The sequence below is a fragment of the Silene latifolia genome, chromosome X (genome assembly GCF_048544455.1).
Source record: "Silene latifolia isolate original U9 population chromosome X, ASM4854445v1, whole genome shotgun sequence".
NCBI classification, from domain to species: domain Eukaryota; kingdom Viridiplantae; phylum Streptophyta; class Magnoliopsida; order Caryophyllales; family Caryophyllaceae; genus Silene; species Silene latifolia.
The window spans coordinates 80124891-80196979 of record NC_133537.1 but is presented as its reverse complement, the minus strand read 5'-3'; positions in this window follow the sequence as shown (position 1 = coordinate 80196979).

Genomic DNA, 72089 nt, shown 5'->3' with positions numbered 1-72089 from the left:
ATCTAAATCACGATTGCTATGACTATAAACATGCAATTCAATAGTGTTTCTTATTACTATCACAAGACTATACTAGCATGGCTTCGGGATCACATAACCGCATATTACTAGACATAATAGTACTATCAGCACATCATTCAACATCCACCTAGGTAACTATCATCGACTCGCAATTATTTTCACGCTCACGACTACCACAATCCAACACTTCATTGATTATCAATCTGAACACGAAAATTTATTTCTCATCTCCCTAACATCATATGACCACGTCATCATTCATACAAAATACTTACCGTAGTGTTGTCCTGCAGAATGGTTAGAATATATGGGTCTCAAGGTGTACATCCACTCGATTATATCCAAGGTTTTCCTTCTAACTACCCCATTCACTCGATTTCTCTCGGGTTACCTGGTTCAAAACTGAGAGGGCAAAAGAGTACGCATTAAGGGCCCCTTCTTAACTGCACTGTGAGCTCCTAACAGTTTATTCCCAGGGGTTCATTTTATTTAGACACATCCTACGTTCATTGGGTTCATTGGTTTAGGCCTGAGGATCGTTCGCTCTGATACCACTTTGTAACACCCCGGTTTATGAAGGAGCCTTTAGCAAGACATTCCCTAATAAACCGGGCTGTTACCATCTCGGTTTCCCGAGGTAGTGAATAACAAATTAAACTCCAAGGCAAAATTATATAATTACTTAACTTAATTATTACAAAACCTCTATTACGTCAAATTACAAGGAACTAACATAAATAAAAGTGAAGGTCTTCTAGATGATGATCTAGCTACTAAGTCTTCTGATCTAGTGTCTCACGCCCACCAAGCTCCCGTTCTATCTCTTAAACCTGTCAAGTCTGCTCGCCAATATTTGGGTCATCACAGGTGTTCACGAATACACAGGGTCAACCACGAGGTTGAGTAGGGAAAACAATGAAACAACAAATATGATATGCATGCTCCTCTGACACCTCCATCTCCATCTCAACTCATATCTCATAACTCATATCTCATACACAAAACCCGGAACGCCCAGCCATACCGATCCCCGGTAGACTATATATATCGACCGTAGCCGATCCGCACCGAACTGAGGACACCAGGGCAAGTCCTGCAGAACCCGCCTGGGCCTTATCACAACATCATCATCACCACACCACATCACCACAACATTCTCTTTCTCCAATGCATATGAATGCTCAAAAGAAATTCATGCAACACAATATATATATATATATATATATATATATATATATATATCATTGAACTGATAAATCATAAAATCATGCCGGTTACCAAATGTTGTGATAATATACTCAATACGATCGATTCAGTCAATCACCTTCCAGTATATGAATCATAACGTAAATCAACAACCATGAATCAAGTCAACACAATTCAACAACGATATTAAGTCAAGTGTATTTCCCTACCTCAAGATCATCGCAGTCAAATGGTCGGGTGTCCAAAGAATATTCCACAACAATTCGCCCTCTGAAAGATGATTAAATGATAACAATTACTTAACTATTCCCGTTCCCAAAATAGAGAGTTATTAAAGATAGAGCTTCCTAAAAATGGAAACTTTCCCGATATAGTAACTTTTCTATTAAACCCATCTCTAATTAATTAATTATCATTAATTATTATTTTATTTTAAATAGCTCGGAACTAAAACCAACACGATAATTAAAGGATTAAACGGATTATGCGATTAAGAAAAACCCGAATCAAACATTGAACAACTCAACAACCCGACTCAAAAACCCGTCTTTAATTATTTAAATAACTCGGGAATTAAATTAATTAATTAAGAATACGACCAATTAACGAATTATAACGATTAAACTATGAAAACCCGTTTCAAAACAATTCGAATAACCCGACTCTTACAACCCACGCCTTCACTCTCCCCACACTCCTCACGCGCGCCCGAACCACCGTGACAACCACCAACCATGCTCCCCACTTCGACCCCACCACCAACAACCACCACACCACTGTCGATCGCGCGGTGAGTCGAACCAAGAGCTTGCCCTTTGGGCTGGTTCACCGCCAAGCCTCACCAAACGCCCCATTTTCTCCACCTAGAACCACCGCAACTCTCACCTGTCCCCTGCCAAACCACCACCGTCATGCTCGCCGCCAACCCACGCACCCAGACACAGTGGCACCACCGTTTTGACCTCTCCCAAGTCCACGGTGGCGCCACCCCAAACCTACCCATCTAAACCCGTCTGAAAACCCGCATTATAAACCCGTTTGCTACCCCTGTCGCTGCCACCTCTCTCTGCCACTACCACCACCCAAAACCACCCTAACCACCACCACTACACTCGTCACATACCACCCATTACCATTACCCCGACACCAACCACCCTTATCCCCTCCCTAAGACACGCAATGTACCACCAACAACCCGACAGAAAAGCGAAAACAGAGGGGAAGGTTGTGCTCTTACCTTTTTCTGCCGCCACTACCGCCACCAGGGCCACCCACGGTTGTCGACAAAAGTCCCTAGCTCATCCCTGCTGCGTCGTCAACCACCACACACACACTCTCTCTCTCTCTCTCAAATTGCGTGAAAGGCTGTCATTTGGTGTTGATGAAGAAGGGAAGCGGGTTGAGGGAGTAAGAAAGGAGGGAGGCGGGTTAGGGTATACTATTAGGGTTAGGGTTTAGGGTTAAATGGGCTGAACAGTTATTGGGCCAACTCAAATGGGTTAGCTCACATTTCGAATTCCATATAAACCCGTCTCAATTAACTTACGATAGCTTAACGTAATTATCGACTCAACACTTAACCCGATATAATTAGTAATATAAAATTTATAAAAATTAATATGTAATAATATCCGTTTAATTGATTATATAAAATACGGGGTATTACACCCGGAGTTGCCACTGCTAGTACGACCACCGCGACCACCAAAAGACGAACCTCCACTGAATCCGGACCTTCCAGTGTAAGCCTTAGCTTGGTTGTAGTTACCACGCTTGAACCCCGTTGCCCGTTGTTCTCATTCTCATATTTCCTCTTCTCGCTCAGCTTCTTCCTAGTTTCCTTAGCCATATCGACTAGTCTCTCAGCATTCCTGACCCGTTAATACACATCTTTCAGATCCTTAAGAGTCCCAACAGGTAGCTTCTCCATAATCTTTAGTGACAACCCTTACTCAAATCATAGAGCCAAACTCAACGGACTCAGCTCCAAATCATCCGTGTAGTGTGATAGTTTATTGAACCTCTTGTAATACTCTGCCACACTCATGCTCTTAGTCATACGGAAAGTGCTGAACTCAACCCTCATCTTGTTCCGAATATGCTCGGGAACAAACTAGACTCTCATAGCCTTCTTGGTCTCTGCCCACGGAATGACAGGTTCACCCTTGTTCTTATAGTACTCACGAGCCCCCTCTTTTTCCCTATTCCACAATGCTCCAGCCTCGTCCCTTAGGTAGAACGCAAATTATTTCACCTTCATCTCTTTCGGACAGTTCACCACCTCAAGAACACACTGCATTTGTCGATGCTAGTTATCGAGCAAGTGAGGCGCCTCGGTACCCTCGTAGGTAGTGGGATCAAAGCACGAGATAGTAGTGCTCATCTTAGTGACGTCGAAGACCGCTTCCTTCGCCTTCCCCACATTCCTGAGAGCCTGAGTCAGGGCGTCGTGTTGCTCGATCAACCAAGAAACCTTATCTAGAGTCATGTCCGAAGCCGTAAGGTATGCAGGAGATCTCTTTGGCGACATTTTGAGCTGATATATGAAGATAAATGTAAGCATGGAGCCTATCGCTCAAAACAAGAACACAACCGCCCAAAGCAGTACTCGGTCGAGTACACGACGGTACTCAGTCAAGTAGAGGCTACTCGGTCGAGTACAAAGACTACTCGATCGAGTACCCAAAATCAAGAAGCTGATCAAAATCCCACAAAAAGCTTACTCGGTCGAGTACATGAAGTACTCGGTTTAGTACGCCCCACTCGGTCGAGTTTCCCCTCTACTCGGTCGAGTGGTCATACTCCAGAAGCTACTGTCAACTACACACACACACCCTCACTCGGTCGAGTGACCGGTACTTGGTCGAGTTCCCTCTACTCGGTCGAGTACCTCCCTCACTCGGCCGAATCATGCCGACACGACGTCCCAATCACATAGTTAACCGAGAAAAGTATCGAAATACAACCAACATACTATTTTCATATTAGGACTACAAGTAAAACAAAACATACAGTTATACTAATCATGTCATATTACCATCTCGACTGTTCCACAGCACATAAGCTAACTCATGCTATCTCATCTCAAACCACAACATGCACATCACTCTATAAAGCAAAGATATAAACACAAGCATACACCGATCCCCATGATACACCGGTAGTGACCGGTCCGAGCTGGTAAGGGCCATAGTGCGGTCTTAGGACGTCTCCCAAACCATTGCGGTAGCTCCAAACAATTTCTACCTGGGTTCATTTTATTAGACGCCCTATCTTCATTTTGTTCATTGGTTTTAGGTTCCAAAATCATCGCTCTGGACCACTTTTTAACACCCCCATAAACCGAAGGGCCTTACCAAGGATCACCTTAGCATATAACTGTGCTACCATCTCGGTTGCCCGAGATAGTATGCAATATAGAAACCATAATTAAACAACTTTATTCAAAACAACTTTAAAGAAAGGTTACAAGTCATAAAACTCATAACGAAACCACCAAAACCATAAGTCATAAAACTAAACTCAACTACAATTAATCGACGCAACAAGTGATGACTCCTCCCATCCATATCCCGCGAGCTATCTTAACATCCATCACCTGCTAAGTCAACTGCTCACCATCCCCGAATGGATCACCATAGTTTTGAAAACATAAAACGGGGTCAGTAAACTGTATAACCAAATCAAGTATACGCAGCGGAAACAAATACAACAACTAACACAATTAATCCATATCCAACTCCAACAATTACCAATAACTGACTACACACTAAATGTACAGCCGTTCGAGGTTACCCATCGCAACAGGTAACCCACACCGCCAGTGCGGGCCGCAGCCGTACCACCTAAGCCCCGCTTATCGCAACGAGCGATCCCAACTCCCTAATTTGCACACCCCCTTGTGATGGGAATCGCAAGAGGCGAACATGGGGATGGAGCCATCTCCTGACATGGTACCACCACAACAACCAAACAAAAAGTATAATCCAATTAACCTCTATCAATTCCAATCAAAGATAACATGCCAACAATTAATCACAGACAACTTAATCAGTTACATAGGCAACTGAGTAAGGAAACACTACCTTATTCGAAATCCAATCAACCACAGCAATCAATCAGAAAGGCTCCTCTATGAACTCATCACCTATTACAATCAAAATCTACCCTAATACCCAAATTAAACCAATTAGGGTTTATCAACAACAACATGACAATAATAATAAAATTACGATGCTTACCGATGAAATCGACGCGGATAAAAGATGTAAAAACCCTTTAATGTAGCCTTAGCAGTGATTAGAATAGTTAGAGGAGTTATACGTAGTTTAGGTTTTAAGAGTGATTAAGAAAATGATTCAGAAATTGTTAACACGGCTTTATATACTTCTCCAACTATCTTAATCAAAACCGCGGAAATTAACCTGTCAGACCGGTTAGTCGGCCGAGTAGTCGATGTACTCGACCGATTTCAAAGACTACTTGGTCGAATAGTTACATTCCAGAACTGAACGTCAGCATACCCGATAGTCAACTCGGCCGAGTAAACCCTACTCGACCGAGTACCCTACGGTCAGAAACTTGCGGGATTACAGATGCATTTCTATGGCGTAGCGAAAAGGTAGGGTTTCCCTACTCAGTTTCTATTATGGTTTGATTAGTTGATTGTCATTGTGATAGTCCTTATTGTGGATGTTATACTTGTTGAATTCGATTATCATGTTGAGGTTATGGTGTGGTGGTGTATCAGCGGTTTTTCTGTTGATTGTGGAGCCATTATCGGGAGATGGTCTTCACTCCAATGTTCGCCCCTTGTGGCTCCCGTCACAAGGGAATGTGCACATAAATGATCTGGGTTTGCTCGTTGCGATGAGCGGGGCTTAGGTGGCAAGGCTGCAGCCTCCCACTGGCAGTGCGTGTTACCTGTTTCGATGAGAACCATTGACTACTGTGGAGTTGGGGTGGGGAGTTTGGAAAGCAGTGGTCATGAGTTGTACTGTTCCATTTATTACTTTGCCTTGCCGTTATTGTATCGTGTTACTAACTTGCGTGGTGTGTTTGTTGTGTTTTTTTATTGTCTGTGTCTGCGATGATCCATTTGATATTGCCGGCAAATGGTGAGCAGTGAAACTTTTAGGCTGCTCTCTTGCGGTAGCAGCTGGGTTGCACTACGCCAAATCTAACCATCAATAATAAGCGTATCACAACGGTTTAGTGTATATAATAACGAAACTTAGAATACCGTTTTCCAAATATTGGCAGAAACCTAGACCGCGCTAATAAGAACAACGATTTCCCTCGAAAACCGTTGTTATTCTAATGTGACAACGGTTGTTTAACAAACCGTTATCAAAAACGTTTAACGATTTCCAAAAACGCGTTATAGAATCACCCTTATCAACGATTGTTAGACAACCGTTACCAGTTTAAGAAAACGGCGTTTTGAAAACCGTTACTAAATTAACACCAGCAATAGTTTTTGGTACCCGTTGTTATGTTATAGCTACGGGTTTCTTGTAACTGTTATCATTTTGTATTATGAAAGAACGGTTCCTCTGTACCCGTTGTTATTTATCATTTACGGGTTAAAAATAACCATTGTAAACTTTTTTTCAATGTTTAATATTCAACCAACGCATGTATGATAAATAATGAAACGTTGCATGCAATGTTTTATTTGACCATTATTACTATCCGTCCATTATTATATTCACACATGCATATATATTTTCCTATAAATATCACTTATAATGTGATCAATTAACCATATCCACCAACTCAAAGGTCAATTAATCATAGCCTATAATTTAATTAAAAATATTACACTTCGATCACCTTGTCGTCGTCGTCTTCTACACCCGCCGAATCACAATCAAATACCCGCTATGTCCATCCTATTACCTATATTATACACAACCTTCCAATCAAATATGATGACAATGGTAAGGCTTTTTCGAGAAGTTTTACTTTGATTAGAGATATGATTCGTCAAGGTGGTTATAAGAACGTTAAAAAGATCCACCCAGCTTGGACTAAAGTTCGTGGTTTTCTTGGTTATGCAATGATCGAGTTTGAAGGTTTTGGGAAGAAGCTGGACTCTTTTCGTCAAGCGAGAAAACTTCAGGCAAGATACGAGGATCATGATGCTGGGAAGAAAAATTATTATACGGATGATGTGTTACAAGCACAATATTTATGGATTGCAACCGATTGTGACATTAATCTATTAAGAACATATCAGCACTATATTTACATTGTGCCTCATTCATGGGAGGCGGAACAAGTGCCTCTTAATAATCCACATATTGAATTCCCAATATTTATCTTACACGCAGGGGAATTACAAGATGATTATGTTGATTAATTATTATTATTCTAATTAATGTTCTTGAAACCGCACATCTATTAATTTCTTGTTATGACTGTGTTTTTCTTGAATTTATGCGTGGTAGAGTATTATATTTTCTAATTATGTATAGCAAGTTACGTAGGTTTCAAATATTTGTTAATAAGTCAAATTTTACATTAATTAGGTAATTAATGTTTAGGAATTAATTACCAACGGTTTTGATAAAATTTATAAATGTCACTATAAATATTAAAGCATCCTTTACTAACATCCATTAATTAAATCACAATATTTCGTCCCCACTACACAAATTTGAAAAAACATGGCAATGAACCCTAATTTTATCAACAACGAAGAAAGACTTACACAAACGATTTCAGATGATGGGAAGGTTCTCACCGGGCTTCCCGCCGATCAACACCCATTAATCAAAGCATCCTTTGAACATCAACGGAATTATTGGATTAAGAGGCGTGAAGCAATCCGGCTTGTCAACCAAGCCTCATAATCATCATAATTTTCATACCCTCGTCGGCCTATTACTTGCAACTTGGCTGCAACGAGAGATATGTTGAGTTCGACTCTTCCAACCTTATCTCCACATGCAAGTCGTGTCGTTGCATATATTCAATCTGTTATTGCAAAATATGAAGCCAATGACCCGAAAGTTGGAGGTATACCAGAGTGGCGTAGTTGGTGGCAGGTTGAGAAGCGCTTTTTACTCTTAACCGGGATTGTTCCGTTTTATTATACATCTTTTCATTTCTGATAAATGCTGTAATGTGTTTGGTTTAAAATTAAATGAAATGATCATTTTGAAAGTGTTGAATTATGGTTGTTTGATTTGCTTCCATTTTTTGAACTCCATAGATCAGTCAGTAAACAAGATTGTTGCTACATAATACTCATTAACAACGGTTCACCTACAACTGTTGTAAATTTGTTCATTCACCTACAACCATTGTTAATCGTGACGTTCTAACTTCAATGTGGACCGTTTATTAATTGTTTGACCATAGGACTCAATATATTAAAAAAAATAAATACATGTAAGGTATGACCATATGACTCCATAAATTAAAAAAAAATAAGTACATGATATGACAATAGGATTTTTTAAGCCGTGGTGAATATTTCTCAGTATTTATGATTTGACCAATGCACGGATTGTTCAGTTATTTTTTATTGAATCAACGTTGCATTAATAATGGGTTTGAATCAACGTTGCATTATTGGTGGGTGATTCTATAATTTTAATTTTATTCCAAAATTATGGCCGTTAACCAAGGTACAAATATTGCGAGTCCATGGGGGCAGAGGGATCGTAAGTTGTCAGAAGAAGCAAAAAATAAAAGATTAAGGGAATTGCGCCGTCAACTGAGCTATATTGAAGGCGAGAAGAAAATAGATGCATTACGAAAATGGTTAAAGGAGCAATGTCCTTTCCATTTCATTAAGTTTCCCCCTAAACATATAATTCTTGAAGGTACAGATGAGAATTTATCGGCTTTCGAAGTTGGTTCTTCTGAGGATTTGATGGTGAGGTATATATTACCCAGATGCGATTGGTATGTATATAACGTGAGTGAAGCAACAAAAGCTTGGCGTCAATGGTGGTTTAGGTCATCGAAGGTGATGCGGGATTTGGAGGAAAAGACCAGAGTTGAAATAGACCCCTACAACATCATTAATGGGAAGAGATATTGTCCATGACGTACGTAGTGTATTTTGGGTCATTTGATTAATGTATGTTTATTAATTTCTCATTGGGTTGTATTTAGGAAACTAATTAAGGAAAGAGGTTTTTATATCTGCATTAATTACATTGGGTTGTGTATAATTTAGTCTTGAATTACTAACATAATACTCCTTCCATTCAACTCCACATTACAAGTTTGCTTTTTCACTTTTGCCAACGCGTGTTTTACGTGGTAAATATCTTTAGCTACGTATTTGCAAAAATTATAAACGTTAGATATTCTTAATGTGCTCCTAAAGATGAATCAAATAAGATCTCACATGAATATATTTTCACTTATATATCGAGAGAAAATCGACATTGAATGTTCACTTGTGAATAGTGTATAAAAGAGAAACTTGTAATATGGAGTTGAATGGAGGGAGTACCAAATATGGAAGATGCTTTTATTTTTTGGCGGAAAAAAACTGGACACAATGAAAGATAAAAGACAACGGTTACACACCAACCATTGTATTATAATGAAAACAATTACGGGTTTTTATTCAACCGTTGTCATATTACAAAATAAAGAAGGCGGTTTCGCTTAACCCGTGCTTATTAGTTTCAATTAAATCGTTCTTCAACCAACACACATACAAACCTTCTCCTCGCTCACTTAAAACCCTGGAACACTGAGTTTCCCTAGAACCACTAGAATTCTCCATCGCCGTCGACGTCGCCATCCCCATTGCCTCTCTCGTCCCCTCCGTCATCGCCAGACCAGGCCCTGCTTCTCCTCTTTGAAGAAGTAATAATAAACCCTACTCCTTCGTCTCATTAACTTAATGTCTTTATTTTATTTTTTAGTTGTGTATTATCCCCAAATTATCTTAGGTTTATTGTGTGTTAAACAACACCTATTATTTTAAATATATTGTGTGTTAAACAACACCTATATTTTTAGGTATACTGTGTGATCATTTATTTGAGACGGTGCTCCTGCTATGTCGACTTAGTGCTTAAAGTTAGTAGTTTCTTAATTTCTGGTTTTGATATGGGTGGAAAGCGGAAAAGAAAAGATGGGAAAAAGTCAGGCAAAAAAGATTCCGATGATGAGAATAATTTGGAATCGGATACTGGGCGAAGGTGCCATAGGGCTTCCTAGAAGCAATAGAGAGAGGGATACTTAATAAACTTCAATGAGATGAATTAACGGGGCTGCCAGATGGTACCTTTGCTGCAAATTCCGCGAGTTGGATTGGTTGTTGTGTAAGAGAGTATGCGCCTCTCTGTTTTCCGCGTATCAATAGTTGAGCGAAGACCTGAAGAAAATGCTATGGGGGAGAATAAAGGTATCTATATACAATAGTAAATGCTTTAGATGAAATTATCTTAGTATTCGATATGTGGTATTAGCCGAAACTAACCAAATATGCTCACCATATATGCAGGCAGCTTACACTGTCCCCCAACAACATGATGGTTACCTACAAAAAAAGATAGGGGAATCCTTCAGAGCATGGAAGTTAAAGGTTGCTCGGAACCACTTGTTCAACCAGAAGACCGGGGAGATGAACAAGAAACCACCAACGAAGAAGTATCAGTAAGTCAGCCAGGAAGATTGGTATAACTTTATCGCTTATAGGCAGTCTGACAAGTTTAAGGTAATTTATCTGCGACTCATTGAGATCACTTTATTAGTAATAACTTAATAAGTAAAGAAATATGCTTACGTTACTTAATACAATTCATTTTATGAAGACTACGAGTAAGCAGAACCTAGAGAACATTTCAAAGAAAGGGAGCGTCTTTCATAGCTCCAGAGGTGGTTACAGATTGATTAAGAAGAAGCTTGGAAGTACTTAATTCTTATATTATTAGGTGTTTTATACCGATGTTATATATATATATATATATATATATATATATATATATATATATATATATATATATATATATAGTAATCATACATATTTTGAGAGGATATCAATGTTATGAATGAATAAAAGCCAAAGCTTGGAACTGACAATCGTCACGACGCTTGGGTGGCCGGTCACACTCCTAAGAATGGAGAGTTCGAATCTCCATATGATAGGCCATCAAAGAGGGAATTGTATGTTTGAATAAATATGTCACTCCTACCACTGATGGTCGGTTATATAATTCTGAGTTTAAATAAAATTTAGTTTCATAATGGTTTTTTAAGTATGTAGAGGATATATGAGAAGGAGGTAGAGGAAGGAAATGGAAGCCTCGAGAACGTGATGACATTCTTGCTAGGGCAATCAGCAAAGAAGAGCATCCAGGTCGTGTGAGAGGGGTATCGACACATGTTGGTATCACTAAGTATTTTGGGAAAACTACTCGAAGGACAATGAGTGGCGATGATAGGGTATATAAATACTGTATTTTATTCAACATAATTTATAAATATATATACTAAAATTATACTACTTATTTTAATCATATTTATTTATACTATACTGCTACAAACAATGGCCAGGTTGATACTCAGAATGGTGGAAACGGGGGATAAGCCATCTCAAGAAGAGTTGGTTATGGTTCGGCAAGTCATAAAGCTAAGGAAACAGAGGAGGAGAAGGAAAAAGCAGGCATGTGAACTGAGGATGACATGGCAAAGAAGAATGAGGTGGAAGCCGAAGACATGTCAAAGAATCAATATCAGGTAGTTGAAGAGGAAGCCATGAAGGCCGTCAGAGAGGAGGTGGAGGTAGTTGATGATGACACGTTCATATCATCTCCAAATCCGACTTTTGACGAGGTATTAGCTACTACGACTAGTTTAAAATTGTTGTATATATACTAATTAATTAAATTTATTAATTAAAGTGGTGCATGTATATATACTGATTAATTAAAAATGTGAAGGGCGTTTTCAAGAAGCCTTGTGTTCTTTACTACAATGCCCCTATAGTACCATCCGGCAAAATTGCTGTTGCTAGGGGAGCCGCGTTCTATTACGACCAGATTCAAGAAGTTGAGGTTCAAGGCATTGTCCTCCGTCAGAATTGGAGGAAAGTGGAAGTGACCCGCTTATATCTGAAGGAGTATGGTACTCTTACAGTACCACTTAGTGATAATTGGTGTTTGCAATGGCCTGACGCATTCATTAATGTTGACATCTCCGGGGTAGTTATGCTACAGCTAACGCATTTTATATAATGAACGCCTTTAAATTTATTAGGGTAACCTTATCTAACATATAGTAAGTATTTTAATTTTTACATTTACAGGAGTTACACGAAGCCATTATGGCTGAAATTAGGACTAGCTACTACGTCAACACCTAAAGTCACTGATTCGATTGCCTCTACACCCAAAATTCAAAAGGTAGTAATAATTTGAAAAATGGATTGTGAGTTTTTCCTTTTTTTTTTGTTATTAAAACTATATATGACGTCTCGTGTAATGTGTGTGTGTGTGTGTGTGTGTGTGTGTGTGTGTCTATATATATATATATATATATATATATATATATATATATATATATATATATATATATAGGGTCGGGGTCAGGTGCGAACCGTACGAACTAGCTTCAACCCAGGTTTTATTTTTTTTTATTTTTTTTTTAGATACACTTTATTTCTTTACTAGATACACCTCTTATTCAGATACATTTTATAACATATGTAGATACACTTTTTCCACCCTAAAATTCTAAATACATTTTTACACTTTTTTTAACACTAATTTTTTTGGGAGTTTTAAGACTACTCCGAGATACATTTTATACTATTTGCGGATACATTTTATATTATTAGTGGATACACTTTGTGAAAATTGCTACAAGTTTTAACACTAACTCTCGGATACGTTTTATATTTTTTGCGGATACATTTTATATTTTGAAAAGGCTTTCAGTTCTCTTCAAGTCCGAACTTCGGGACGAAGTTCCTTTTAAGAAGGGAAGATTGTAACAACTCATAATTTTGTATCATATTACTTTTCTCATTATTTATTTAAAAAGAAAATTATTTGGTATTTTTCTAATTCACTATTTTTGGTGACGAAATTTGCGTCAAACTTGGTTTTTGAGTATTGGGTATCCGTAGCCCATTAACTTTTACTATTCCAATCTATCTATATATATATATATATATATATATATATATATATATATATATATATATATATAAGAGAGTTTTTTCGAGCGATTCTAGAGCGTCCACATCATCAAAAATCAATTTAGGAAAGTATAATTTTTGATGTAAAAAATAAAGTGGAAAATCTTTTAATTATTATAATATGTATATTTCCTAAATTATATTCAAGTGATATTTCCAATTTTTATATCAAACTTTTACATTTCATTTGGCAACAAAATATCGTTAAAAAAATTATGAAAATAATATAATTAGCTTTGTGGTAAAAAATGATATCATTAGAGTATAGATTTCATATTATTTGCACATATTAAAGATGGTGTACTACTTAATACGTAAAATTGTGTACTTTTTAGTATGTTTTGTCCCACATTGGAAAATAAGTAGGTGTGGTGAATATACTACATATGAATAGTAGAATTGTCCCACATCGAAAGATTAGTATAAGGTGATGTGATCCTATGATTATAAATAGGAGGCATATTTGGACCTTATGTATCCACCCAAAATTTTTTGAGTCTTATAGATATTGTTTTAAAGAGCTCTTAAGATTTTCTATCATTATCTACGATATGGTATAAAAAAATAAAGTGGAAATCGTTAAGAACTACCCGGGAAAGAGTTAAGAACATGAACAAAACTAAAGATTTTACTAATAATGGTAGTCTCCTGACACGGTACAAAACTAAAGATTTTACTAATGGTTGTCTTCTGAATGCAGTAATAGAGCGTTAATGAGTCGTTATATGTACGATGTAGAGATCCATATCTAATGATCGAGACTAAGTGGTTTTACCTTCAAAAAAAATAATATGTATACAATAGTGGTTTTTTTAAGAAGAGACATGTATTTCTTGGTATGTTATATCTTTCCCATTGAAAAATAATGTAGGCATGATGAACATACTACGTCTAAATAATTAAATTATGTATCTCACATTGAAATAATAGTATACGGTAGGGTGATTCTATAAATATAAATAGGAGACATCCTTGAAACTTAGGTATTAACCCAAAATTTTTTGATATAAAAGATATGTACTTTTTAGTATGTTATATGCCCCACATTGAAAAATAATGTAGGTGTGGTGAATATATTATGTATAATAATAGAACTGTCCCATATATATATATTTTCTATATTATATTAAAGTGATGTTTATAATTTTGATATAAAAACTTTATATTTCATTTGACAAAAAAGTATCATATGAAAACTATATAATTAGATTGTGACAAAAAAAATGCTATCATTAGAGTGTAGATTGTATTGTATTGTATTTTCTCATTATTAAATCGGGTTGATGTCAAAGTAGGTGCAAAAAAAAAAAAAATGGTGTACTTAGAATTGTATAAAAAATGGTTTATGTTATTTGTCCTACATTGAAAAGTAATGAAAGTGTGGTGAATATACTATGTATAAATATTAGAATTGTCCCACATCGGAAGATTACCATAAGGCAGGGTGATCTTATGATTATAAATAGAAGTCATAACCCGAAATCTTTTGATTCTCTTAAGTATTGTCAGAGAGAGCTCTTAAAAGAGTTTGTATTACTGTCTTTACAATAATGATTTCTAACCTAAGTTAATCTTTGGAAAATCTTTTAGTTATTTTAATATATACTCTGTATTTATTATTTTATATTAAAGTGATGTTTCTAATTTTTATATAAAAACTTTTACATTTCATTTGACAAAATAATGTCAGTAAAAAAATTATGAAAATAATATTATTAGATTCATGGTAAGAAATGCTATCATTAGAGTATATATAGATTTCATATAATTTACACATATTAAAGATGGTGTATTTCATAGTATGTTATATGTCCCACATTGAAAAATAATATAGATGTGATAAATATACTACATATGAAAAATAGAATTATCCCACATCGAAATATAGCATAAAGTGGGTGATTCTATGATTATAAATAGGAGGCATCCTTGGAACTTAGGCATCAACCCAAAATCTTTTGAGTCTCTTAAGTATTGTCTTGGAGAGCTCTTAAAAGTTTATATCATTATATTTTTTACCTATAGATTTTATATGTTCCATATCGAAAAATAATGTAGGTGTGGTAAATATACTACGTTTAAATAATATAATTAAAATTGTGTTAAAAAATATTCTATCATTAGTGTATAGGTTTCTATCATTTGCACATATTTTAATTATGATAAAGAAAAATAGAAAACTAAAGTCCATGGTAGCATGTGTAATATATCAAAGTTCAAGGTTACCATGAGAAATTTCCAATATTCTAATGACATAGTTAATTAATTTTTCATTTAAAAGAGAGAGATATCCGTACCAATAAAACAATAAAGGGGGTATTATTTTTTAATTGTTATTTTATTGTCACGCTATCAAACTTAACGTCCATTTAACAGCCTTTACATTAGGGGGTACCATGGGCAAGAACCTCAAGGGTACCATAGGCAGATTCTTAAAACTAGGGGTAACATGAAAAATCTGACAAAATTAAGGGGTACCACGGGAAATTTCCATATCTCAATTATGTTAAAATTTTTTTGAAGAAAAACAACGTACAAATATTAATGGAGAGTACTTGATCATATTATTAAATTTAAATATAACTATTAGATATAACGAATAACAATTGTCTGTATTCGGTATTCGGGATCTGGTTGGATGTCGAACTAAGTGCAAAAAAGATGGTGTAATTCTGAGTATGTTATTTGTCCACAATGAAAAACAATGCAGGTTTGATGAATATATACTACGTATAAATAGTAGAATTGTTCCACATCAGAAAAAAATCCAAGTTTGGTGAATATATTACTTATAAATAGTAGAATTGTCCCACATCGAAAGATTAGTATAAGGTGGGGTGATTATATGATTATAAATGAGAGTTAACCCACGTATATATTAATCTTTTATTTTTTTTGAAAGAGATATTTTAATAATATGTAAACAAATCATTAGACATAGAATGTAAACATTAAACCATTATAACGTTTTTTTTGCATTATAAATAAGTTTATTACCCCGTTGCAACGCACGGGCATTCAAACTAGTATGGATATAAAAGCAAATTATGAAACTTATCGTTTAAGGTCGTCAAACCCTCGTATATCAAATACACACCCATCATTATCATGTTTCATCTCTTTATTTTCAAACCCCAAAGCATGTTTATCTTTTCTGAATCTGGTTTTCTTAGCTTCCCTCTATATAGTTTGTGGGCTCAATGATTCCATTCGTGCTTTGTCCCACCTTCTTGGCGATTCCGTCCTTTTTTTCTCGTATGGATTTTGTATCAACTTTCTTAAGTGATTTATTTGGAGATTCGTTAAAAAGGTAACACGATTCTACCGATCCTATTATTAATATTATTGTTCGGGGTTGTATGTATATATGCTAATTGATTTGTGTGGTCTACTAATTCCATGATTTTATTTTGGATAATTATTGATTGTGATGAATGCTATTATAATTAATACTATCTATTTATTTTATCGATATATTACCCAAATTTGGTGAGATGGCTTTTGGTCAGATGGGTTTTTAGTCGCATAATACTTATGCTTACTTAATAGTGATAAAGAAAGGTAGAAATTTAATTCATGATGGTTGAATGCAAAGGTGAATTTAGAGTGTTCAACAAATTAGATAGATAAGCTTGGCCAGTATGATTACTCTTGACGATTATGTATATAAGGATAAGGTTTATGAGAGTGTACAAGTTTTGTACTGTTATGGCCTTTGCGCCGAGTTTTATTTTGGTTTTGAGAAATTGTGGGTTGACTTCTAATGATTATGTTTATGATATTTTGGGATTAAGTTTGGTGTATTGTATTCAAACTGTCGTCCCTCCGATCTTGGCTAGTGGGGGAGTAGCTTAGAGTTATACTCTAAGTGTTGAGAACGGTTCTTTGAACCTTTGACAATATCGATATTGAAATTGAGATGGAAATTGGTTACTGGTAGAGTTATGGGGCCTTTGTGCCATGTTGAGTTTACGGTCCAGAGTGACCATGGTTATTGAGTTATTTGAGTTTGAGATCGATATTGAGATGGAAATATTGTTTCGCGGTTTACCCGCCAGTTCACTCACCCCTTGTCTTTGTCTTAGGGTCGACGACGAGAATACGATACATGGTTACATTGGATTATTATATTGAAAGATAGAGTAATGAGTGAGACGGAGTAATGAGATGAGCTTGGTTAATTATTGGAATAAGAGAGAGTGTTATATAATGGAAATAGAAAGGAGTTTGGCTGATTAGTTATCGGGGAGTGTTTTTAGCACAGATAGTTTAAGAGGAACACATACAATTGAAGAGAACTTGACTTTGTTGGATTGTCATAATGGTATATGGCTAGAGGATGAGCATGATGGTGATTTCTATTTGAGGTGAACTATTCGTACACTAGGATAACACAAGTTATTGGCACAATATTAGTTATCTTAAGAGTGAATTAGCTTCATTTGAAATTGACTTTGTTTCATTATCAAAAAGAGCTTCATTATCAGTATTTGTGTCAAATTAAAATATAATTATGATATTTGATTATTGTGTTCAAATTATTGTTTTATTTGACCTTAATTAGTGGTAGTAAGTTTCCTTTAGTTATATTTTGCTTGTATAAAAATGATGATGAAAGTTTATAGCATTGATTAGTGGCTAATAGAAGGATAACTATAAAACTAAGACGAAGAATTTATAGAAGAATCTTTCTGAACAGGTATTGTCACTTTGAAGGTAAGGGACTAAACTCTATTGTTTTGAAAATATTGATTTGTAAGTGATGATTGTCCTCTATTTATTTTATAGTATCATCTAAGCAAAGTGAGTAAGTTTCCGAGTTATATTATTTTTGGAAATAATTATACTATATTCTTAATAATATGACAACTCAACTTTGTTTCAGAATTTTTCCATTTATTTAGCGTATTCGCCAAAATTAAAAGCTATGAGATTAGCGGATTATAGTTTGGCTCACAACCCGCAGTGGCGAGCCGGCATACAAAAATGCCCAGGATTATAGTTTGGCTCACAACCCGCAGTGGCGAGCTCGGCATGAAATAATGCTTTAGTAGTTCTATGGAGTGGATTGATCCCTACTTCCGCCATTAGATGCTCGTATCCAGGCGCAGACCTGGTGTAGAGGTGTGCACATTAAGTCTATGGCCAGTCGTTTCTTGTTAACCTCTTAGTCTCAAGGAAGTAAAGTTCTTACTATATAATTGTTGCCTACTTTGTTTATTTATGTCCTAAGGTGAATTATCATCACTCTAATATTATTTATAAATAAATAGAGATAGCTAATGAATTTTCCTATAGCTAGAGATATGTTATTTATGATAAGGAGGTCATGTATGTGGAGATTTAAGGAGTATTAACTAAGTGAATGTGAGTGCAGGAGAACACGCTATGAATTAAGTTGGTGTCCATATGTTGTTAGAAGGCTGATTATTTATATTTGACAGAAGAAAGATTTTAAGAATATTAAGTTTCACATTGGTTTTGAGGTTGTGATATTTATGGGATTGGGCAGGGTACTTTGTACCTTTGACAGTATGGATTGAGATTAGTTACTTGTATTGGGGTAGTTACTTTCTGTCTTCTGATTTTATTTCAGGTTACTTCCGCTGCAGTTTAAAAGGATTTTATTTCAAGAGAAGATTTTCATTAAAGAATTTATAAAGTTTTGGTTCCATTTTGTATTCTTTCATTTTTAAAAGGATTTGTAATAAGAGACTTTGTATATTGATTATAATACCTCTCTAGTTTGGCTCAGTATTGTATATAAATATAAGTTTTTAATTAGCCGAAAATGAGGGGTGTTACAGTAAAACTAGATACACATCTTTTCAAACCCAGATACACTTGTCATTAAAAGTCAGATACTTCCGGATACACATGATATAACTACTAGATACACATGTAACCCGCAGTAATACCATGTGTATTCGGGGCGATATTATGTGTATCTAGGTGGTATTTTGCGTATCCACCGCCACCGCCGCCACCACTGCCCTACCACCTCCACAACACTAGCCTCCCTAGACAACTCCAATCCACTGCCACCGCCACCACCACAACAATAACTACTACCACTACATAGAAACACCAATGCCGCCAACACCACCGCTGCTGCCAGCCTGTAATACTCCGTATTTTGATAATAAATTGTCAAAGTAATTTATGTAATTTAGTAATTGATTAGAGACATTTCTAATAGTAATTATAATAAGACATTAATTAAATAAATAAATTAAGCATTGGGCCGTGTGTCATTGTTAGTTGGGCCGAATTTATGATTCATCTAGTGTGAGTATGATCGGGATTTATATCGGGAAATTAATAATAATATAATAAGGAAATAATAATAATAATAATAATAATAATAATAATAATAATAATAATAATAATAATAATACTAATACTAATACTAATAATACTAATAATAATAATAATAATAATAATAATAATAAAGTTATGGCAATAATAAATTAGTAAATATTGTGTGAGGAAATCCTAGTTATGGTAAGATTAATAATAATATATGATAATAATAATATAATAGTAATAGCAATTCCTATACTAATTAGAATAAGGTAAATCATAATAGTTTCCTAATTGACCTCGTATTCTCTAAATCTTACACTATAAATACCACCTCAAATCTGAGAAATTAATCACAAATTAAAGAGGAGGAGCTTTAAGAGACGGAAAGAAGAAGAATTAACAAAACCAATTAATCGACTCAAGGTAATATTTCAGACCATCTTATGTATACACTTTAGCATATTATAACTCGATATCTAGACCACCATAGGACTCAAAATTTAGACCTAGAGCAACCTTGTACTGCCAAGATTAAGACCTGACCTTATTTGACCAACGTGGACCTTGGTAGGGTGGTTTTTGGGGTGGCTAAAGGTGGCTGGTCAGGAGGGTTATGCGGGTTTGGTCGTGGGGGATTGGAATGGGTAATTGAACCCTCTAATGGACGAGACTTGACCTGGGTAAGGTGGGGTTGTGACGGGGGTAGTTATTCGACCATGGTGGTAGTGTTGGCGTGGCGGCAGGTGGTGGTTTTTGCGGGTGGTGGCCGGAAATCGCAAGAACAGGGGAGAGCAGGGGTTTTGACGCAGCTGTCTTAAGACGAGCACCATAGCCGCGTTTCTGACCGGTGGTGAGGTTGGAGGGTACCGTTGGAACCGTCGTGGACCAGGGGTGGAAATGGTGGTGGCCTTTGGGTGTGAGAGTTGTTGTGGTGGCCGTGGTTGTGGGTTTAATACACGGTGTTGGAAGGGTTATTGCTGCTATTGTTGGTCGTCTTATGTCGTGTTTTAAAGTGGTGTTAGGGCGTGGGTTTTGGTTCTGGTGGTTGGGCTTGACCTGGATCTGGGTGGTCGTCTAGACTCACCGAGGATGGGGGTGGTTGACACGGTGAGGCACGACCAATGAGGGTGTTTGTGGGTGATTGTTACGGGTGGTTTAAATGGGTGTTTGTGGAGTTTTGTTTTTGGGTATTAGTTATGGGTTGACTTATTTGTTTGTGACGTGTTTTAATTAAATAATCCGGGTGATGACTCGGGTTTGTATTGAATCGGGTTTTTTGTTATCATAGACCTTTAATAATTAAAATAAAGAAAATGAATTAATAAATAAGTAAAGTTAGTAATTATAATTGTTGTAATTGTTATTATTATATAGGTGACGGAAATTGTGAAGAGTTTATAATCAGATTTGTCCGCTTTAATTATTGAATTGCGTAATTGGAGTTCTTGCTTGCCAGGTATGGATAAATCCTACTCAACTCGGGTTTTATTGTTAAGTGAATGAATATTTAATTGTGACGGTTGATGAGATTAATGTTAACATTGTGATTTATCATTGGAGATAGAATATTTGTGTTTGCTAAGATGTTTTCTGAGCTGTATGACGGGATTGTTATTGAGTATTTTTTGTTGGTTATATTTGGTATGGAGAGTTGATTATTCAGTTGAGCATAACACGGAGGGTGTTACTGCCAGTTGTGCATAGCGAGTAATCGTTACTGCCAGATGAGCATAGTAAGTAATTACTACTGCCAGAGATAGTTGTGCATAGTAAGTAATTACTACTGCCAGGTGAGCATAGTACGCAAGTACTACTGCCAGTTGAGCATAGCACGGTGTTAAGGGGGTTGTGCTACTACCAGTGACGTAAGTGAGTTGTACGGATGAAGTGATGAGAATTTGAAGGATGTCTATTTTGGTTGGATTATTATTGTTGTTTAGTTTATTCCTACTCAACCTCGCGGTTGACTGTGTATTCGTGAACACCTGCGGTGAACCATAATGGGGAGCAGATTTGACAGGTACTAAAGATTAGCTGACTCAGGAGCATTGGGATGAGAGCTTGACTTAGACCGTAGTTGAAGTCTAGATCACATAGAACGATTTTATATCACTTTATTTATTTCCGCTGCGAGTTGTAAATATTTATACTAAGTTTTAGTTGGATAATTTGTAATAAACATGTAATCATTAAAGTTTTTATTTTAAAGTACTTTGGTGAGTTGTACTTTGTTATTCACTACCTCGGGAAATCGAGATGGTAACAGTCCTATTTATTTGGGAATGTCTAGCTAAAGGCTCCTAAATAAATGGGGGTGTTACAAAGTGGTATCAGAGCAAAAAACGATCCTCAGGCCTAACCAATGAACGATAATGAACATAGGATGTGTCTAATAAAATGAACCCGAGTAGAAACTGTTAGGTGCCTCCTTAAGGCTTGGGATGAGTAGGCCCCCTCACACCAAACTTCCGGCCGTTCCAGTTTTGAACCGGTAACCTTGAGAGAATACTTGAGAGTGTGGGGTTAATTAAAATGAATATAGTATATTTCTCTTAGGGATTTTGTTTGTCTTGGTTGCGTATTGATGTCATTAATGGTTGCGGTTACGGGAGCGTAACCTTATTTTACGGAGGAGGGGTATGTCATGATTTATTTAAGCATTGTTATACGCATGATGATATGGGAAAAATATGTTGGCATGTATGTGGAAGGGGTTAATATGATTAAACATGAGAAGTATTAATTTTTGTGATTTTGGTTGATTTCTCAAAACTTTATCGCTTGATTGTTTTGGCTGCCATTTACTGTCGGTTTAAAATTCTTATACGAGATTGTTATGTGTAATACCTTTGTGAGTTAGCTTTCATATGCCACTGGTCTCGTGTTCAAATAATATACGGTTTAGGAGAAATAAATATTTTAGTTGACAGTAGTCGAAATATTCCTGTACAGTGATGTTTTCGCGCAATGTTTTTGTAAAAATTATCATTTAAAAATTTCGTAATGATTTGTTATAATTCCAACTCCACTGTTTAAAAGACTCATGTATGTTTCTAAATTGGTAAGTCACGTTGTCAGAAAATATTTTGTCAATTTATGGTGATTTTTACAAGTTGACCTAAGTTTCTGACAAGTTGCTGTAAAATTTCTGTTTCGACCAAGTAGCTTGTAAAATGCATTATAAATTGACCCTTTGAATTTTTGACTTGATTCTTTTTCTCATGTTTTACTAACTCTCTGTATTTTATAAAAAGTATTAAGTACTCAAGGAGTCATTAAGTTATTATTTATTAATGATTTTTGGAATTTGTAATATGTTTTGTTATTCTTGAAAATGGAAGCTCTATGCTAAAGTTTCTAAAAGTTATTTTCTCATATCTTGATATTTTGATGTTGTGAATTATGTGAAGTAGGATGACATGTCTAGTGATATGCGGAATGTGTTGCCCTAAGCCATATATATGATCACAATAATGGCATCCATGTTTAAGTTAGATATCATCATTAAGAAAAGATTAATTAAACAGTTATGCGTAGCTTTTGTGATAGTTTACTACTTATTTTGGCAATGTATTCGCCAATAGTTTAAATAAAATAAGTTTAAATTTTGGTTTTGCTACTTAGAAGTAAATCGAATATTTTGTATTCAGTTAACCATTAATTCGTGTTGGAAATAATAATTGTTCATATTACAATGTGTGTTTTAATATTTTGCGGCATTACAACAATGTATTGTTAGTTCCTATTGTTTGTTATTCCGAACTTCGAGGACGAAGTTTATTTTTAGGGGGAAGGAATGTAATACACCGAATGTTTGAGTTATTGTTGTGATACCTTGTGATAAGATTGGTGTGGTTAATAATCGTAAATGGTGGATTGTGTTGGATGATGCTTAGTTGTGAGAATGTTTAGAAGTGATGTGGTGGTAGTTGTGGGCGAACTTCGGGACGAAGTTCATTTTAAGGAGGGAAGACTGTAATACTCCGTATTTTGATAATAAATTATCAAAGTAATTTATGTAATTTAGTAATTGAGTAGAGACATTTCTAATAGTAATTATAATAAGACATTAATTAAATAAATAAATTAAGCATTGGGCCATGTGTCATTGTTAGTTGGGCCGAATTTATGATTCATCTAGTGTGAGTATGATTGGGATTTATATCGGGAAACTAATAATAATAATAATAATAATAATAATAATAATAATAATAATAATAATAATAATAATAATAATAATAATAATAATAATAATAATAATAATAATAATAATAATAATAATAATAATAATAATAATAATAATAATAATAATAATAATAATAATAATAATAATAATAATAATAATAATAATAATAATAATAATAATAATAATAATAATAATAATAATAATAATAATAATAATAATAATAATAATAATAATAATAATAATAATAATAATAATAATAATAATAATAATAATAATAATAATAATAATAATAATAATAATAATAATAATAATAATAATAATAATAATAATAATAATAATAATAATAATAATAATAATAATAATAATAATAATAATAATAATAATAATAATAATAATAATAATAAGCTCCCTACGGTTGATAACTTGTGCAGTAGGGGTATGATGCTGGTGAATCGCTGTGTTTTGTGTGAGCATCAGGCTGAGTCTGCGGCCCATTTGTTCTTTCAGTGTTCTTACTCAAAGGAAATTTGGCTAGGAGTGGCAGCCTGGCTGAGGTGCATCTCCTCAACTGATCTGCGTCTTATTTGTTCCTGGTTCAAAACCCATAACAGGGGGCGCAGTTGGCTCAAGAAGCAAAGAAGGTGTGCCTTGCTTAGCTCCATTTATCTTATATGGGCTGAACGCAACAAAAGGGTATTTCAGAATCTAGCTCGTCCTCCCTCTGCTCTGCTTTGGAAAGTCAAGTACTTGGTGTTTGTTAGATCTCAATGTAATGACAGTTAGCTTGTCTTAGTTTCTTATTGTTGGTTTCTTGTTTTGGTTTAAGGTGGCCTCTCTGGCTTTCCTTGTAGGAATTATAGGATCTGTACCCTCTAACTTTATATTTAATATAATGATCCTAATCTTTCTGCAAAAAAAAAAAAATAATAATAATAATAATAAAGTTATGGCAATAATAAATTAGTAAATATTGTGTGAGGAAATCCTAGTTATGGTAAGATTAATAATAATATATGATAATAATAATATAATAGTAATAGCAATTCATATACTAATTAGAATAAGGTAAGTCATAATAGTTTCCTAATTGACATCGTATTCTCTAAATCTTACACTATAAATACCACCTCAAATCTGAGAAATTAATCACAAATTAAAGAGGAGGAGCTTTAAGACACGGAAAGAACAAGAATTAACAAAACCAATTAATCGACTCAAGGTAATATTTTAGACCATCTTATGTATACACTTTAGCATATTATAACTCGATATCTAGACCACCATAGGACTCGAAATTTAGACCTAGAGCAACCTTGTACTGCCAAGATTAAGACCTGACCTTATTTGACCGACGTGGACCTTGATAGGGTGGTTTTTGGGGTGGCTAAAGGTGGCTGGCCAGGAGGGTTATGCGGGTTTGGTCGTGGGGGATTGGAATGGGTAATTGAACCCTCTAATGGCCGAGACTTGACCTGGGTAAGGTGGGGTTGTGATGGGGGTAGTTATTCGACCATGGCGGTGGTATTGGTGTGGCGGCAGGTGGTGGCCGGAAATCGCAAGAACAGGGGAGAGCAGGGGTTTTGACGCAGCTGTCTTAAGACGAGCACCATAGCCCGTTTCTGACCGTGGGTGAGGTTGGAGGGTACCGTTGGAACCGTCGTGGACCAGGGCTGGAAATGGTGGTGGCCTTTGGTTGTGAGAGTTGTTGTGGTGGCCGTGGTTGTGGGTTTAATACACGGTGTTGGAAGGGTTATTGCTGCTATTGTTGGTCGTCTTTTGTCGTGTTTTAAAGGGGTGTTAGGGCGTGGATTTTGGTTCTGGTGGTTGGGCTTGACCTGGATCTGGGTGGTCGTCTAGACTCACCGAAGATGGGGGTGGTTGACACGGTGAGGCACGGCCAATGAGGGTGTTTGTAAGTGATTGTTACGGGTGGTTTATATGGGTGTTTGTGGAGTCTTGTTTATGGGTATTAGTTATGGGTTGACTTATTTGTTTTTGACGGGTTTTAATTAAATAATTCGGGTGGTGACTCGGGTTTGTATTGAATCGGGTTTTTGGTTATCATAGACCTTTAATAATTAAAATAAAGAAAATGAATTAATAAATAAGTAAAGTTAGTAATTATAATTGTTGTAAATGTTATTATTATATAGGTGACGGAAATTGTGAAGAGTTTATAATCAGATTTGTTCGCTTTAATTATTGGATTGGGTAATTGGAGTTCTTGCTTGCCAGGTAGGGATAAATCCTACTCAACTCGGGTTTTATTGTTAAGTGAATGAATATTTAATTGTGACGGTTGATGAGATTAATGTTAACATTGTGATTTATCATTGGAGATAAAATATTTGTGTTTGCTAAGATGTTTTCTGAGCTGTATGACGGGATTGTTATTGAGTATTTGTTGTTGGTTATATTTGGTATGGAGTGTTGATTATTCAGTTGAGCATAACACGGAGGGTGTTACTGCCAGTTGTGCATAGCGAGTAATCGTTACTGGCAGATGAGCATAGTAAGTAATTACCACTGCTAGAGATAGTTGTGCATAGTAAGTAATTACTACTGCCGGGTGAGCATAGTACCCAAGTACTACTGCCAGTTGAGCATAGCATGGTGTTAAGGGGGTTGTGCTACTGCCAGTGACATAAGTGAGTTGTACGGATGAAGTGATGAGAATTTGAAGGATGTCTATTTTGGTTGGATTATTATTGTTGTTTAGTTTATTTCTACTCAACCTCGCAGTTAACTGTGTATTCGTGAACACCTGCGGTGAACCATAATGGGGAGCAGATTTGACAGGTACTAAAGATTAGCTGACTCGGGAGCATTGGTATGAGAGCTTGACTTGGACCGTAGTTGAAGTCTAGATTACATAGAACGATTATATCACTTAATTTATTTCCGCTGCGAGTTGTAAATATTTATACTAAGTTTTAGTTGGATAATTTGTAATAAACATGTAATCATTAAAGTTTTTAATTTAAAGTACTTTGGTGAGTTGTACTTTGTTATTCACTACCTCGGGAAACTGAGATGGTAACAGTCCTATTTATTTGGGAATGTCTAGCTAAAGGCTCCTAAATAAATGGGGGTGTTACACAGCCCACCACCGCCAGCCTACCACCGCTATACTACCACCACCACCATCGACAAACACCACACCCACTAGCGACATCACCAACCCCGCCATCAGACACCCACACCAGCGACATTACCATCACTCACCACACCTATAACCCAGATCTGGGTATATGACGAGGAAATGCGGCTGGAATCACGCCGGTGATCAACATCAACATCTGTCAATGCCGCGATCACCTATACCCTGTCAGCGACATCTCCGGAAACTCAGAGCAACATCCCCCCAAGCCATGAACCAAATCCACTATCCAAGCAATAAATCACCACCAAATCACCAATATCAATCCCGACCACATTAACGCCCAAGATAACCACCACACCGACCACCAAAACAACGCATTTCTCAGGGAATTTAAAATCTTCGCCGGATCTACAAATAAAACGATGCTCAGATTTAAAGATTATCGCCAGAGATTCGCCGGAGTTTTGCTGGTCATTCGTGTGCCAATATTCGGTATGGAGACCGACATCGTCCACCAGGCGTGGAGATCGAGACAGGGAAGGAGACGAGTCGAAAATGTGAATTAAATCTGCCAAATAAATGAGATCTGGAAAACAAACCAGATACTTGTTGCGTCGGTGGGGCTAGACTGACGGTGAAATGCGCGACCTATCTCCGGCTAAATAATCTAGGTGTTGGAGTATGGATGCTTCAAAGGAGTAATAAAGGGGAAGGGTGAGAGACATTCGAACTCTGACAAAACGTAGGTAGAAGAGCCTGGCGTCAGATGACGGTAGTTGTTGGGCTCCAATACCAGTGCCGGCGTCAATTGCTTGGGGGGAGAGTGAAAATGGGTGAGAGGAGGGAGGAGTAGTGCGTGACAGTGTGTGATAAGGAGAAGGAGAAGGAGTAATAAAGTGTTGTTAAATGGGGGTCTGAGAAAATTTAATCGAAGGCTAAATTATTGAGTTCGTAAGTTTGCACCGAACAATAGGTTCGCACGAGATCCTATATATATATATATATATATATATATATATATATATATATATATATATATTCTTAATTGTAGACCGAGCTTAAATCAGACGACGTATATTATAAGCCATCTAATTTTGCTGCACACAAGCCTGTTGAACCTCTTAAAGCTAAAAATCAGAGAGATGATTATAAGCAAAAATTGAATACTCAAAAGCTCATAGCTTTGCACCAGCTAGCTGAAAGAAAGGCAGCTAGCGGGAATGTACTCATTATTGAGATCAAAGAGGATGTTGTGGGCGAAGGTACAGTTCTTATGATGGATGGGGAATCACTATGTCAGTTTCTCGACCTTGACGAGTTAGATGTTATGCACATTTTAATTTGGATGAAGTAAGTTCATTAATAAAACATGTCATTTGGTTTTACGAATAGTGATGTTTATTTAAATCATCAATGAAAATAACATTCTTCGTTCCATTTGACGTAATAGGTACCTGTTTACACACATCGCTGAGGGGTACTACGTTTATCATGACTACGGATTCTTGTCACCTAAAGTGTTCTCTCTAAAGGTGCTTGGATATACATATGGATATCACATCGATAAAATTGCTCAACGGTGGAGGATGCGTAAAAGCCTATGGTTTGCCCCATACAATGAGAATCGGTATGTATATTACTTTATTATAATGAATCACGATTCTATTTATTTATTAACACGCTTACATGCATGTATATGAACTAACAACTCAATTTTCAATATTTCATAGCAACATTGGCTGCTAGTGGTAATCAATGTGAGAAAAAGCATAGTGTACTAGATTGACTCTTGCGGACATGCTCCCTCAGAGAAATTTGTAAAGTTTATAACTGAGTAAGTTTACAACCTTCAATTATAATGTCAATTGTTATTGTATGACCTTTGAATACTAGGCTCCTTTTAATCTCCCATCAATATTACTGAGCCAAATGCCAATTATAATTTCTTGTATATATTTATGAGTTAGTGTGTTTAGAGCAATTGGAGCATCAAGTCCAACTATTATCCGGATAAAAGTAAGTGTATTCTTAATAATTACTCCTATCATTTAATTTATGTTTATGCGAGAGGTTGATCTAATTTAGCTTATTTGTATGTGATTTATATAATAGTCTCCTCTACAACCAGACGACAAACAATGAGCCTTTTACTGTTGTCGGTCCATGTGGGAGATTATCACCCGAAAATATACCAGCATAGAGTCGTCGGTTAGTGTGTTTTAATAACTATTTCAAACATAACTTTGGTTCAATTTTGTGTAATATTCCACTTATTCTGTCTATTTTGATTAAGTATATTTTGATTTTGTAGTTCCCACTTTCAATCAACAACAAAGACCCAACCTATTCGAAGGAAGATATCGCCGACATGAGAAATAAGTGGGCCACTTATTTTCTTTCATTAACGGATGGTCAATAGTCCACTCATTATGTATGTGTGTATATATAGAGCCATGTGTTTTTAGTTTTGGTCACCCTGTTTATAATATTTTGATGCTGGGTTGAATAGATCAATCTGTATAATATTCTGATGATGCAGGATTGAATTTTTGCAATGCGCATCTGCTGAAATGCTATTTTCCAGTAGCATTTCAGCGGAACCTGCTACTGCAAAAATTAACATTTCAGTAGCTGCTGGAACCTGCTAAAACAATTTTTTTGAAAAATATTTATACATTCGATTACGGTTAAAAATAAAAGCGTGGTCAATAAATATATTGACAACAGTCGTATTTAAATAGAAACGTATTGACATATTCATTCATAATGCTACGGACAAAAATATAATATAACGAAATAAAACCGTTTTTGAATTCATGACCTTTAAAATGGTTTAATAAGCATAAACTGTTGTCATATTAAATATTTTACAACGGTTTTGTTTCAGTAAAACCGTTGTCAGAGGTTTCCGTAGAGCATTCCAACTAATACTACCACGGTTTCAATTTTATAGACAACAGTTTTTGAACTGTTCTTTATATTGTATTACGGGTTTTTGAACCCCTTATTTACATTTCATAACGGTTCCGCCTTTTTAACAACTGTGGTCACAAAATAACAACGGTCGATGTAATAACGGTTCCATGTTTTGTATTACAATGGTATATCACCTTATCTAACCGTTGTTGATCCTATTATTTGGCGTAGTGTTGGAGAGGTCGCATAACTTTGAGTTGATCGCCTGACGATAGTAGTTTACCCGTTGTATAGTACTTTGTATAGATGAGTTGTTTACCTTTTTAGTTTCCTCTGTAATTTGTAATAGTGTTTATTAATTGTTCTTTTATGGTCTATTTGATATACTTACCTTGGGCAACCAAGATAATAACGCCCTTGCTTATTAGGGAAGGTCTTGTTAAGGCTTCTTCGTAACTGAGGGTGTTACATTACCTATTTCCACTTTATGACTCCGACAAGGAAAAAGGACTATTGTGATGAAATAATGAAAGACCCACCTTAAATTTGACATCTTACCTATATATTTTGCCCTTAAGTGAAATGAGTTAACTAATGTTCGTTTCATAAATTCATTTTTCCTTGGGATAAATTATAAATAACTCTTATATAATCAACTTTTTATTAATAAATCCTTTTATAACTTTTTATCTAAATAACTCCCTTATAAAACTTGTTCTTTTATAACTTTTTATCTAAATAACTCCCCTTCCTTATAACGTAATGCCTACATCGCTACTATATTTTCATAACCTGTGACCAACTTCAAACCTCTCTCAAATCTAATACACTCAAATTGTGTACTATGAACGAAGAAAAATCAGGAATAAATTATATTCGTTGTTTTTCTTATTTAAAAAAAATAGTGAATAATGGGTAGAATAATAATTTCACATCTTATATAAGTGAAAAATGAAGGGAAAATGAATTTGTGGCCGGGAAATTCGAAAATAGGTCTCATTTCGGTGAAGAGGCACTAATTTGAATATAAACATGTTTTAAAAGGTAGTTATTTAAATAAAAAAATTAAAAAAGGGAATTATTTTAAAAAGTCGATTATATAAGAGAGTTATTTATAATTTATTTATTTTCATAACTTTTCACTCTTTCATTAATAAATTTTCTCTTTCTTCTCCTCCACTTCCTCCAACTTCTTCTTCTCCTTTCCTTCAAAAAAAAAACCTTCTTCTTCTCCTTCATCACTCAAACCTAAATTTTTTATCATATAGTTTGGATATCTTTGTACTATTCATTGTTGTCTCCTTATTGCTGACATTGTAAATTTCCCTATTTCTTTTATTTGCAATTCAATTTAGCTTTTAATATTCATCATATTTTGCGCCAATTGTAATATTTTCTTATAAAAAATATAGTGGCTACTTAGAGTAGTTGTGTGAAGCCTCAAGAAAATGCTTTTGTGGTATACTTGTTCTTTAAGTCATGGACAGGCGTTGGGTTCATTTCATTAATGATGACATTGTTGGAAGTGTTGCTTCAAAAGAAACTCTTTTTATCCCATATTGGTGGAAAAAGCTAGAGTATTATAATTTATAAACGATCACTTGGTTTATACTACTAATATATGTAGTAGTAAAAGGGCTTCTTTTGGATCACTTATTCTCTGTACTCTTTTGCGCAATTTTCGAGACTGATTGCTCAGTCTTCTATTATTAATTTCGTATTTTACCGTACTGATTGTGTGGTCTTCTAAAGATGATTAAGGTTTTTCCAACGCTAATTTTTCAGTCTTCTAAAAAACTATTTCCGAGGTGCTTTTAATGGTGCTTCTGGATCCTTCTTGTTTCTCCTATAAATACCACAATACTTGCAACATCTCGACATACAACACATTCTCACATCTATTCTTCTTAATTTACTTCTACCTAAATACATTTCATTCATAGCTGATTTTGGCAACGTTCTGGAAGTAGTCTTCATTCTGAGTCTTTGTCGTACACCTTAGACTCGGACGTCGTGTAACCCTGGGGGTTGGTTGCCAAGAGGCCGTGTGTATCGAGCGGGGCAAATTCAACTTTAGGGCAGTGATTCTATCACGCCACGACATCTTTCTCTTTAAATTCTGTAAGTTTATCTGTTCATTGTTCGTCTTATAGTCATACCGCTTACAGACATGACCATTTAACATGTGTTTTTTAGTTTCCCTTTTCAAGAATAATCGATCATTTGCAAGTCTTAATCAAGAAGTATCGAACATTTGCTACCTAAGATTTAGAGTCGTTTGTGTCAACTATTGTAAAGGTGAAAGAGTAGAATACTTACAATAGTAATAGTCAAGCCTACTGTTTCACTCGCTGGTAACAGAAAGCTTGACTGTCGCTTTTGGCCTGTCACACTTGAAGCAAATCTTTTAATTTTGAAATTCTTTTTATAATCAAGATGGCAATTTTGTACCTCCGTTTTAAAATATGGTTTTCAACTTCAAATAATGAAGGGTGGTTCTTTGGAAAAATATTATGATATTTTCCACTTCAAAAGCTTTCCTTAATTGTGCTAAAACATACCTTTTGTTTTTTTTGTAAAACAAAGTTTGATCTTTTCATTTTTCTATCTCAAGAGTTGTCCTCTTGTGATTTTTTCACTCCTTTGTTTCTGAAAAAATCATCAACCATTTAAACATAGTTACAAATCTTCTTTTCCTCTTTTTGCTTCTTAGAAGCTTGCTCCTTTTGGTGCAAACATGGGAAGGTCAAAGCTTTTGTCCCTTATTAAAAAGCTTTGACTTGGAAACTCTAACTTGCTCCATCTTGAATGCCTCCCCTATAAGAGGAGCACTTACCTTCATTCACAAACCAAGATTTTTCTGAGAATATCAAAGTGTTTTTGCAAAATCAGTTTTAAGAACTCAAAGCATTTCTTTTGGAAAAATCTTCTAAGTCTACAAGTGTCACAGTCCTCATCAATGTTGCTTTAATGTATTGTACTCTCTCATCTAGAATCATTTGATCTAATAAGTTGTCCGTCTGAATTCTTTTAAAGAATTAGGTTGAGGAAACTTGATCTTGTAAACATTCTAGTGAGAGTGTTGAGTTCTTAGACTGAGTAGTCTTCGAACTCTTGTCGCAATCGGAGTAGGTTGTTGGTCCTTTTTATTGTAAGGGTTTCAAGTAGTCGGACTAGATCACTTAACGAATCAATAAAAAGAAGAATGGACGTACGCCCTTAAAGCGTTGGCCGAACAAATTAAAAAATCTTTGTGTTGATCTCTCGTCACTTTTAATTCTGCTGCAATTTATTTACTCGTTCTTCATTTGCGTTTTTAGTTAGCAATAGTGAAAGAATTCATTAACCCTCCAATTAAACTCTTTAATTATTTATCTAAAATATTCATTGATTTAGATGATGATCTTATGCATGCATAACAATATATAAATAGATAAGTAAAGAAAATGTTCCTTACAATATTCAAAATGGTTTTAAGGGCACAAGTAAGAACACCTTTCTTACTTGTTCTTAAGCTCAAAATAAATGGATGATCCTCCTTGTTTCAATAGTGTGAGAACCTCCTCTTAATTCCACCCAGACAACCCCTTAAATCTAATGTATATATTAACTAGATATATGAATTACAGACCTTAAATTTAATCTAATATTATTTTATATTATTACTTCTAGTAATGTATAAATTAGATCTTGAACAATTTACTTTTCTAAAACTAATTTTAGAGAGATAAGGAGAAAGTAAGACGTGAGAAAAATGTTAAGAATGAACAAGAGAATATAAGAACAATTCTTATTAGCCTAAAAAGGAGGGAAAACCGGTGGCATGGGAGAGGGTGTGAGAGAGCCAATGCATGCCATATTGCTTTATCAATTGTTCTTCTCAAAATTACTACGGTGTAATTTAAGGTTTAGAAGGTAATCATTGTGTTTACCACTAAAAATAATTTTACCAATTAACCTAAAACTACCCCATAAAACCGGTGCCCCATGGTTAATATGGAGTCCATTTTATTTTTGTCAATTTGTCATATTGTCATATAATGTGTCACATGTGACATGTAACATGTTATTAATAATATTAATGCATATTTAACAATTAACTATCATTACATATATTAATTAATTATATACAACAATTGACTAGTAATTCACAATTACAAGTAAATAAAATGGTTCATGTTAATATAATCTACAACATATTGCAATTATAATTAACCGTTCATTCTTAATTTAATTGTTTCATAAAACAAAATGTTAGTAATATAACATCTTAATTACTAAAACGAATTTCATTTAATCGAATTACAATCAGATTCATATTCTTACTCACATATGTAAATTGTTCAATTTTAAGGAATTAATTAATCTGTATCATTATACAATTAATTAATTTTATCTATTAAGGGAATTGTCCTTTAGGTGTGACCTTAAGGGATCAACGGATCACCACCGTCAAATGACAGTAATGTCAAACTCTAGTCAGCCAATCATTACCGATTAATGTTGATCAGTTGACGTATAAAAGTGAATCATCCCTTTTTGTATTCTTATCATGAGTTTTAATAATGTGATCGCACTATTGTTGAGGACACATACTCCAACAATCTCCCACTTGTCCGAGACAAGTGTGCGTCACCAATTCTCTTGTCCTATTACAATCTCCCACTCAATGCAAGGTGTCTTGCAGGTCGTTCTTGCAAGTGATCATATCTAGATTGGTTTTCTCGATCTGGAGAGTAACTGTCTGACAGGAACTATCTACCAAAGATACCTTCCGAGCGTGGCCACACATTTTCAGTTCACTACTCCTCGAGTGGCCCTGAGATTTTTAAATAACCCTGGCAAGGGGGTGGATAATTTCTATCGCACTATTCCCTTAGTTTAGCCACAGCTCATCATGACCCAAGATATGCCCATTTGACCTCATTTACGAAAGTCGTAGAGCATAACTCAAAGTCACACAGAAACTGTTTCAACTTGGGCGAACAGTCTTTAGTCAAAGAATTGACTCAAAAGAATACTATAGTAGCTTTTGCCACGACCAGGCTATATATGAATTACCAAAACTCTATAAGTGGTCACTGCCCGACAGAGTGTCTCATACAGTCTGCCTATGTGATCGACTAGTCATTCCGTATGACCCTATGGCACTTGAACTTGCCATCAATCACATCACACTGTAGTCACTTGGAGACGACACCTCATATAAGTGACTAGGGGCCAATACTATGTTAATCCAGTTCACTTAAATATGGTTCAATATTATCTCGACAAACTATTTGGAAAACAAAGTATTATAAGAAAAGAGTTTTGAATAAAACTCAAACGATGAATGTATTATCACATATGTAAAATTGATACTATATCAATTGCTACATAATCTATAATCCATAATTAATATTGTATACATCCATACATATCAACTCAATTGAAATGGCATGACTTATCATGCTAAGCCTCTGAGAAGGTTTTGGTTAGTAAGTCTTAGCAACACATTTCACTAATAGGCGTGACAATCTAATGTCGTTAAGAGTCATTGTTATATTTATGTCTTTAGAAACTACGAACGAACATCATCTACCACCATCAAGTAGCCATCATTCATGGACAATACCCTATGAGCATTTTTTTTTTTCAAATTTGGAAATATAAACTGATTGCTAAAATTGGTGATTAAATAAAATAAATTTGTTTCTAGGAAATGATCAAAGTTAATCGCGGAAACAAGTTAATTATGGAATTTTTAGGGTAATAATAAATCTCTTAATTGCCATTTTTAAGTAATTGATCAACCCATATTCGGATTTGGAATTATTAGAATTTTAAAAGAAGATATTCGAATTTTAAAATAAGACGGAAGATTTATATACAACCATATTTGACTTTACTTGATTATTATACCATTATACTAAATTGGCATAGCATTCGTCCAAATACATCTTAGAAACTAAAAAGAGATAATTATAAAACGTTATCAATTAACAAAATGGAATCCTAAAATCTCGCTTAGCATAATTGAATCAACTAATATAAGACGTTATATAAATTGCAAAACATAACGCCCCAAAATTAAATCCTATAATCTTGCCTAAAATAAACCATTATCAATTAACAAAGACGTTCAGTTGAATGCTTGATTACGTAAATTAACCTCCAGATGTAACAATCTATAACAAAATAACAGCAAAATCAATTTAACATTTTGTTATTCAACCTCTTTACAATTGAAATATCATGCAACTTTTTTCATTTTATATCAAATTGACATTTAAGTGTCGATCAAATAGAGATGAGATGGTAACAAACATACTCCCATGGGTATAGGTCATTATGGGTCGTTATACTTGAATCCGTGATTAAAATGGTTTGAGACCTTTTATTATGTGTGATAAGTTGTAGTACAGACTACGATAGATGAATGAAATGATTTTTTGGTGCAATTTTGGCTGGAATAAAAAAAATGGATTTAATTTTTTTAACTCAAAGTTACGAGGCCAATTCACTATATTTGAAACTTAAGAGGGTTAATGTCACAACTGGCCAAAGTAATTGGGTCCGATCGTTACTTTCGGGCTATCCTAATATACACGACTCTTTTTCCTTACAAAATATATAAATTTAATAAAATATTTTTTTCATAAAGAATCTATATATTTATAAGTTTCGTCTTTCAAAGCTCATGTTTTTAGCAATATTTATGGTCAAATTTTTTATTTTTGGTTGTCGAAAAGTGAATGTAACCTTTAATTTGGATAGAAGTGAGTAATAGTCATCACAAATTCTTAAGAGATACGGTCTTTCATTAATGATAGTGAATAATCATAATGCGTTCAAGCAAGTGAAATCCACTAAGAATAAGTGTCACAGAATCAAATTCAAAGTTCGCGAAAAATATAAATAATCCACCAAATGATCATTTAAACCAAATTAATCAATATAAAAATTAAAAATTAAAAATTTTACGTCTTTTGTAATAATGTACAAATAAAAAAGGGTTATAATACTGTTGACAGTTTGTAGATCATTTATCATCAATGTAAGAGTTTTTCATGAAAACTAATCAGATTTTTATTTTGTCTATTATAAAAGGACGTAAATTGTTCTCAGATGAATAATATTGTATAGCATCTCGTGTCCAGCAGTGGCGTCTACCATAGCATCAATATGCGGCAGCGGGAAGGGATCCTTTGGGCATGCCTTGTTGAGGTCGGTGAAGTCCACAAATACTCTCAACTTCCCATTCGTTTTGGGCACTACCACTACATTTGACAGCCACTCTGGATACTTTACCTCTCTTATTTTGTTTACTGCTAGCAGGTTATCTATCTCCTGGTTGATCACCATATTTATTTCAGCTGCAAACTTTCTTCGTCTCTGTTGGATATGCTTGCATCCCGAATCTACACTCAGCTTGTGTGTTATGATAGATGGGTCTATCCCTACCATGTCGTCATGGGACCATGCGAAACAATCCATGTTGGGTTGCAAGAACTTGATTAGGTGTTGTCTGAGGTCACCCGTGCACCCTGCCCCTATTAGCACCGTTCTTTCTAGGAGCAGTCCTTCCAGGTTGGTTTGGTCCAGCTCCTCGGCTGGGGGGTCGATGTACTCATCCTGGACGTATTGCTTCTGTAATTGCTATGCTGGAGGGGCTAGCTGTGCATTTTAGAGCCTTCTTATAGCATCCCCTAGCTTCCTCCTGATCTCCACGTATCTTTTCCACTCCCCAGGGTTTGGGGAACTTCACAAATTGGTGATATGTTGAGAGAACTACTTTCATTAGATGCAGCCATGGTCTTCCAAGGATAACATTGTAGGTAGATGGTCCATCAATGACCAAGTACCTTACTTGCTTGTTGATTCCTCCTGTGTAGGTTGGGATCACGATTTCTCCTAGTGAGTTAGTTGTTTCTCCACTGAATCCCACCAGTGGGATGGTCTTCTTTTGCAAGTCCTTCTCGCTAAATCCCATGTTTTCTATGGTTTTCAGCATGATCAGATTGACCGAGTTGCCAGTACCTACCAGGACCTTTATAACCGTGGAATTGGCCATTGACAGTGTTATGATAAGTGCGTCATGGTGTTCCTGACTGTCATGGACGTCTTCCTCGTCGAAGGCGACATCAGGTAGGTCGTTGTGGGAAACTCTACAAGAGGTCTCCGGCCTGCCACCTTTAGTCTCGGTAGCGTGTCCCTTTATCGCCGAATATGTCAATCCGCTTAGGTCTGAGCCGCCTGTTATCACGTTTATTATTTTGCTGCATGTAGGCGGTGTGGAGGGCTTAGCCTGTTTTGCGGAACCCACCTTATCTTGCTGCTTTCCCTCACGTGGTAATAGGTGGCTCAGTTCCCCTTGGTCATACATGCCCCTGATCGCCCTGCGCAAAGTGTAGTAATCCTCCGTAGTGTGTCCAATATCACAATGGAACTCGCAATTCTTGTTGCTATCTTTCCTCCAAGCTTGTCCCTCTATTGGCGGCCTAGGCCACCTTACTTCTTCTCCTATTTGCCTTAGTGCTTTCAGAATTCCCCTGATGCCGGTTGTGAACCCATACTCGGCCAGCGTAGGAAGTTGTTAATTTTCCTCCTATTGTCGATTCTGTTTATTCCTTGTTTTGTGTGGCTTTTGCGCAAGGCAAAATCAGGTTAGGGTAGATTTAGATAGGGTTAACTAGCTCTAAATGCCCTAATAGTTAGGTCGTCAGGGGCAGAATATAAATCGTAAATGCAATAAAAAATAACAACAAGAAGACAAAGAATTTTGTATGTGGAAAACCATTAAATGAGAAAAACCACGGGCACCAAGCCAGAAGAGGATTTCACTATTGTATTATGTATTGAGCACAATTGGACGTAATTGTCTATGAATGAAATGAGAATGTTGTATATTGCTTTGTCTTGTGATGTGTCTTCAAATGATTTCCAAATATCCCTTATATAAGCTCTTGCTGAACGACTGTGTGATGGCAGCATTAATGTGGATTATTCTCTTTAATTATCCGCAATAATTGACAATATTACGCCCTTAATTACTGCATTTACTTCGAGATCTTCCTATTCAATGTTGCGCATATATTCCTCTTGTAATATGTCTTCCTGGTCTGATATCATCCTGATATTTTGACCGTTATCCTCTCCATGGCCTGGCGCCTATCTTCATGTGTCCTGATACATTGACACTCTGACAGCCTGATGGTCAGGTTAAGGTGAGATACTGATTAGGGACGTCTGCGGATTTCCAGGCTTAACAATTGCCCATTATCTCCTCATTTTCAATGTGTTAGGACAAAAGATGAGGAGATAACTTTAATCTTAGGAAAATTATCCAACGGTTGAATTTTGCCTAGTCAGTTCCTGTAACGTCTACTCCCTACAGTTTTTGACGCGTGTAGCTTCTACTGCAACTCCTTCAATGATTATCCATCCACTTGCGGTTAAAACCCTAATTTACTCTAGTATAAATACCCGTTAACTTCATTAAGTTGATCTCCATCAGTATAATCTCCCTTATTTCTCTCTTAATAACTTTCTCCTCTGATTTTACTTAGTTTCCAGTTCCTTAATCTTCAATTAATCTTCATAATCTTTCAATAATGGCCGCAAAAAAGAAGTCTACCAGGGCAGCGACTCCTGTAACCCCTCCTTCCCAGAATCCTGAGGGAACTTTTTCTGAGAATTTGCCTACTTCTTCTGTTGCTCAACCTTCCACGATCGATAAGCCGAGTGATTCTCCATTGGAGATGATCTCAATTTTCCATGGGGATTTCCAGTTCAAGCCTACAAAGGCTTTGAAGGACGATCAGTCTCTTGCAAATCGTTTGAAGCCTGAGTTTGAGAAGGTGTTGAAGGATAAGGGGATCATCCTGCGATCTTTGAAGTGTGGATCCCTGAGAATTCTCCTATCAGGGCTGACTGGGCTTGTCCTGGTTGGTTCTGCATTCATGACTGGGCTTTCAGGGCAGGTTGTAAGCTTCCTTTTTCTCCTCTTATGGTTGAGTTATTAAGGATATTGGTGTTCCATATTATCAGCTGATGCCTATGGTGTGGAAGGTTGTGTGTTCTGTTGAGTATCTCTATAAAAAGCACAATATCTCGTTTTCCCTTGATGATCTGAAGGCTTGTTATGCTGTCAAAACCAATAGTCCTGGCCGTATAAGTTTTAAGGTCAGGGCTTCTACTACTCCCCTTTTGTGCAATATGGATAGCGGCCATGACAAGGGCTGGGCTGCTAGGTACATGTTTGTCAGGACCAATTTCGTGGGTCCTGGTCTGGCATATTTAAATTACGAAGGTTGCGTTGCTGGTGTGTTTCTTAGTTTTTCTTTCGTCCTGCATGTTTTACTCGTTAGTAAAAATTAAAACGAAATTCATATTGAATCATACCTTTTATGTGTGCAGTTGATGATTGGGTTACTGAAACTGAGTATCCCACTGCCAATATTTCTGCTTTTCTTCCTATTCCTCCTTTGGAGAGGTCTTGGCCTCTCTGTTGTGGGGTTGGCCATCTCCCTCGCTGTTTGAAGGCTGATGGCGCTGCCAGGGTGGCCAAACCTTCTGGGGCTGTTAGTGCCACCACCTCAGGCAGTAAGTCTATCTTAATTTCTTTTTTCTTCTTACTTTGGCTTCCTGGTGATGTTTTGTTTATATTGCTAATATAGTGATTCGTGTTGTAGCCACCAGGTCGTCTACTCGCCTTGCCAGGTTTGGTATGGCTGACCTCTCAGCCAGGTTGGCTAAGAATAAAGAGGAGGGTCCCAGGGAAGCAGAGATGCTGAGCCTGTTATCGATTTGACTGAACAACCTAATCCTCGTAAGGTTACTGCCGTACCTGCTGAAACAAGTTCAGCAGCCCAAAAAAGAAAAATTGAAGACGTTGACATTTCTGCCCCGGTCAGGGAAGTGAAGGCCATGGAGGATAATATGGAGGCTGCTAGGGTGAAGATTGAGGATTATGCTGCTTCTAAGTCAGACGTTATGCTCACCCTTAACCCTGTTGAGACTGCTACTCAGGCTGTTGCTTCAGTGGATCATTCAGTCAGCCTTTTGGTAGGTGCCTTGGCTGCTGTGCGGGAGGTAGGCTATTTTTATTTTTATGTGTATTTTGTCTGGGTAGTTTTTATTATTGGGGTATATTACTAATATTCTTCTTCCTGTTTTTGGTCAGGGTGTTGTGGCCTGTCTTCATAACGCTTATCAGGCTACTTTTTTGGTAGCCAGGATTGATCTGATGAGATCAGATTATGATAGGCTGAAGTCTGAACTGGATTTTGCATGGGCTGACCTGGCTGCTAAAGCTGCTGAGTTGGTGAGGGTGCAGGCTGAGAAGGATGCTGCTAAAGCTGAGGCATATTCAAGTAAGCGGCTCCTGCAGGAAGCTTTGGACAGGAATAAAGAGCTCACCCAGGAGAGGGATGAATTGGAGTTCAAACTTGATGATGCTTCCCTATATTTCTATATTAAGGGGATGGCTGCTGCTATGTCAGAGCCTGTCGAGGCCAGGGCGAAGTGGAACCACGAAGGCCGAGATGGCTTTTGTCTTTGCTTCAAAGTATCCTGACCTGCATAACATGGGAAATGAATAGGAGGTTGATTCTCCAGGGGAGCAGGACGTTGATGCTGATCCGGCTAAGAGTGGGAGTGCTGGTACTGTTTCTAAGGAGAAGCAGTAATTTAATTTCTTTAGTTGGTATTTGGCCCATCCAGGGGGGTTGTCCCTGGACGAACAATTTTTATTTTCGTTTTCTGTCTTTGTCCAGGTCAAGGAGAGTATCCCTGGCCTTTATGAATTTTTTGGCACATTTGGCCCAGGGGGTAAGGGATTTATTGATATAGGCATGGTGGCCTTTTTTGGTTGATTTTGCTTTTTTGACTTTGCTTGAGCCTGTGACTTTTTCTTTTTTCCATCCTGATGGTCCTGTCGAAATTTGTGTTTGGTTAAACTGCAATGTATTTTTTTATTTATCCTGTTATTTGAACCATCGTGAGTAATTCAACCAAGTATAGTTTTTTGCCATAATGGTTGAAGGGGTGGGAAAACCGGCCTGTCAGGAGGGCTTATGTCCCCTGCCTATCTGGAGGGCTTGGTATTCGGCCTGTCAGGAGGGCTTTTAGACTAAGTGGTTGGGAGAGAACACCCTTGCACATGTCATGCTGCGTCCAGCCGGTTGTAATCATTGGTAGTAAACCTAGTCAGGTCAAACAATTATTTCATGCCTGATTGGTCCTGACATTTACTTTATCTGTGACACCCTCATTTATTGCGGAAAAGTAAACACGTAATTCTAGAATAAAACTGCATGGATATGTTTGTAATAGGTTCATTATAGTAAAAACCTGAACCTGTTATAAAGATATCCAAAAGGGAAGGTGTCAAACATGCAAGGTCCAAAATAAATCTCATGAATGAAACATCGCTAAAGTCGCGAAACAAATTTATACAAACCAAATATGAGAAAGGGAGACATATGTCCCTAAAATGTATGTGACATAAAAAGGGTTTAAGGGTCACCATAAAATAAAGCCAATCTAGGTCCCAAGGTTACTTTGCTCGCTAGCTCGTCCATGTACCCCATATATGCATCACCTACCTGTCATTCGCATTTTATACAAATACGAAAGCCACAGTCAGTGGGGAGTAACTCCGAGTTCTCCCAGCCACGAAATGTCATAATTAATATAACATGTAAACATAAGAATATGAATACGAATCACACACTGCCTTAGCATATAGATGCTAAGGCAATCGTGCTTATCATGTGAACAACAATATAACAACACATAGTCCTAGCATGTGAATACTAGACCGACTCAAGCTACACTATCATGTGAATCACATAACATCCAGGAATCCAAACTCTATCAACCATAGCCGGCTTGCATCTCACCTTCTATGATTCATAGAATCATCAAACAAGAAAGGGCAATATATCAAAGACAGGCATAAGTTCTTAGCACCGTCAATAGTCACTTTGTAACTCGAGTCTATACCACGAGGTAGGGAAGGTAATCGAACCGGTATCTTGGCTCAGCGGTTACTATTAAGAAAACATGGCCAAGAGACAACACAACCCTAGCCTAAAATCTGCAGAGACCTAGACATGCGGATACACACCACCGCACCCAAGACTCACAACTTTTTTAAAACAAAGTGAAGTGAGTACCCTAAGGACACCACCGAAGGGTTGGCTAGTACTTAAGGCCGACCCCATACTATCAAAATAAGTACCCGAGGTCATGCCCCAACTTGGATAAACATCCACTAGTCAGGAACACAAAGGCTATCAAGCGGTGAACATATACTCGTCAGAGACTATAAAGACCTATCTATGATGAAGGCCGAAATACTCACCTAGGACCTAGTCCCACTAGTCCCGACTTGAATATTTTAGCCCACACCACACATGACTCACCACACAAGTCAAGTAAGACACCCACTTAACCTTAAGAGGGCAAAAAGTCCTACTTATCAATATAAATTCTAGCATTCTATCATGTGAAAGGCTTATAATGTCTATTTACAAAGATACAATCCCAACAGAATCCTCAATAAGTATTCAATACTAATTTCTAATTCTAACAATAGTAACCATATTAAAGGCTTCAGGGGAAACTAGGGCCATTTCTACAATACAAGTCACTATTAAATTCAATAAGCTATACATGTGAACAAAAGCTTGATAAATGGCCTAAAACAAGAAAAAGGCTGATTATCTAAATCATTCAACCGAATTTTTACCCGCAACCCCAGCCCTGTGACAGGTACGGGTCAAATTGCGGCTGACCAATTACTCAATTAACTGACATCGCATCAGTCAAAGGGACTAAGGCTCGATTTTTTACGGCACAATCAACAAAACATTACAATTATCACCATAAAATTCATTTGAGCCTATTAATTACAATTTCATTTTGTAAACGATCCTAACATTATTCATTCACCTAAACACTTATCAAACAACAGGCACACATTAACTACTAATGTGACATTAACTCGTCGAGTAACTCGGAATAGTTACCTTAAGCTAGCAAAGAGACAAGCAATAACTTGAGAAAGCTTCTAAAACCCAAAATTACTCTTCCTCTTCAACCACATATGAGCCACCTAAAATAATTATGTGAAGGGACGATATTAACGAATTATCGTTATATAAAATATGAGACGGAAATTAATTTAATTATATTTTAAATAAACCAAACTAGCGTCAAAACAATTTATGGACACGGCTCAAAAGTTATTATGACAATCTCAAACTCGGCCTAACCACCAACTACACATGGCCTCAAACTCGTGACTTAGCTAGGCCACTGCCTAGGCCACGGCCATCAAACTCGCCTAAAAGCAAGCCATAAGGAGTCCGACACGACCACCACCCGACTACCCATAGCCACCCTTCACCCTACTTCATAATCTGACCCAAAAATCAGTCCAAAACAGAACCCAAAAGATGCCTAAGTTCGACCCCAACTTCGTCCTCATATGCAAAGTGAAAACCCATGATGACGGCTCTCGTCCCCCGCCAAAACAGTACCAATCGTCCCCTTAAGACTCCATTCTCGCGCCTAAAAACATCCTAGGCGAGCCAACTAAGTCAGCATTTAAAACGGTTTTAGAGCGGAAATCCACAAGTATAAAGCAACTCAAAAACAGACCCTAAAGACTACAAAAATCGCCCCAACACAGAGTCCAAATTAGTCCAAAATAATCCCTACATGTCAGTATACACCGTCTCAACTATAAAACACACCAATTATCACCCAAAACAATCCATACATGTCAAAGATACACCGTCTTAAATATACCACTTACTAGCTAGCATCCCAAATGATCCCTAGAGGTCAGTATACACCGTCTCAATCATCTCCACATATCAGTATACACCGTCTCAACTATACAACTGACTAATTAACATCCATAAGGATCCCTATATATAATTATACACCGTCTTAATAATAAAACAGACTAACCAGCATTCGAAATAAACATATTTTACAAGTAATATTGAGTAATCTATAATTGTTACCTTTTTCCGATTGAACTAATCATTTATGACTAACAAATCTTCTACAAGACCGTCTATCTTAGCAACTACAACCGTCTTATAATAAATAAAGCTAAAAATATAAATTGGGTTTGTAAAAATACATGACGAAAATGAATTTTACTTACAACGGATTGACGAAAACGACGAGAGGAATGCTATGGAACAAAAATAGTTGAAAACGGATAAGGAACGAAGCACCGACGTCGATTAACAGATCAAATTTTGAAAAGGAAAGAGAACTCTCCAGAAGAAGGAAACAAAGAACAAAGAAGAAGAAAAGAGACGGGCGTTCGTGAAAATGAGACAGCAGCCTGCTAGCCTGCTATTTATTATACGTACGTTTCTTCGTTGTTAAGAAACTTCGATAGTTATTAAAATCGTTTCGAGTTAAATTTAACCGATTTAAGTAAAAGTTTCAAAGAATAAAACGGAATCAATAATAAATAAATTTAATGAGTGAAAATAAAATAAACTCAGGCTAGTTAACGGAAATAATACAATATCAGCTTGAATCGGAATTATTAACGATTTTTACAAAACTAACGGATATTAATAAAAATTGCTAATTTAGTGAAATAAGCTCAAAATAGCTAATTGGACGGTTTTGTTCCCAAAATCCATCTCGGGTTTACTTAAAACAACTTTCATAAGGACTCGTAAAGAAACGGAAATTATTAAATAAATAAACTCGAACTAATTTCAATAAACTCGAACTAACTTTAAATAAACTTATTAATGATTATTAAAATTAACGTATCGAATTATGATGAAATTAATTAATTAGCTAAGCATAAATATATAAATCGTTAAATGATGTAATTAAATTCAAAATAGCAATTAAAAGAATTTTATCCAACTTAATAAAATACGGGTGTTACAATCACCCCATCTTTTAAAAAGTTTCGTCCTCGAAACTTGAAAGTAGAAATGAAAGGTTATATAAAACAAAACTGGAACTTTGGAATCGGTAACCAAAACATTTTAAAGGTTATTTATCGTAAGAATCAAAATTCTTTCAAAAGTTTCAAATAAAAGTTTCCGACAGAACCATATTCTCATCAAGGGAACGGAAGTGTTCTTGTTACGTATTCAAGAACATCACATTCCAAATCAAAGATAAGGTAAAAAGGCAAATCATTTATATAAATCAAAATCAAAATACCTTCAAAAACATTAATGAAGAGTTTTCAAAAATATAAGTCTCATTCATGGAACGGAAATGCTCTTGTCGTGCACACAAGAACGCTAACTTTCCAAGTCAGAGACAAATTTAAAACAAAAACTATTCGCCGACAAGCGTAGAACAAGTTATCAAACGTTTCCAATAACTAGTTCTAACATCCGATCAACGTTAAAATCAAAATAAGAGAAAGGTAATCTACTCAAATTTTCTTTTGCAAAAAGCTAAAATAGAAATAAAGGTTTCACCTTTAAACTAAAAGGGGAGTTAAATTCCGGAAATATAATATTAGACTTTGACAAAGAAGTCATAAATAGATCAAGGTTAACAGAAATAGGATAAAATTTAAAGAAATCTCGGGTTTAGCGATTAAAATCATGATAAAGAAGTCTATACTCAAGGAACAAATATGGAATTAAATCAATTTTTCATTTTCAAATCTTTAAAAATAGGTTAGGTTTGCAGAAGTGACATAAACTTTTAAGAATGAATCGAAACTGGTAACTTGAAAGTTTAGAAGTTGTACAAAAAGGAAAGTAACTTAGATAGCATAAAAAACAAAGTATGTTAAGAGAGCTCAAACTTAACCACAAGAGAGCTATAAAAACTTTCATAGGGTAAAAATTGAAGTCAAAATTACAAGGATGTTAAAGATAGAGTTTCACAAGATACGAGTGTCAAACTTAAAGGAGGAGCAAGATGAAGCGAGGAAAGGAGGTATGAACGGTAACGCTTATGATCGAGGAGAAAGGGAATTTAGACAACAAGGAAACGCCAGACACTCTTATCTCAAACAACAACATCACTCAAAACGGTTCCGCAAACTTCCTAACAACAAAACTCATAACCACATTACTCCCAAGGGTTTCCTCAATCGCTTATGTTACCTCATCCTAATCTATTCCCTGAAACAAGGTACTCCACTATAAGTGTGATCTCATCGCTCCAAATCCTCAAACATCCAGAAACAACTTTCACAAGCCTAAGGTCAAAGCTTCCAACAAAGATATATTCGTATCCAACTAGTGTCAACTATGGGTTTCTCAAAAAGGTAAACCTTCAATCAAGAATCCCAATACCAAGCTCTAAACTCCAAGAGAAGGTTCCTGAAATATTCCACAAGGTTCTCATTTCAAAACAAGGTAGTAACATACCAACCCCAAAATCTGAAAAATCAATAGGATCTCAAGTTTCTCTATCCTTTTACTTATCAAGGATTCCCAAAAGCGGAACTACACTCAGCTACGACATCATCCCATCATCTCAAGTACTCAATGCGACCTCAAGGTCTATACAACTATAGGGTTAACAAATTCTTCTCAATACTAAATCTCTCTCAACTCAAGAACTCTCAAGAGCCAATTAATAATCCCACATTAGCTTTTCTCATATGGTCATACCCATTATCAAACTCTCATGTCCAAAGTGATTATGGAAGCCAATCACAACTCGACTTACTTAGTCAAGGAACTAGGTATAAGAATCACTAAGTATGTCTCATCACCTTACCTAAGTCTTTCTAACATCACGACTTCTCAAAGCCAGGGTTATGGGTCAGACACAAACAATCTCCTCAAAAGTCGAATTTTCCAACCCAGGTCAACATTCCTCACAAGAAAGAGTACTATCAAATGGCGTTAAGGGAGGATAAGCAAGGAACAAAGGACAAGTTAGGAGTACAAGCGTAGCTTTTAAAGTAAAACAGAAGGGAGTTTAGAAGGAGGATAAGCACCAAGAGATTAAGAATAAGGCGAGATACAAAAAGAACGAGAAACATCTTCAAGGAAGTAGAAGCATTCTTCAAAGGTTGAACAATCTTCAATCCTCAGCAATAGGCACTAAATCTTGATCTTCTTAAAATATAAGTGTCCTTTCAATGGAACGGAGATACTCTTGGCGATCACTCAAGAACATCAATATTCCAATTCAAAGACATAAAAATACATTTTTACACCAACAAATGATAAAACTAATTATCAGACGTCTCCAATAACAAGCTTTAACACTAATTGACGTTAAAACCAGTGAAAAAAACATTGAAATATTTTCAAAACCTTTAGTTCAAAAAATTTTTTTATAATAAGGGTAATAACTCCATTAGCTATAGATAAGCTCACGGCCATTGATCCAAGAACGCAACAATTATTAAATGACAATCAACAAACAGGTTAGTACCTAACAAAGAGCAAACAGAAAGAGACTACAACATAAGGTCCTAAGTCTACCCATCTTACCCATCTCTCAAGTTTATTATTTTAAGGTCAAGTTATTTATATTGGGGTGCACAAACGTGCGTCGGGAGCAAATATGCTCTGATACCAACTGTGACACCCTCATTTATTGCGGAAAAGTAAACACGTAATTCTAGAATAAAACTGCATGGATATGTTTGTAATAGGTTCATTATAGTAAAAACCTGAACCTGTTATAAAGATATCCAAAAGGGAAGGTGTCAAACATGCAAGGTCCAAAATTAATCTCATGAATGAAACATCGCTAAAGTCGCGAAACAAATTTATACAAACCAAATATGAGAAAGGGAGACATATGTCCCTAAAATGTATGTGACATAAAAAGGGTTTAAGGGTCACCATAAAATAAAGCCAATCTAGGTCCCAAGGTTACTTTGCTCGCTAGCTCGTCCATGTACCCCATATATGCATCACCTACCTGTCATTCGCATTTTATACAAATACGAAAGCCACGATCGATGGGGAGTAACTCCGAGTTCTCCCAGCCACGAAATGTCATAATTAATATAACATGTAAACATAAGAATATGAATACGAATCACACACTGCCTTAGCATATAGATGCTAAGGCAATCGTGCTTATCATGTGAACAACAATATAACAACACATAGTCCTAGCATGTGAATACTAGACCGACTCAAGCTACACTATCATGTGAATCACATAACATCCAGGAATCCAAACTCTATCAACCATAGCCGGCTTGCATCTCACCTTCTATGATTCATAGAATCATCAAACAAGAAAGGGCAATATATCAAAGACAGGCATAAGTTCTTAGCACCGTCAATAGTCACTTTGTAACTCGAGTCTATACCACGAGGTAGGGAAGGTAATCGAACCGGTATCTTGGCTCGGTTTACTATTAAGAAAACATGGCCAAGAGACAACACAACCCTAGCCTAAAATCACAAGCAGACCTAGACATGCGGATACACACCACCGCACCCAAGACTCACAACTTTTTTAAAACAAAGTGAAGTGAGTACCCTAAGGACACCACCGAAGGGTTGGCTAGTACTTAAGCGACCCCATACTATCAAAATAAGTAACGAGGTCATGCCCCAACTTGGATAAACATCCACTAGTCAGGAACACAAAGGCTATCAAGCGGTGAACATATACTCGTCAGAGACTATAAAGACCTATCTATGATGAAGGCCGAAATACTCACCTAGGACCTAGTCCCACTAGTCCCACTTGAATATTTTAGCCCACACCACACATGACTCACCACACAAGTCAAGTAAGACACCCACTTAACCTTAAGAGGGCAAAAAGTCCTACTTATCAATATAAATTCTAGCATTCTATCATGTGAAAGGCTTATAATGTCTATTTACAAAGATACAATCCCAACAGAATCCTCAATAAGTATTCAATACTAATTTCTAATTCTAACAATAGTAACCATATTAAAGGCTTCAGGGGAAACTAGGGCCATTTCTACAATACAAGTCACTATTAAATTCAATAAGCTATACATGTGAACAAAAGCTTGATAAATGGCCTAAAACAAGAAAAAGGCTGATTATCTAAATCATTCAACCGAATTTTTACCCGCAACCCCACTGTGATGACAGTGCGGGTCAAATTGCGGTGACCAATTACTCAATTAATCGACATCGCATCGATCAAAGGGACTAAGGCTCGATTTTGGCACAATCAACAAAACATTACAATTATCACCATAAAATTCATTTGAGCCTATTAATTACAATTTCATTTTGTAAACGATCCTAACATTATTCATTCACCTAAACACTTATCAAACAACAGGCACACATTAACTACTAATGTGACATTAACTCGTCGAGTAACTCGGAATAGTTACCTTAAGCTAGCAAAGAGACAAGCAATAACTTGAGAAAGCTTCTAAAACCCAAAATTACTCTTCCTCTTCAACCACATATGAGCCACCTAAAATAATTATGTGAAGGGACGATATTAACGAATTATCGTTATATAAAATATGAGACGGAAATTAATTTAATTATATTTTAAATAAACCAAACTAGCGTCAAAACAATTTATGGACACGGCTCAAAAGTTATTATGACAATCTCAAACTCGGCCTAACCACCAACTACACATGGCCTCAAACTCGTGACTTAGCTAGGCCACTGCCTAGGCCACGGCCATCAAACTCGCCTAAAAGCAAGCCATAAGGAGTCCGACACGACCACCACCCGACTACCCATAGCCACCCTTCACCCTACTTCATAATCTGACCCAAAAATCAGTCCAAAACAGAACCCAAAAGATGCCTAAGTTCGACCCCAACTTCAGTCCTCATATGCAAAGTGAAAACCCATGATGACAGCTCTCGTCCCTGCCCAAAACAGAGTACCAATCGTCCCCTTAAGACTCCATTCTGGCGCCTAAAAACAGTCCTAGCTGAGCCAACTAAGTCAGCATTTAAAACGGTTTTAGAGCGGAAATCCACAAGTATAAAGCAACTCAAAAATGACCTAAAGACTACAAAAATCGCCCAACACACGAGTCCAAATTAGTCCAAAATAATCCCTACATGTCGATACACCGTCTCAACTATAAAACAAACCAATTATCACCCAAAACAATCCATACATGTCAGCATACACCGTCTTAAATATACCACTTACTAGCTAGCATCCCAAATGATCCCTAGAGGTCAGTATACACCGTCTCAATCATCTCCACATATCAGTATACACCGTCTCAACTATACAACTGACTAATTAACATCCATAAGGATCCCTATATATAATTATACACCGTCTTAATAATAAAACAGACTAACCAGCATTCGAAATAAACATATTTTACAAGTAATATTGAGTAATCTATAATTGTTACCTTTTTCCGATTGAACTAATCATTTATGACTAACAAATCTTCTACAAGACCGTCTATCTTAGCAACTACAACCGTCTTATAATAAATAAAGCTAAAAATATAAATTGGGTTTGTAAAAATACATGACGAAAATGAATTTTACTTACAACGGATTGACGAAAACGACGAGAGGAATGCTATGGAACAAAAATAGTTGAAAACGGATAAGGAACGAAGCACCGACGTCGATTAACAGATCAAATTTTGAAAAGGAAAGAGAACTCTCCAGAAGAAGGAAACAAAGAACAAAGAAGAAGAAAAGAGACGGGCGTTCGTGAAAATGAGACAGCAGCCTGCTAGCCTGCTATTTATTATACGTACGTTTCTTCGTTGTTAAGAAACTTCGATAGTTATTAAAATCGTTTCGAGTTAAATTTAACCGATTTAAGTAAAAGTTTCAGTAATAAAACGGAATCAATAATAAATAAATTTAATGAGTGAAAATAAAATAAACTCAGCTAGTTAACGGAAATAATACAATATCAGCTTGAATCGGAATTATTAACGATTTTTACAAAACTAACGGATATTAATAAAAATTGCTAATTTAGTGAAATAAGCTCAAAATAGCTAATTGGACGGTTTTGTTCCCAAAATCCATCTCGGGTTTACTTAAAACAACTTTCATAAGGACTCGTAAAGAAACGGAAATTATTAAATAAATAAACTCGAACTAATTTCAATAAACTCGAACTAACTTTAAATAAACTTATTAATGATTATTAAAATTAACGTATCGAATTATGATGAAATTAATTAATTAGCTAAGCATAAATATATAAATCGTTAAATGATGTAATTAAATTCAAAATAGCAATTAAAAGAATTTTATCCAACTTAATAAAATACGGGGTGTTACATTATCTGGTGATGGTTACCAACTCGTTAGGCACAGTTAAGTGCAAAGTTTTGTTTCAGGAATTGATATATGGTAGAGTAGCCCTCAATCCTGAATATTTATGCATATAAAACATTTATCATGTATAATTGTTCAGGATTCAAAAAGTGAGAGAAAATGGGTTAGTTAAATATATAGACATGAGTTGCATACAGAGCATGTAAAACACGTAGTTTTTCAGGTAGCACATCAGGTTGAGTAATGATATGAGTTTGTACATGGTTGTAGCTTGATCTGGTTTTTACATATGGAATAATTTTAAATGGGTTACATTCCAGGATCTTGGGATCATTTCTCCTTCTAGTGTTTGGAGTCTGTATGCTCCTTGTCTAACAATAGAATCAATTAAGTAAGGGCCTTCCCATGTGGGGGCCAGCTTGGCTGCTGATTTTTCTTTCTTATTTGGAAAAACTTTGCGTAAGATGAGGTCTCCTTCCCCGAAAACTCTTATTTTGACATTTTTGTTGTAAGTCCTGGTAACTGCTTGTTGGTATGATGCCATCCTAATTTTGGCAGCGTCTCTTAGCTCTTCTGTTAGAACCAGGTTATCTTGCATTAGGTCTCTGTTTGCTTCCACATTGTTCAGGCTAGGGGTGGGCACCGGTCCAAAACCGGACCGGACCGGACCGGAACCGGTTTGGACCGGAACCGGTATCGACAAATTTCATGGACCGGGACCGGACCGGATTACAAAAATTCGGACCGGACGGAAAAATCCGGTCCAAGACCGGACCGGACCGGTTGGACCGGAATTACCCACTTTTTCAAATTCCGGTCCAAAAATTCCGGTCCATTGGACCGGATCGGACCGGTTGGACCGGTTTGGACCGGAATAAAAATACAATTTTAAGAAAAAAAGGCAAATAACAATAATTCCGGACATTCCGGTCCAAACCGTCCGGGCCGAAAATACCGGTCCGGACGGACGGACCGAAACCGAAATCTTGAAAATGGTGGACCGGAGACCGGACCGGAATTTTTAATTCCGGTTCCGGTCCACTAGATTCCGGTCCGGACCGATCCATTTTTCCGGTCCGGACCGGATTATGCCCACCCCTAGTTCAGGCTGTACCTTGATGTTGGCACCCGTACTTCTGCAGGAATGACAGCTTCACAGCCGTACACCAAAGAGTAAGGTGTTTGGCCTGTTGATGTCTTTAGAGTTGTCATGTCTGCCCATGGTACTAATGGAAGTTCTTCAGCCCATCAGCCTCGTCTTCTTTTTAGCTTCTTTTTTAGGCAGCTTATGACTACCTTATTGCTTGATTCAGCCTGGCCATTAGCTTTTGGGTATCCAGGGGTTGACGTTACCAGGTTGATATTCCATTCTTGGCAAAATGCTTTGGTCTTTTTCCCCACAAATTGGGTTTCATTATCACATACTATTTCTGACGGGACTCCATATCTGCAAATGATATTTGTCCTGATGAAGGATATTACTTCCTTTTCAGTTACTTGCCTGAAAGAATCAGCTTCAATCCATTTGGAGAAGTAATCAGTCATAGCCAACATGAATACTTTTTGTCCTAGAGCTACGAGTAGTTTTCCCACAATATCCATACCCCACTTTATGCATGGACTTGGCAGGCTTCACATTTTGATGAATATTCCAGGCAGTCAGCCCTCAGTGTAGGCCAGTAATAGCCTGTCCTGAGGACTTTACTTGCCAGGCTCTTTCCTCCTTTATGGTTACCACAGTGTCCATCGTGTATTTCTTGAAGTACCAGTTTGGCTTCGTCAGGCTCCAAGCATCTTAGGTAAGGTCCAGCTTGCGATCTCTTGAATAAAGTGTTATTGATAATAGCGTAAGTTGAAGCCCTAATTTTAAAAGCCCTTTCTTCATGTCTCCCCTGAGGCAGTATTCCTTGGAGAAACCAATCATAATAGGGTTTAGTCCAAGAGTTATTATCCTAATGGACATGATTGACTTGTTCAGGCTTGCTGATGGCTGACTCTAATAAATGAACAATTGGTATTTTGTCGAAAACTATAGGGGTAAAATTTGAACCTAGGCTGGCCAAAGCATCAGCCTGGGTGTTCAAGTCTCTTGATATTCGATCTATGTCAAATAAAGCAAATTTAGCGGTAAGGTTTTTTGCATATTCTAAATACGAAATCATTTTTGCATCCTTAGCCGTATAAATTCCCTTTATTTGATTAGCAATTAGAAGTGAATCAGTTTTTACCTTTAGGTTTTGAACACCAAGGTCTAGACATACCTTTAAGCCTGCTATTAGAGCTTCATATTCTGCTTCGTTGTTTGTAGCTTTGAACTCACAACTTATAGCCTGTGCTAACATATCTCCCCGTGGTGACTTGGGCACTAATCCTAACCCTGTCCGCCTGGCGTTGGATGCCCCATCTATGTACAGGGTCCATTCTTGGTCTGGGGTTTTATTTTGTAGTTGGTTGACCACTTTTTTCAGGTCAAGTTCTAGGTTAGGGTTGAAGTCAGCCACAAAGTCTTCTAGGGCCTGCGACTTGATCGCTGCCCTGGGTTCAAAGGAGATATCGTACGTGCTAATTTGCAATGACCATTTGGCCATCCTGCCTGATAGTTCAGGCTTACGTAGGACATATTTTATGGGTGAGTTGGTCCTGACTACAATGGGGTGGCTTTCAAAATAAGGTCGCAATTTAGTACATGACATAATCAAAGCTAAAATATATTTCTTAAGTAGTCCATACCTCATCTCAGCATCCAACAGGCTTTTACTTACGTAATAAATAGGGTTTTGTTGGCCATCTTGTTCTTTTACTAGATCAAGATCGATCGCCGTGTCGATGAACGGATAAGTATATCTTGACAGGGTTCTCCTTTTCCGGTTTTGCCGAAGGGTGGAGATGATAGATAAGATTTTAAGTCTTGAAAGGCTGTCTCATGTTCATCCGTCCATTGAAACTGTTTATTCTTTCTGAGGAGGTTGTAAAATGTTTTGCATCTCTTAGGGGATCTCGATATGAAACGGTTCAGGGCAGCTCCCCGACCTGTCAGTTTTTGGATATCCTTGACAGATCTGGGCGACTATAGTTCCAGGATAAATTTTATCTATTCAGGACTGGCTTCTATACCTCTCTTTGTGACCATGTATCCAAAGAATTTGCCTTCCGAGACTCCAAAGTGGCATTTTGCAGGATTGAGATTCATGTTGTATTTCTCCAATATTTTGAATGCTATTTCCAGATACTTCATGTGAGCTTATGCATTTTTAGATTTTACCAGCATGTCGTCTATGTATATTTCCATAATATCACCTATTTGGTCTTTAAACATCATGTTGACCAGGCGTTGGTACGTTGCCCATGTATTCTTCAGGCCGAACGACATGGCAGTATAGCAGTATATGCCTCGGTCTATAATGAATGCAGTACTCTCCTAGTCAGCAGGGTACATCTTTATTTGATTGAATCCACTAGAAGCGTCCATGAATGTCAGCATTTCATGGCCTGCTGTGGCGTCTACCATGGCATCAATATGTGGTAAAGGAAATGGATCTTTGGGACAAGCTTTGTTCAGTCGATGTAGTCTACGGACTCTCCACTTTCCATTCTTTTTCTGCACAACAACCACGTTAGCCAGCCACTCAGGGTACATTACTTCCCTGATCATTCCCATATCCAAGAGTTTTTCTACTTCTTCGTTAATTATGGCATTTCTTTCAGCTGCAAAATGTGACCAAGCAAACCAGGATGATTTATTTTTAAGAAACATTACCAGTTCGGGCCTGACACTATCCGGGGCGTCAGATCCTACTAAAACATGCCTGTCAGGGTACTCAGGGTCCAGAATTACTTGACCTGTTTCCATTTTGGGAGGTGCTATATAAGTGCTCCTGACAGGGTACTATAATTGCTATGCAAGGGACTTACCTGCCTTGGAAGGCTTCAAAGCTGTTTTGTAGCATTCCTGGGCTGTCATGTGATCCCCTTTGACTGTGGTTATGCCCCATTCTGTTGGTATCTTGATACACTGGCGATAGGTTGATGGTACGGCTTTGACATTATGAATCCAGGGTCTACCCAAGATCGTGTTGTAAGATGACAGGTGTTAGGCCCAGTTTGGCCTGGTCTGACTCCAACCTGGCCTGACTTTATTAGTCTGATTGAAGTAACCTGAGACCGGACAAGTCTGACTACTGTTCAGATATTAAAAGAATATTATAGTAAGAAGGCTACTAAATCCTAGAAGAGAAGCCTGATAGTAAGTACGAATAACCCGGCGAGCATTAAAACAGGCTGGATTGAGAAAGATAAACAAGAAATGCGGTTGTTGGGAATTAATAGTCGTGTCCTATACTCAAGGAAGACCAAGTCCAACCATAAGAGCCTATCATCTATGAAACAAGACGGAAAGGAGGAGAAAAAGCTGAGGATTCGTTGAAGGAAGATTAAGTCAAGCGGATTAATAGGGAGCATGCCCTATTAATCCGGTAACAACTCCTACATTTGGGGAGATCGTTGATCATTGTAACGTTAATAATAAGAACGTTAAAGAGGGCTATATATAGCATTTGTAAACAGATAATGTGAGAGACTTACTCTTTCATTATTCTGCACTTTTTCTATCTTTCTTTGCTCTGAATATATCCGATCTTAAATACAAATTTGTACTCAATTCGTCCATATAATATAAGCAATATTCTCTATACTTAAGTCTTTTTCTTATTATTTATTCCTTAATCTCTACCAAATATATAGAACTAGATACCCAAATTACTCTCTAATCAGGCCGGATCCGTTCAGGAAAATCCTGCTAAAACAATTGGCGCCCACCGTGGGGCATCTAGTTCTTCAACCAATAAAATTCCCTTTATCATTTTTCATTTAATATTCACACACAAAAATGGTGGAACTCATCGCAGAACAACAATTAGCGGCTGCCCTGGCCAAGATCAAAGAATTGGAAACAATCCAAGAGAAGGCGACCAGGACGAGAAAAATCAATAGGCTGAAGGAATCTGAGTCTAGCCTGAGGAAAAAATTGGAAAATCAGGCTTCGGGTTCCAAGACCAGATTCAAACCAGGAACCCCATTCTCATCCATTATCAAAAACATTGACTTTTCTAATTTTGGAACCCCGGAGAAGGATACATTATCCGGTACCCCAACCATTCCCAATGATGAAACAAACAAAACTGAAGCAGCAATAATGATGGCTATGCTTCAGTAAATTCAAAAAATCCACAACAAAATAGAAAACATACCCGGAGTGCCGGACCACTGTGGCTGGTCAAGTAGAAGTTGATGACTTTGCAGATTCACCCTTTGCGATGAAATTGCAAAAATTGATCTCCCAAGAAATTTACTTGTTCCGTCCATGAGAACTTATGATGGAACCTCGATTCACAAAATCACGTTGCCATATTCAAACAAAAATGTTGGTCTGCCTCAATACCCAGTGAACTCGGGCAGGTCCGCATGTGTAAGGGCTTTGGTACAACCCGACCGGAGCGAAGATTACAATGGTTCATTAATCTCCCAAATGGAGGTATCAAGAATTTTGCGAAATTGATCAATGCCTTCAATCAACAATTCGCAAGCAAAAGAGATATGGCCAAGAGACCCAGAACTGCTTCAGGGTAAAGCGACTTCAAGAATCTCTCAAAGAATTCCCTGGCCAGTTTGTCAAAGAGAAGGTGGCCATTCCAGTGTGATGAAGAAACAATAGAAGCCTTGAGCAAGGAGTCCTGCTGACAAGTGATATCTATGCAGGACGACTAAGAAAGCATGCCCGACCTTTGCCACTTTGTTCAATCCATCGCTTTAGAGCATGTCGATTGGAAGAAGACCTCAACTTCGTGACGAACTCATCCGGAGGAAAGCAAGGCTATGGACACACTAACAGAAAAGCTCCTACCGAAAGGAGGCAATCCCAGGATCAGCACCCTATTCCAGGCCCGAACGATCCAAGTCAATATGGCACAAGAACATAAAGGTAACCTTTCTAGCCTTCCAACTATTCCTGAATATAACTTCTCTATTAATACCGCAGGGTTAATCAAACGCCTGGAAAGCCTGGGAGATACGGTCAGATGGCCAAAGAAATCTGACAACCCCAGGAAAGATCCAACAAGATGGTGTGACTTCCATCAAGACATCGGACACACCACAAAAGAATGCATCCAACTCAGGAAACAGGTGGCATATCTTCTAAAGAAAGGCTACTTGAAAGACTTAATCCAGCAGCCAAAGAACAAAGATGAAGGACAAAATAAGAGAGATTCAGGGAACGACAGAGATCCTCCTCCTCCTCCCCCCATCTATGAAGTCAAGTTCATAAATGGAGGATCAGAAATCTGTGGTCTGACCAGCTCAGTTGCCAAAAGAATATCCAGGGAATCCAGACTTCAACCTCCTTCCAGACCCAAGTCATTGCCTGCTATTACCTTTGATGACTCGGACCTGCAGGGAATATCAGATCTACACCATGACAGCTTGGTAATTACCATGCAAATTGGCACAACAAAGGTATCAAGAATCCTGATAGACGGAGGCAGTTCAATCAACCTGGTGATGCTTGACGTCCTCAAAGCTATGAAAATAGATGAAGGAAAGATCATCAAGAAATCCAGCGTCCTGGTTGGATTCAGCGGAGAAACAAAAAACACCCTGGGAGAAATCAGCCTGCCAACCTATGTGGAAGGCGTAGCTTCATATGAAAGATTTGGAGTGATGGATTGCTTATCCTCATATAATGTAATCCTGGGCAGACCATGGATCCACAATGTCAAAGCAATCCCATCAACATACCATCAATGTGTGAAAATTCCAACAGATTGGGGGATAACCACCATCAGGGGAGAACAGAGGACGGCTCAGGAATGTTACACTCAGGCTTTGAAACCCTCAAAGTCAGGTAAGTCCCTTGCATAGCAATTAAAGTCACCTGTCAGGGAGGAATATGTAGCAAAATCACAGATGGAAACAGGAGAGGTCATATTGGATCCAGAATTCCCTGGCAGGAAAGTACTTGTAGGGTCGGATGCACCCGACTCAATCAGACCCAATCTGGTCAGCTTTCTCAAAACTAAAATGTCATGTTTCGCTTGGTCACATTTTGATATGACTGGTATAGATGCTGATGTTATTACTCATAAGTTGAACATTGACAAATCCTTTAAGCATGTACAGCAAAAGAGAAGAAAATTCGCTGCAGAGAGGCATGAAATCATCAACCAAGAAGTTGACAAGCTCTCGGACATGGGAATGATCGGAGAAGTAATGTACCACGATTGGCTTGCAAACGTAGTAGTCGTGCAAAAGAAAAATGGCAAATGGAGAGTCTGTGTAGACTACACCGACTTAAACAAAGCCTGCCCAAAAGATCCATTTCCCCGCCACACATCGATGCAATGGTAGAAGCCACTGCGCAGGCCACGAGATGTTAACATTCATGGATGCCTCCAAATGATTCAATCGAGATAAAGATGCACCTGCGGATCGGAAAGCACGCTTTCATTCTTACGAAAGAGGTATATATTGTTATCTTTGCTATGCCCTTTGGATTGAAAAATGCAGGTGCAACCTACCAAAGGCTAGTCAACATGATGTTCAAAGACCAGATAGGAGACACCATGGAAGTCTATATAGATGACATGGTAGTCAAGTCAAAAAAAGGCAGAAGACCACGTCAAAGACCTGGAAGTAGCCTTTCAAATACTGGAGAAATTCAATATGAAGCTCAACCCACAAAAATGCCACTGAGTCTCGGCAGGCAAATTCTGGGCTACATGGTGACAAAAAGAGGAATAGAAGCCAGCCATGAGAGCAGATCAAAGCTATTCCGGAGCTAGAACCACCAAAGACAGTCAAAGACATACAAAAGCTGACTGGAAGAATAGCGGCCCAACAGGTTCATTTCAAGATCATCGAGAGAGTGCAAATCATTCTATAACCTTTGTTAAGGAAGAACAAGGACTTTCAATGGACCCCGATCATCGAGACCGCCTTTGAAGATCTAAAGATATATCTATCCTCTCCTCCCCTGTGGCAAAACCAATCAAAGATGAGCCCTTGACAGATACATTGATCATCACTAAACTGCAGTCGGTGCGGTCTTGGTCAAAGAAGCGGACGGACAACGACACCCCGTCTATTATGTAAGTAAAAGTCTCACTGGATGCGAGATCGTGTATGGCCTGCTTGAATAATATGTTTTAGCTTTAAGTTGCACAAAATTAAGACCATACTTTGAAAGCCACCCTATAATAGTCGAACCAATCTTCATATCAAATCTGTACTTAGGAAGCCGAATTATCCTGGACGAATGTGTAAATGGTCCGTATAAAGCTAAGCACATACAACATAACATTTGAACCAAGGACAGCAATTAAGTCACAAGCACTAGCGAGACTTTGTGGTGATTTTAGTCCGACCCTAGAACCCGACCTAATAAAAGAAGTAAATAAACCGACCAAATGCGACCAGGCGGACCTAGAATGGACCCTATTTGTCGACGGTGCGGCCAACATGAGGGGCACGACACGGGGTAGTACTAAAATCACCACAGGGGGATAAGATAGTACAGGCTATAAGCTGTGCATTTGAAGCCACCAACAATGAAGCAGAATACGAAGCCCTAATAGCTGGATTAAAGGTATGTATTGACCTTGGTGTACAAAACCTAAAGGTACGTACTGATTCCCTCCTTATTTCAAACCAAGTAAATGGGATATATACAGCTAAAGACTCAAAGATGATGCTTTATTTGGATGTTGTTCAAATCTTAAAATCAAAATTTCGCAATTTTAATATTGACCAAATTCCCAGGGACTTGAATACCTAGGCCGATGCTCTAGCCGGCCTAGGATCCAACTTCAGTCCCCTAGACTTCGACAAAATACCCATCGTACATTTATTAGAACCTGCAATAAATAAACAAAATGAAAGCATCCCAATTTATATTGCCAATTCTTGGACAAAACCCTACTATGACTGGCTACAACAGGGAATCCTTCCCCTAAATAAGCAAGATGCCAAAGCACTAAAAATAAAAGCGCTTCATATACTATTATTGACAACGTGCTTTTTAAGAAATCGCAGGCGGACCGTACCTCGGATGCCTGGAACCACAAGAAGGCGAGCGAGATATTATCAAATCCATGAAGGATACTGTGGAAATCATAAAGGTGGAAGAAGCCTAGCAAGCAAAGTACTCAGAACAGGTTATTATTGGCCTACCTTGAGAGCCGATTGCCTGGATTTTAGCTCTAAATGCAAAGCTTGTCAGATTCACGGACCATATATCCATCACCATCTGAGGAACTACATTCCATATCCGCACCCTGGCCATTTATGAAGTGGGGCATGGATATAGTAGGAAAACTACCTCAAGCACCCGGACAGAAAGTTTTCATGCTAGCAATGACTGATTACTTCTCCAAGTGGATAGAAGCTGAATCATACAGGCAAGTCAAGGAGAAGGATGTCATAGCATTCATCAAACACAACATCATATGTAGATATGTCATCCCCTCTGAAATAGTATGCGACAATGGCACGCAATTTGTGGGAAAAAGAACAGCAGCCTTCTGTGCTTAATGGAACATCAATCTGGTAACATCCACACCAGGATATCCAAAAGCTAACGGTCAGGCAGAATCCATTAATAAGGTGGTAATCAGCTGCATAAAGAAAAAGCTGGAAAGAAGAAAAGGCGGATGGGCTGAAGAACTCCCCCTGGTCCTTTGGGTGTGAGAACCACGCCTAAAACATCCACAGGCCAAACCCCTACTCCTTGGTCTATGGATGTGAAGCGATAATCCCTACCGAGGTGGACATTCCATCACCCAGATGCGCTGAACACAATAACAAGCAATATACCTCTAATGGAGGACAGCTGGACTTAACAGAAGAGCTAAGAGATGCAACCAAGATCATCAGTTAGCGACATATCAAAGAAAGAGTTGCGAAAAGCTACAACAAGACTGTCAAAGCCAGGGTATTCAGGGTAGGAGACCTTGTCCTCAGGAAAGTCTTCCAAAACACAAAAGAAAAGAATGCTGGCACATTGGCCCCAACTGGAAGGTCCCTATCTCGATTGATTCAATAGTCGGCCGGGGAGCTTATAGATTACAAACCCTGGACGGCGAAATGATCCCAAGAGCTTGGAATATTGCACATTTAAAACTATTTCACATATAAAATATATCTCTCAATCCAGGTATAATTTTTCACCTTGACATTTCTTGCCTGGAAACTACATGTATGATACTTGCAAATTATATGAATAAATGCCGTATATGATTTTTTCAAATTATGTGCCCAAGTACTTATCTATGTTCTCATATTTACTTTTACCAAGTAGAATCTTCAATACTTGTTTTACATATTGCATTTTATTTAAAACAAATCTTAAAGATTGGGGGCCACCCCCACTAAATATCCAACTGATATCCAAATTTCAGTTGTAAAATAGGCCTTTAAATATTGAGCTCCACTTAAACATACAAATCTGGAAAACTCCTTCCTGACTTGTATAACATAGATGGGTCATAAGCCCTCCAGACAGGCAGGGGACGTAAGCCCTCCAGACAGGCAACAACCCCACCCATAACAAACAATAAAAATAAGGACTGGCCAGATCCAGCACAAAAACTGGCCCGATCCAGTCAAAAAACTGATCAGATCCAGTTCACATCCAACATTACAAAAATACCTTGTCAAAAAACAAAAAGAAACAAACACAAACCAAATATTTATTCATCCAAAATAATTGGCCTTACCACACACTTAATAATCATCCTTTCGAGGGACATCCCCCCTGGATGGGCCAAAAAAAAAAAAAATAATTTTCCTAAATATTCATTCCAGGGACATTCCCCCTGGATAGACCAAAAACTAAAAGAAAAACAAAACTAAGTTATCTTTGAGCCAGTGACCGACTCACAACCATCCGCCATTTCCTGGTCATCAGACTTTGCCTTGGAAGGAGGAGAATCCACTTCTTCTTCTTGACCCATATTGGCCAAATCAGGATACTGAGCGTCTAAAGCTATCTCATCCCAGTCCGGATTCCAATTAGCCCGGTCGGATTCCGGATCCCTCATAGCATCAACCCGGCCTTTCCCGAAGAAGTATTGAGCAACATCAGCCAACCGTGCCTCCACCAATTCCTTTTCAACAGCAAGCTCCTCATTTTTTCTCAACTGATCTTGCATTGCCTGCTTCTCAGCCTCCAACTCTTGCCTGACAACCTTCTCAGCATTTTTTGCGGCCACCTCACAAACTATAGCAGCCCTAGTTGCCTCTCTAGCTGCCCCCAGCTGGGATTGAAGTACTACCTCATTACTCCTAGATGTATGCAGGTCACGGTTAAGGTTATCCAGTTTTTCCTCCAAACTAGTAACCCTGGCCTGGGCATCCCTGAGCTGACAAGCAGTAGCCAACCCGGCATCCAATCCCTACATATATATAAAATCAATCAGCCAAGTACAAGGCAAAACAAAAAGCACATGAACAATTAAAAATATCCCTTTACAACAAACCTCCCTAGCCTGGGAAGCAAGTTCAGCAGCCTTTGTTACAAGAGAAGTCAGAATAGAAACCGCTCTGGTAGACGACTCAAGGGTACTAGCAGACAAGAGCTGGCCGCTCATTTTTGCAGAAAACTCATTTATCCGTGCTCGGGCATCATCCATGTCATCAATCCTAGCAGGCACTTGCCTTATACTCCTGATTGGCTGAGCCTGAATAGGCTCTTTCTCTCCCTCCTCCTCTTCCAGGATAACATCTTCCCTCTTCCTTTTTGGAGCCTGGACAACCTCTGGTGACACTATCCTGGGTGGATCTTGAGAATGCTGGACATCAGAAACCAGGATATCAAGCGTTTTGTCACTCCCACTAGCCTCCTGGCTCTTGGACTATTCAGCAATCCTAGCCACCCCCTTCAAATCCTTTGCGGAAAAGCTAGCCAACCTAGCGGAAGACCTAAATACCGAATACATAAAAATATACGTAAGTATCGGACGAGAAATGACAAGAAGATAACGATTAACATAAAGACATACGAAGACGTACGGAAAGAGAAGCGGTAGAACTAGGCTTGCCTTTGGGTACTCGACCCAAGTCAGCTTGGTCTTCATATACCGGGGCAACAATTCCCTGCCCAAACTAGCTGGCCAGGTCCTCTCTTCCTCAGGAATAGCAAGGAAAGCCTCTATCCTGGAAACAACTTCCTCATCAAGAGGATCAAAGCTCCAATCAGGAGCTGCAAAAACCGTCAAAATTACACAGGTAAAAATCAAAATCTATTAATTTCATGTAATATATATTGCAAAATAAAGGTACAGGGAACCTACCACTCTCCAAAGGAGGATATCTCAGATAATCAAAGCCTGATCCCAAAATCTCAGTCTGGACAAACAGGAAAGTCTTTGCCGAACTTTTATCATCTCCAGAGTCCAGGTTAGTAATTAATGGAGACATTTTCGATTTAATTCTCAAATTAAAACGACCATTAAATGGATTTTTCATATGATAAATTGCCTTGATATCATTAAGGGTAATTGTGAGATTGTGCTTAGCACACAAATTTTCAACAGAATGGATAAGTTTCCAAACCATTGGCATAATCTGAAAAGGTGATACTTCCATTGCACGAATGGTATCAATCATTAAAGGGGTAAAAGGTAACTTACAGCCTGCTTTGAACGCCCATTCAAAAATACAAAACCAACCAGGTGACACCCATTAGCTCGATGGACAAGATTCGAGGATCCATACCTCGGTCGACTCAGAATTATTTTCTTCTCCCTTAATATCTTGTCATAATTTGTTTTCAACAAGTTCTCTTCAGAAAGTAAGGATCCAAAGATTGAAGGGCGAAACACAGAGTCCTGGTATTTAAAAGCCACAAAGACGAAGGGAGGTTCAACTTCCATCACCTCTTCCTCCCGAACATCCGGTTTCGTGCTCAAGCAATGCATTTTTGCAGGATGAAGGACGTTTTTGGCTCCCATATCTTTTATTGTTTGATTTATTGTGATGAAGTTAAATTATCGAAAAAGTATAAATTAGCGAGAACAAGATTCTTTGAGAAATAGGGAGAATTTCGAAGAAAATTTAGCAAAGAAAGTGGAGGAAAATTGGTGAAGAATAATCTCGCCCCAAATACCGTATTTATAGAAGATGTATAACGGCATGGAAACCCTAGAAATTGCAAAAGCTGTCGATGACATCACTTAGCCGTTGCAGTGTCCAACGGTAAATAGGAGTCTAAGAGTCACTGAATAAATATGACTCTTCTTATTGTTTAACCCGGTAAAGTTGACATCTCACCCCCGGCCGGATCCAAGCATGGGTAAAATGTCAAGGGCAATTGTTAGGCCCAGTTTGGCACTGGTCGACTCCAACCTGGCCTCGACTTTATTAGTCGATTGAAGTAACCCGAGACCGGACAAGTCGACTCTGTTCGGATATTAAAAGAATATTATAGTAAGAAGGCTACTAAATCCTAGAAGAGAAGCCTGATAGTAAATACTGAGAATAACCTGTGAGCATTAAAACAGGTTGGATTGAGAAAGATAAACAAGAAATGCGGTTGTTGGGAATTAATAGTCGTGTCCTATACTCAAGGAAGACCAAGTCCAACCATAAGAGCCTATCATCTATGAATCAAGACGGAAAGGAGGAGAAAAAGTTGAGGATTCGTTGAAGGAAGATTAAGTCAAGCGGATTAATAGGGAGCATGCCCTATTAATCCGGTAACAACTCCTACATTTGGGGAGATCGTTGATCATTGTAACGTTAATAATAAGAACGTTAAAGAGGGCTATATATAGCATTTGTAAATAGATAATGTGAGAGACTTACTCTTTCATTATTCTGCACTTTTTCTATCTTTCTTTGCTCTGAATATATCCGATCTTAAATACAAATTTGTACTCAATTCGTCCATATAATATAAGCAATATTCTCTATACTTAAGTCTTTTTCTTATTATTTATTCCTTAATCTCTACCAAATATATAGAACTAGATACCCAAATTACTCTCTAATCAGGTCGGATCTGTTCAGGAAAATCCTGCTAAAACAACAGGCAATCAAGGACTCCAAATTTATCATAAGATGAGACTCCTTCAACGTAGGTTGGGAGGTGGATTTCTCCTAGACTGCTCCTGGTTTTGCCACTGAATCCTATTAGGACACTGGATTTTTTGGTGATTTGGTCCTCGTTGATCTTCATGGCTTTCAGCACGTTAAGCATGATCAGGTATACTGAGCTGCCTCCGTCTACTAGGATCCTTCTCATTGTGGCGGTTCTAATCTGCATAGAAATTACCAGGCCATCATGATGAACATCAGGAATACCTACCAGGTCACAATCATTGAAAGTGATTGTTGGGATACGGTCTGGTTTGTAGGGTGAGATAGTCCTTGGCATCATAGCTATCTTTTTTGCTGCTGAACTGGTTAGGCCGCAGATTTCTGATCCACCAGATATGAATTTTACTTCGTATATTGGAGGTGGTGGAGGGAGGCTGCGATCCTGCTTATGCTCCTGATCCTCTTTGCCCTGGTTCGCATTCCTGCCTTTCGTCTTGATCATGTCTTTCAGGTATCCGGATTTCAGCAGATATGCCACTTCTTTCCTCAGGGTGAAACAGTCATCCGTCGTGTGTCCAATGTCTATGTGGAATTCGCACCATTTGGAATTGTCCCTTCTAGGGTTGGGATTTTCCGACTTTCTAGGCCATCTGACTACTGATCCCATGTTGTCAAGTCTCTGGATTAACCCTGCAATATCAACACTAAAGTTATGTTCGGAAATAGGTGGAAAAACTTAAGCCTTACCTTGATACTCATGAGCCAGGTTAACTTCTGATTGATCTGGCCTAGAATATGGAGCAGGCCTGTAGTTGTTTCCTTTGTTGCTCTTCCTACTGCTCCTCTCATAATCCTTTGGTCCACTGGGTGATCCAAGTTTATAGATTTTGTCTTCTTCTAGCCTGATAAAGGCAAGAGTCTTGGCCTGGACGTCTTCGAAGGTATGGCAGGGATACTTAGTGAGCTCGCTGTATAAGTCACTATGTAGTAGCAACCCCTGCCTGAATGCCTCCACTACTGTTCCAACGTCACACCTGGGAATGGATACTTTCTCTTTGTTGAATCTTGCAAGGAATGTCCTGAGAGTTTCATCAGGCTTCTGTGTGATTCGGTAAAGGTCACTGGATCATTTCTCCAACTCTCTGCTACTCGCAAACTGCTGGTTGGCAAAGGAATGGATGCTCCCAGTTGGCAGGTTGATGTACCATTGCATAGCAGGGCCGGTCAGGGTCGTTCCAAATCCTTTGCACATGCAAACTTGTCTAAAGTCGCTGGGAATAGATGCAGCCAACATTTTTTATTTATAGAGAGCCACGTGATTTTGTGGATCTGTGGTTCCATCATAAACCCTCATGGATAGGACCACAAACTTATTTGGTAAATCTACTTTTGTTATTTCGTCTATGAAAGGTGAGTCAGCATAACTGTCAGGGGCAGCTTTCTCCATACTGGCAGATACTCCAGGTATCTTGTCAAATTTTTCATTGAGTTTCTTGATCTCCTGAACCACTACCATCATGATGGCTACTACAGATTCATCAGGTTTTTCATTGTCATTCTTTGGTTCACCGTCACCATCAACATTAATGAATTTAGAACCACTTGGGCTCCAAAACTGGAGAAATCGATGTTTTTGATGATTGATGCAAATGAGGTTCCTGGCTGGAATCTAGAGCCTGCTCTTTGGGTTTTCTCTAATTTTTATTTCAGAGCTGACTCAGATTCTCTTAGTTGCAGGATTTCTGCTTCAGTTTGGGCTACTTTTTCTTTCAAGCTTTCCAACTCAGCGATTTGCTGGAAAGCTGCATTCAATTGTTCCTCAATGGTAGGCTAGGCCATTTTTGTAGGATTTTTGAGTTTTTGTAAGATGAGAAAAAAGGATTTAAAGAGCTAGATGCCCCACGGTGGGCGCCAATTATTTTGTGTGGATTTTGCGCAAGGTGAAATCAGGTCAGGGTATATTTGGATAGGGTTAACTAGCTCTAAATTCCCTAATAGTCAGGTCGTTAGGGGCAAAATATAAATCGTAAATGCAATAAAAAATAACAACAAGAAGACAAAGAATTTTGTACGTGGAAAACCATTAAATGGGAAAAAACCACGAGCACCAAGCCAGGAGAGGATTTCACTATTGTATTATGTATTAAGCATAATTGGACGTAATTGTCTATGAATGAAATGAGAATGTTTTATATTGCTTTGTCTTGTGATGTGTCTTCAAATGATTTCCAAATATCCCTTATATAAGCTCTTGCTGAACGGCTGTGTGATGACGACATTAATGTGGATTATTGTCTTTAATTACCCGCAATAATTGCCAATATTACGCCCTTAATTACTGCATTTACTTCGAGATCTTCATATTCAATGCTGCACATATATTCCTCTTGTAATATGTCTTCCTGTTCTGATATCGTCCTGATATTTTGACCGTTATCCCCTCCATGGCCTGGCGCCTATCTTCATGTGTCCTGATACCCTGACACCCTGACAGCCTGATGGTCAGGTTAAGGTGAGATACTGATCAGGGATGTTTGCGGATTTCCAGGCTTAACACTCCTATACCATATGGTTTGTATCTCTCCTCCTTCTTTCTAGTGGGTTGTTTTATGTCTGATTTTTCTATGACTGATGTACTGGATACGCTTGGCGTGCTCGGTATGCTTGCTCTGGCAAGCATATCTTCTTCTAATCTGATTGCTGCTGCAGCTTTTTCTTGGACTGCCTCCAAGATGTGGCAAGGATGCATAGTCAGCTGTTTATATAGGTCTGAATCATGGTGTAGGCCCCCCTGAATGCTTCCACCACTGTCGACACATCACACTCCCATATTGCCACCTTTTCGTTACTGGACCTAGTGTTGAATTCTCCAATTGTCTCATTGACGCCTTGGACTATCTGGTAGAAATCACCAGCGTGCTTTTGTGGCTTCCGGCTGCTAGCAAACTACTGAGTGAATGTGTTTACCAAGTCTCCGAATGTCGATATCGACTTGTTAGGTAGACTTACGAGCCATCGGAGCGCCGACCCCGACAGTGTTGATCCGAACCCCTTGCACATGCAAGCCTCCTTTGCATTCCTAATGGCTGGCGTCATCATTATCTGTTTCTATTGGCTCATGTGATCGAAAGGGTCCGTTGTGCCGTCTAAGAGCGCCATGTTAGGGTATTGAACCCTTTTGGCATGGGGACAACCGATATTGCTTCCACAAATGGTGAGTCTGCGTAGCTGTCAGTCCTGCCTTCTCAAGTGTGGTGGCATCCCTGGTACCCTGCTTGGCATCTCCCTTAAATCTAAATATTGTTGGTTCGTTAGGCTGCCTGAGTCTGCACTACAGCTACCAGTTGGTTGCTGCTGATTCCGGGTGCTGCTTCCTGGCCAGAGCTCCCCAGGGCTCTGGTTATGTCCGTTATCCAGAGGGGTTGATGTTATGAGTGTCTTCGGATGCCAGCCTACTTGTGGGCTGCCTACAAATCCTGCGCTAGGTATATGGTTAGTTATAAGCAAATTATTGGCTGGAGTATTACCTGGTACCATCTCTTTACTGCTAGCAGACTGCCAGCTATTTGGTGTGAGCTTTCTTAGCCCCTGTGGGATTGTTCTTTCTCCTGGCGGTACTACTGTCATATCTAATCTGGTAACCAACTCGGCTGGAATCTGCCGCGGTTGATTCCTGCTGCCTGATGCCCCTTGTGAATGCTCCATGCATGAGTCCTGGTTTCCACCTTCTGTACTTGCTGGCGTGTTTGCGTATTGCTTCATGAGGTATATCTGTACCCATAGTTCTCTATTCCTCCTTGTTTCTTGGGCTTCTGCCTTCCTCTGGTCTTCCCGCATACTTTCCATTGCTTTCTGCAGATTATCCATGCCGTTAAGCAGAATTTGTGTAGAGCTTGGTGGTGGGGGTGAGACTTTCGCCTCCTGGTCCCTTATCCATCTTGGAATGTGTTCCTACAGTAGGAGTCTTGGGAGGTAAGGTGACTTTAGCCACGGGTGCGGCTCTCGACATGTGTCCGGGTGCCTGAGTATGGGTCGTTAAAGCCGGGCTCTAGATGGGGTTTGGTGGTATCAACGGATGGCTACTTCCTGACCCGACTGGTGATGTTGATGCTGCGTTCTTACTTCTGTCCATTCCGCATTGAGTAACTAACGATAACGACCACTATGCCAAACGGTGGGCGCCAAACTGTTTTGGTATTTTTTTTTCGAATTAGGTTAAACTAGGTCAAAGTGGTCTTACGCTTTATGTGAGGAATTGATGATGTTTGTAGAGTTGATACGTAAGTAAATAAAGACGTAAATAAAAGATTAACATGAGAACTTTAGGCGCGAAAAACGCAATGTGGGAAACGACCGCGGGAAGGGGACGGTACCCTTCCAAAGATTTCACTAGCTTTTAATGTGGAGGACGAATGCAACGGTGGTTCGCGGCTATTTCGCTAGTAAAATATATAGGGTTTGTATGTGTATGAATGAATGCTCTTTCTTCCTCCCTTTGCCTTATATATAGGACCCAAACGCTAATAGGGCTTAGGTTGGTTGCACCATAAGTCAGCTAAATAATGCCCTAAACAGACTCTTTTTGCTGCCGGGTTATGGATGACAGCCGAGGCCCATTACTCCTTATTCTGGTAGTAGCCCACTTAATTGCTCCTTGCTTACAGGCTTCTCCAGGTTGCCAAATCATTCAACCCAATTCGTCCCTTCTTCCTCCCTTAATGGATCAATCTTTCCCTTGGCTCAATGTGCAGATTTTGGCCCAAACAAGGGCCACCGTAACCGTGCACGTGTCACGAACACGAGCCGAGCCGGACGGCGGCGCGTGGGAAGACTATAGTCTATCCTCTATAGTCAAGTTAAGACTTGTTAGCACACATTCATATATAAAGTATAAAAATACTCGCGTCCTCCCTACACATAAAGGAGGAGCACCAAAATGGAAATTAAATATTATAAAATCCTCCTTTGTGTGTAGGGAGGACGTCCTCCGGGAGGACGCAAGAATTTTTCTATAAAGTAATATGTCCCTCACTATTCTACCAATGTGGGACAATATTACAACCCTTAAGCTTTGGAGCAACAGCCAATTCCAACAATACTAAATCCAAATTTGATTTTTTTTCACAAACAGAAGTAAAGTTTAGTTTACTCTTGCAATATTTGTTTCTACTTTAGTAGTTTTGTGTATATACAATACTATACATTAAACAAAGTTACTTTTAATAACGTATAGGTTTAATGGAGTTGTTGGACATCAATTCTATAGAATTATACCATAGCCTAAGCTATCCGAAAAAAAACGACACTACATCAATTGAGCTGAATTGAATTTAATGGAGGTGAACAGAACTGAATAATGTTGAATAGAACTGAACTGAATAAAGGTGAACTGAACTGAACTAAAGTTAAACACGCTTAGAAAGAAAGTATAGATTAGGGCCCAACAAAATAAAAGAGTAAAACCGTTAGAAGTTAATTGGATGAGACATATCTAACATCTTGCCATCATGGACGAACGAGGAAAAATCGCAGTAAACATACGAATTTCACCAAGTGAACTTGTATTTCAGTAAAGTTACCCTGCATCTAAGCATCCGAAACTATCTTTGTGAACCCCCGCAATAACGCGGAAAATATAACTTATAAATTCAAGCGGAAATTAGGAAATTTTTGAAACTTTTAAAATTTAAAACGCGGGTTCATTAAAATCCAAAACACAAATAAAGATGCGTAAATAAAGTTTAAATTATACAAACGTGATAGTTAAGGTGAGGGAAAATATATCCCTCGAATAACAAAACAATGGAAGGTGAGTCTAACCAATTCTACTAAACCGACTACTAGTCCAAGGTGCTCGCTAGCTCACACATATCTTCAC